Raw genomic sequence first — 72089 nt, forward strand, 5'->3', positions numbered from 1 at the left:
CGCGTAGCCGTTTATACGGAACCGACATCACGTGGTTGGGCAAAAGCAAGGACGCATGCCAGCACGCGCATGCGCATTGCGTTAGTTCTGGCAAAACGCGCGCACCGCCATAGGACGTAGAATTCTACTGCCGATCGTACTCGTTTCAATTCAAAAACATATTGCACAGTGGGTATCATAGGTCAGTCAAGAGCAGCGGCGAAAAATAAAAGCGTGTGTCTCGTCAAAAAAGAGCCCAATTCCACCAAAACTACGGCCAATACCAGTATGTGATTACATTTTACACCAATATCACAGCGTTATACTCCCGCAAAGCTGCCGCGTATGCGGAGTACCACGAATGGTGGTTTTGTATCCCCTTCTCGCGTTTCTTTTTTTTTTGCTGTAGAACAGTTTTCAAGTGTGGGAGCTATACGTGTTTAGACCACAGGAAGGATTTCAACGTACGCCTTTTTATCCCCAGAAATTTTGCGGAAGGGGCAGATATTGCTTGAAATGCAACCGATAAAAGATGCTGAACTTGATGGTTCCTCGTCTTATGTGGCTGCCGGCGCAATCGCGCCTGCTGATTACTGCATCTCTGCAACATAGCATAAACACGGCATACCGGTGATACTCCGAAAAAAGGGAAGTGCACATCGATAAGAATTGTTCCAAACCAGTTTTAGTAACACTTAAAGACCCGTAATTAGTTGCGAAAGAGCTGTGATGAGCAGTGACTTGTGCGTGACTTGTACACGTTAACCGTCATTTATTAAATGCGATGATTGAGGAGCACAAAGAGTAGACGACTACAGGACTAAATCAGTACATTTTTCGTTGTCATAATATGCCCTCTGGCATAAATTATCGAATTGCTACAGCTACAGTTCGACACCAATCTCGCGGAGGAATGTAAATAGGGAATTGGTTTGGGGTCCCCAGAGCGACCTCTGCACGTTAGGAGGACTCTCAGGATGTAGGCCTGTGCATACTGCCGAGTCACGCTGAGTTAGGATTTAAATAAAAAATTTACACCATCTTCCCGCGAGGGGAAACATGGGGTAGATGTGACGCATCGGGGGTTGCCGTTGCGTTTCCGTTATGTTAGCGATGTGAGCGTGTGGATTGCTGTTGTTGTGTATCCTATTTACGCAGCATGTTCACCCCCGATGCGTCTCATCTACCCCATGGTTCCCCTCGCGGGAAGGTGGTGTAAATTTTTAACCGAGCGCAAGCTGCGCGCTAACGCACAGCTGGCACGGCGACAGGAGCGAGCGTAGCCGAGCGCAAGCTGCGCGCTGACCGCGCTGACGCACAGATGGCGCTGCGGTGAGAGCGGCGGAGCGCGCAGCTGCCGCGGCGAGGAGAATGGGGGAGGGATGCGGACTACGCCGCGACAACGCGGGAGAAGGCGAGTTAAAGAGATGCGTTGCATATAAAAAACCACAAGAAAACAGGGAAGGAGCAACAGCCAGACTGGAGGATGCGCGATTCAACAGTATGTACAGCGAAATCCTCGGGAGAGCCTCGGGACAGCACAACGGTTTGAGATAGGTGGCGAGGCATTGGAAGTGGTAGGAGAATATATCTACTTAGGCCTAGAAGTGACCCCGGACTCCAACCATCAGGCACAGGTAATTAGAAGGATAACACTGGGGTAGAGTGCGTTCGGCAGGTATCCTCAGATAATGAATGGCAGCCTACAATTGCACCTGAAGAAGAAAGTGTATGACAGCTGCATCTCACCGGAACTCACCTACGGGGCAGAAACTTGGAGGCTCACTAAGAGGGTTCAACTTAAATTGAGGACGACTCGGCGAGCACTGGAATGGAAGATGATAGGTGTAACATCAAGGGGCAAGAAGAGAGCGGAGTGGGTCAGAGAACAAACACGTGTTAAGGACATATTAGTAGAGATTAAGAAGAAGAAATGGACGTGGGCAGGGCATGTAATGCGAAAGCAAGATAACCGCTGGTCATTAAGGGTAACAGAGTGGATCCCTAGAGAAGGCAAGCGCTGCAGGGGGAGGCAGAAAGTTAGATGGGCAGATGAGATCAAGGAGTTTGCGGGAATATATTGGTCGCTGTTAGCACAGGACCGGGATAATTGGAGGTCTATGGGAGCGGGCTTTGCCCTGCAGTGGGCTTTGACAGGCTGCTGCTACTGCTGATGATGATGACAGCGAAATCGGCGCAATGTAGCAGTATGTACAATAACTAGACCTTATTTTAGCCTTGAAGGCATGTGGCTCGAAGATGTGATGTTCTCGCTGTTTGTAGCGAAAGGCACGTTCACAATAAGTGCTTCGCGTCAGCGTCTTTGGAAGAAGCTGTTCGGAAGAGGTGGTTTTATCAGAGAACGGCACATGGTAGAGTGGTCGCCTCGCACAGGTCGCGGAAGGAAAAAGGGCCACTTCAACGCCAAGTCTGCCCAGCAAGGGCTTGATCCTCCCAGCAAGCGAATCTACTGGGAACGTGTATTCCACATGACGGTACGAGTGCGCGTGTTGCACGCCGCAGATCGTCCTTTTGTGAAAAAAAGTTTACAGCAAAGCTGTCTATGGCTAAGATCCTGCAGATTATCTCCGGCAACACAGCGATTTAGACAAGAATCGCGCGCGAGCTTAGCGCCACCTTGCAGCGCCCACCGAAATCCCCGGGATCGCAAACTTTGCGTGACACAATCGCCCTATGAAAAAAAAAAAAGACTCGTAAATAAGTAGGAAAAGGTCCTAGCACTGTTGTATTTCGAAACAAGGCGGCTCATATTTTCCCTAAAAGTTTCTTCCTAGCAATGCATTTGTGGGATCGGGATGAGCGTGGTTCCTGTAGGGTGGCTTTTCTGCATAGGGAGTGGCGCACAATGAAGCATGACCATTTATGGTGGGAGTATGATTACAGAAAATGGCTCCAACTCTTGGGTTATCGAAACTACCCTTAAACAAATTATATGACAGTTAGCCACTAAGAACCATCCCACCGAGTTTTATTTACTTGTCGTATTTAATTAGTTCACGGTGAAGTTGTTGTATACGTCACAGAAATACTGTCTGCTGTCGGTATATGGATATCTACAAAGGGAGTGTGGTTAGAGAAAACAACTACAACTGTTGTTTTAGCGGATCTTTCCTGAAAAAAAAATGGGCACAGCTTGCACAGGTGGTGCGGGGCTGGATAACCAGCAGAGTTGGGGGTCAACCTAGCTTCTCCCCACCCTGACAGCGGATACCTGGAGAAACGGGGCAGCCGGGCCCCAGCAGTGCAAAGCCGGTTTGAACGGCACTGTAAAGCAAAGACCATCAAAGTATGCACAGTGCTTTGTTAAGTAGCAATCGTCGTCATCAATTTCGTCGCCGTCTTACAAAGGCACAGCCGCGTAGGGAAAATCCTCTTGTAGCGCGTCCCCGCCCCGGTAAACTTCCACTTCTTTGTCTGGTGATCCGGTGTCCACCTCTGAGTGGGGATTGTGCAGGGATGGCTTGACAGAGTCGTCGTCGTCGTCTTCAGCACGGCGAACCCGCGGCGCGCTAGTGTCTACACGACGACGACGACGAAGGCGGGAGCTCCTTCTGTGGCATAAGCCCACGCGCAAGATGCCGGGCGGTCGATTTGAGACACGCGCTAACGTGCGCTCTGGGTTTTCTGTGTACGTCGGTCGGACTTGTGGCGTATTAAAAACTCTGCTGTTAAATTATTACATGATAATAAACCGGTAAGATGACTCTTTCATCATGCCCCATTTATTCGCTGGTCTTTCTTCACAGAGTGGAAGGACACTGAATATTTCATGTGAGACTGTTTTAAGCGGCGGCAGCGGTTGTTGAATAACTGAGGGCGACGGGAACAATCGGCCGCAACGCGAGTGGGGAGCGTTTCAACAACCGGAAGCTCTAGGGGCAACTGTCCAGTATGATGTCTTTCATGGCAAGGTCATAACGAAAAACAGCGCAAGAAATAACACCGGGACAAAAGAAGACAGGATGATGCTCGGAGTTGAACTCGCAACTTAATTTTAGGTGCGGGGTACCTTAGGACCGCACTAGATCCGCCCGAGTCTGTGCGCATAGCATTTACAACCGTGAAAAATCCCACAGGCATTGGCAGGATTCGAGCCTGCGCCTGGTAGACTAGACAGAGTTAGTGTCAGTCGTCTTACCCATTGGGCTACGACTGTGAGTTTGTAACCGAGAGTCAAAGGGCTTACTCCCTTGCCTGTAACAGTGCGGAGTACCTTAGGACCTCCCAATGTCCGCCCGCGTCCATCCGTGCGCACACCACCATCAAGCGAAAATCAAGCGAAATTCCATTTGAGCCGTGAGTTGCCGTTTCATTTAGGGAATAATCAAGTTACAACTCACGGCTCAAATCGAATGATGGTCGGGGCGCAAATCGGATGTCACTCGGAGTGCAACTTGGCTGTCATTTCGAGTCCCCGTTCTCCGCATCCTCTCCATCATCTACGGAGTGCACGGAGATGCTGCCATTTTCCTCCCTGTATTTCTTGCGCTGTCTTCCATCATGAGTTTGAACCTGAACCGACAAACACATCTTGCCATCGTACTTCAGTCTTAGATATATTTAGAGACAACCGAGTTGCAGGCTACGATACGTTAATCCCGTATAGCCGCCGTAGAATGTGCATATAGTTGTAGAGTGTAGCATACAGCATCTTTAAAAAGCGCCGGCCAGGCAATGCTCATTTCAAACCTGTTTTAAATTTGACGGTAACGTTTATATGTTGCGTGAAGTTATAACAAAAGAGAAGGCCGTTCGCACGGAACGGACATGAATGAATATCGAATTTCACACGTGAATGTCGAATTTCCCGGGCTTAGCGGCAAGCCGTGCGGCCGCGCCTAGTGGGTGGCAATGTGCTGCCTTCTCGCGCCTTAGGATTGAGGCTGTCGTGGTCTCGAGTAGTTCAGTGTAGATGGAGCTGCATGCGCTGCAGAATTGTGATGACTGCGCGGGAAGTTTGAAAATATACGCACGCCTACCTCCCCATAACCCCACTGGCGGATAAGTCTCAAGTTCCAAGGCACACGGTGAGTCGCACAGTAGATAGTCTAGGCGGGGCCTATAGCTCTATGTATAGGCCCAATCATTGGGCACCAAGATCAACTACTGCATGCTGGAATAGCGGGGAAATTTTTCAAGAGAAAAAAAAAAGCTGTTGTATGCTTCGAACATCCCGTAGCATACTTCTGCGAACTCGAGGCTTGCGGATATTTTAAATTTCTAATAACCATGCAATAGTTATTGTTACTCCATTTGAATTCAGTTCTGGTGTTTGAGCATTAAATCTTTAACCTTTACCGATATTTGAAGCACATGCTGCTAATATCTATACCTGCATCGACCGCTGCTAGACATTCTTTAAACGACATCTGAACGTGCTATAACCTCCAAATTTAACATGCAGGAACAAAGCTTGTAGACACAGAAGTGCGAATACGTTGCAGGTTGGAGCATCCAGTATTCGATTGTTTATTATAAGCCAGTATTTGTCGAATATTCGCATATTCGAGTTGAATGCTTCACTTTCTAATACCCTTTGTTCCAGGGTGCAAAGGTCTGCGGTTTTCATTTCACAAAGGCGACTTTTTGTGCCGGGATCGCTCCAGTTCTGATCCTTGTCGTTCGTCAAAAAATGGCGTGCGGCCGATTTGAGTGCTGTCCGAGTGCGTGCATACACTCAAAGAGAAGAACATGCCCGAAACCTAGGAGTTGGCAACAGTTGGACAAAACAGTCTATGAAGTAAACATTTTCAATCTGTAAATTAGAATCATTGAACAATTTCAACAAATCGATGCATTTTCGTACAAAACGCCACCTTGCTGAATTTTGGTAACATTAAATGTGAACGCTATGCGAGTGTAAGTACTACATTTATAACCTTAGATCCCATTTCCAGTTTTAGTGTGCACGTTAAACAGATTTCCCGAGTACGTACGCAGGACGCACGTGCAGCCATCAGGCAGCCCGTCGCATTCGTTTTCAAAACTGGATTGTGCTTGTTCTTTTTTTATTAAAAAAATAGCTGTGGCTTTGCTAGGTTATGCCAGGATATACGTAGCGTGAGCTAAGGTTTAGCAGTCTAATCCAATCCAGTCCGGTCCAGTCCAGTCACTGCTCCTCGCACATGCGCAGCACGGCTCTCCAGGAGCCACGCGAAACGGCTAGCAAGCGGCTCCGGCGCAGCGTCAGACTTGGCTAGCGCGCAACGGAGGCGCACAGCTGGGTACGCGCCGGCGCCAGTGCGTCTGCCGCGGCTATGACGTCACTCCTCCGGAATGCGCAGACCGGCGAATGTGCAGACTCAATTCTCTACACACCCGTACTCCAATTCAATTGAATTTCCTATACAATCCAATTCAATTCAATTTGATGCAATCCAATCCAATCCAAATTCAATTCAATCCAATCCAATGCTCCTCGCGCTTGCGCAGCACGGGCCTTCAGGGTTCACACAAAACTGCTCAACCTCGGCCAGTATAGATTACGCTACAAAAACTGATATCTTTTGTTGGGCCCGGCCAAGACCAATTATTGAGTGTTTCCACACCCAGCGGATTATATTGGGTGTGGCCAGTTTATGAGGCCGGTAGCGTGGACGACTTCTCAAGGCTGTCCATGAGGCGGGGACAAGAAGGCGAGCGAGAGACTCGATACATGTGTGTTCAGAGGCACATCACTATCCTTACCACCATCACCATCATTATCATTTATCTTGAATGCTGAAGAGGTGGGTCAAACCTGCATACACAATCACTCTGGTATGGGAGAAAGTCACTCTGCTATTCGCTACAAGGTCCTGATGTGCCTGTGTGGACCCAGCTGATGTGCTCGTCTGGGAAAGCCAGGTCGGAGTATAGAGCTCGAACCACGGCTTACAGCGGCCGGGAACCCCTCACGCATCACGATGAAGTGTATACTGTCGAAGTGCGTACAGTCGAACCGCGTGCTGAAGTGCATACTGAAGTGCGTACAGTCGAACCTCGTTATAACGAAGTAGTATCCGTACAGTAAATTTGTTCGTTATATTCGATATTCGTTATACCCGTAGAGGTAAAAAGCGGCTCTAAAAAAGTTTGCGCAACAATCCTAGATAAAAAACGCATTATTCTAGGCTTCGAACCCACTATAAACGAGGTAGTCCTTATCTGTCTCCTTGTGGCATTTCAAACTAAACCGACTGGAACGTGAGAACGTGAAATTACAACAGAACAAAGTTCGTTCGGCAAAACAGGCCGGCCTTCTTATTTACTTGAAGGAGGATGTGGCAGTAATGAAGTTCTTCACAGTGTCCACGCAATAAAGGGCCTGAAGCTACTAAAAAACGGTGGTTTTGTGACACTTGTTCTAAATATTGCTTTTATTACGCTAGCTGTCGAGTTTTGAGCCTCGCGGGTACCAAATATTCGTTCGTTATAGTCGATATGGCGCCGCTGTCGAGGTTTCGGTTTCGGTATAAAAGGAATAGCTGTCATTGAAATCAAGCGTCACCAAACTTCCTATTTAGTTCGCTATATACCATAATTCGCTTTCGCTATAACCAGGTGCGTCTGTAATGCGTTAAGTCACTAAGCTTTCCAAAGCCACGTTTAGGGGCACCAGTACTGCCGGGACTGTTAATCAAAGTGGAGCGCCCAATCAATCAATCAATCAATCAATCAATCAATCAATCAATCAATCAATCAATCAATCAATCAATCAATCAATCAATCAATCAATCAATCAGTCAATCAATCAACCAAACAATCAATCAAAATTCTCAAGGAAATAACTTCAGCTCCCTTTTGCCCGCCTCGTATGTGGTAACGCTTGGAATTTCCCATTTCTGCTTATTCCTCGCAAATGCAGTCCCCTGAAATCCACTGCAAGGGGTATACCCCACACATTACCCCCCCCCCCTCCCCCGTGATGTCTTTACTGCCATACCACCATTCCATCAGACACTGCTACATTTACATCCCCCCCCAACAACATTCCGATGCAGCTCACCCAAACAAAAGTGGCCTAGCGCGGGTTGTTTGAGTTGTTCGTCCCCCGGAGGTAGCCGTACCAAACTATTAAACCGGTAATGGACTACTGACTCTACTGCTGACGCCAAAAACTGGCCCACTAACTACGGATACCACGAACTGGGCACTTCGTTCAACGAATTCAGCCTTTAGAAACTTCAAGCACCTGCCTATTTTACCTTTCCCTCCCTCTCTATTCCTATCTTCCATCTTTACCAGAGGTCCTCCTTTTCAAGTAAAAGATTTACTATACTGCTACTATGATATTTGTCGTGTTCTTCAGCTATTTGCCGCTCCTGTCGTCGTCATAGTAAGCCATCCGTTTCGTGGCCGTTTCTGAATCCTGACATCATCGGGAGAATGTTTTGGCCTTAAACTTGATAGGTACATGGATTGATGGGAAGACGTTTATTAGACAGTAAAGAACACACAAAAAAATTGCAAGGGGAGGAACAAATGCGGTTGATCCCTCTTTCATAGGAATCGGTAAAACACGAAAGTGAGATGTGCCTTCACATAATCAGTTGAATGTTTATTCTGCATTGAAATGAACTTGCACATCGATATTTATATTTCGTTGGCATGACACCGTCAGACTTATCAACATCGTACACTAGATTGCACGTGCCGGGGCCCTGCGTAAACCCGAATGAAACCACGCGCGCTCTCAAACCATGCGAACGAAACCGAACGGGTTGCCAGCGAACCGTCTGGTGAACTCACGGTACGCTGCAGCGAAAGAGCATGATCAGCGGGACTGTCTTGTGGCTGTGCTTGGCGAGCGGAAACCTGCTGGCGCGTCGCTTTCGCAGATGTTCGACCACTGTGTCCCTGCTACGTGGAGTGTACGGCAGACGGTTGCGTTGCGACGTGCTCAGCTGGCGCCAACTGTCGGCGATAATTAGCATCGTGATGCACTTCTTTGCTTCACCTCTCTTATACGGCAGCCCAATCGAAATAGAGGAGGTTATAGGAAAGATATATGGCGAGTTCATACGGCTGTCTGCGCTTCAGCTCGTAGCGGAGTCTGTGAAGCACCTGGCACCTCCCGTTGCGGCGACGGAGCACCCAGATCGAATCCTGGCGCAGCCACGCTTTTCTGGCTGTGTCATTTCCGTGACGGATATGACGTCAGTCAGATCTTGGTGGACCCCGGCATAAAACACTTTCGTGTTAAAAACTGTGTACGTATCTGCTCACTTCGCCGCAAATGTCGTACACTGACGTTAGTCATCTGCCGCCCCTGCAACGTAAATGCCTCTCTTCTCTTCCACGCCCACCTCTCACACTTTTCCCCTCCCATCTGTCTCCTCTCACGATAAGCACGGTAGAGATTTGCTCAAGTCAGTTCAATTTTCCCGCCTTACACTGCTCGCGCCATCTACTGGAACCTTTTGTTATTGTTGAACTTGGAACACTGCCACGAAGTCTCGGCTCGCGCGAGCTCTTTTTGCATTTTTGTGTCAAAATTTTGTTTTGAAACCATATTTTTTATTTGCTATCGCAGATATCAAGCCAACATTTATTTTCAATTAAACGAACACTGCGAGCACCAGTTCGTTAGTGTTTCGCAAAGCAATTTGCCTGATTCTTTATGGTCAACAGTGTTGACAAGGATGACGTATGGTAGCAGATTTGGTGGCTCGGTAGGGTTTTGCCTACAACGTTCTCGCTCTAAAATTTTTCGAGCTTCTGGCTGCACGACTAACTGATAGGACACACACACACACATGCGTACATACATACATGCACACATGCATGCATGCATGTATACATACATACATGCATACATACACACATACACACATACATGCATACATGCCTGAATACATACATTCATTCATACATACATGTATACATACACACATACATACATACATGCACACATACACACATAATAAGGTGATATGAAGGGCTTGAGAAATTACAGGCTGATCAGCTTACTGTCAGTCGTCTGCAAGGTATTAAAGACGATAGTCTTTCTTGGGCTCCTTAAACCCAGAAATTTTGTTCTGTCTGTATGTCCGTATGTCTGTCCGTCTGTCTGTCTGTGACTCGATTCAGCCACCCGGCCAAAGCAAAACAGTGCCTGCGTAATAGTCTTATATAGTCAAAGCTAAATCTACCCGTCTATGTCCGGTGTAATGTTCATACTTCTCAACATTGTTAAAGAAGAACAAGACATTACGCAAATATGAGACAACAAATCAATGCAGAACTGATATTTGCAGCGTTCCTTTATAAAAATTCAAACATGCTTGACTTTTGCGAAATTAAATACTTCATCAATTGCAGAAAAAGAATTCACTCCGCCGTCGCCTGCTGTCGCCCGCGCCACTATAGCTTCTGGCGCCATTTTAAGAAAGCAACCGGCAACAGCTACGCGAGGTTCCACTAGGTAGGTTCCACGTTCTGCTTGCAACGCATGTGGAGTAGGGAAACGCGGTTCTATAAACGTTGAAGTAGGGCGCATCGATTAACGCGCGCCTTCGCCGTACGTCAGCGTTCGCATCGAGACGCCCGGTTTGGAGCAGTGGAACGCGGGAAATTTAGAATGATTTAAGCAAACATTTGGCGTCTTTACCTTGGGAGGAGCGCGACGCAAGAGGAACAACATGAGAGGTGAGCGGTAAAGCGAAGGGAGGCGTTTACTTCGCAAAAGCCGATAAAGACTATCGTCTTTTGATGGCATTTGCAACTAAAGGAGCAGATACGCGGCCAATTTTTTTTTACCAAGGTAATCGCTAACAGAATTTCTGCAACCTTAGATTTCAGTCAACCTAAGGAACAAGGAGGGTTTCGTAAAGGCCATTCAACAATGAACCATATTCACACGATCAATCAAGTGATAGAGAAGTGCGAGGAGTTTACTGAACCCCTATATATAGCCTTCAATTGTTTATGAGAAAGCATTTCACTGGGTCAAAACTCAGCTGTCATTCAGGCGTTACGGAACCAGGGTGTACACGAGTGTTATGTAAGACTACTAGAGAATATTTATAATGGGTCCACAGCTATGATCATCCCCCGTAAGGAGAGCATTAAAATACCTAACGGATAGCGTCAGACAAGGAAACACAACCTCTCCAATGTTATGCACAGCATGTTTACAAGAAATACTCAGAACATTGGATTAAGAACAGGTGTGAGTAAGGGTTAAGGGAGAATACCTCAGTAGCCTCAGATTTGCTGATGAGGTTGCCTTGCTAAGTAACTCGGGAGACGAATTGCAAAGAATTCTTACCGCACTGGAAAAACAGAGTAGAACCGCGGGCCTGAAAAGTAATATGCAGAAAACTGAAGTAATGATCAAGAACCTCGGGGCAGTACAGCGGTTTGAGATAGGTGGCGAGGCAGTGGAAGTGGTAAGCGTATATATCTACTTAGGCCAAGTTGTGACCCCAGATGCCAATCATGAGCCAGAGATAATTAGAAGGATAAGAATGGGGCGTAGTGCATTCGGCAGACATTCTCAGATAATGAATGGCAGCCTACCATTGTCCCTGGAGAAAAAAGTATATGACAGCTGAACCTTACCGGGACTGACCTACGGGGCAGAAACTTGGAGGCTCACTAATAGGGTTCAACTTATATTCAGGACGACTCAGCGAGCAATGGAACGGAAGATGATAGGTGTAACATTAATGGACAATGAGAGAGCGGAGTAGGTCAGGGAACGAACGCGTGTTATGGACGTATTAGTAGAAATTAAGAAGAAATGGACGTGGGCGGGGCATGTAATGCGAAGGCAAGATAACCGTTGGTCATTAAGGGTAAGAGAGTGGCAGGTAAGAGTGGCAGGAAGTAAGAGTGGCAGGGGGCGGCAGAAAGTTAGATGGCCAGATTAGATTAAGAAGTTTAATGGGAGATTAATGTGAAGATAAGTGAAGATTAATGGGAGAGGCCTTTCCCTGCAGTGGGCGTTGATAGGCTGGTGATGATCATGACGTACACATACGTACAATATATATATATGCACACATACATACATACATGCACACATGCATACATACACACCTGAATACATACATGCATACATACATGCATATATACATACTTGCATACATACACTCATACGTACATACATGCTTACATGCGTACATACATGCATACATACATACATGCATGCATACACACATACATAGATACATACATACGTACATGCATACATACATGCTTACATACACACATACGTACATATATACATAAATATACACATACACACATACACCCATACGTACGTACATACATACATGCATACAAGAAAAGAAGGCAAGTCTCTGCTGAAACGTTGGCAGCAATCGCGGTTCAATTTCCTCAATTTCAGAGGCGAATGTATTGAACAAGTTAGTTCACACAAATTTCTTGGCATTGTGTTCAATGAAAATTGGAGTTGGTCTCCACGTATTGACAAACTTAGAACGGATATATCCCGGTGCATTGGTATTATTTATAAGATGAAATATTTACCACCAGCTTGGTTAAAAAGGCAACTGTGCTACAGTCTAGTACATTCTCGCCTTAACTACTGCCTTCTAGTGTGGGGTTCAACAGGGAAAACAAACATAGAAAACCTATACCGGCTCCAAAAAAAGTCTTACGCATAATTGAAAACGCACCCTACTTCAGCCACAGTTCTCCATTATTTAAGAAACATCGGGTATTGACAATTATGAACATTCTAAATAAGAAACTCTCTTTAACTATTTATCACCACATAAAGACAGACTCTAATGACTTTTACAGAAAATACGCGTCACGAACACATGAATATGGGTTTAGGCAGGTAATATATACAAAGCCAAAAACTCGCACAAACTACGGGCACCAGAAATTGAGCTACCAGATTCCTAACATTTTAAACAGTCACCCCGCAATTTTAACCATGGCACAAGATGCTAAATCTGAACAAGGATTTAAGAGGAAATTAGACATGTACCTTTTGGAATTACAGTAAAAAACGTGTATTTTAACTTTTTGTTTCTTTTAGAAACTTTGAGGTATTTTTTTCCGCTGTATGAAATCTTGTACTGTATTATTGTTTGTTTATGAAAACAGATTTTTTTCCGCTTTATGAAATCTTGTACTATAATTATTGTTTGTTTATGAAAACTGAGAACTGTTTTTTTGTTCTTTCTTGCTGTGAATTCTTGAATTCTACTCAGTGTTTTCTGAAATCCGAGAGCTGATCTGTATGTTTTTTTCCTAGTGGAATTGTCATTGTAATTGTGTCTTTTTGTAAACTGAAAGCTGCTTTTCTATGTGTTAATTGTGTGCATTCTTTTGTTAATTTTTATTGTCACAAAGTACGTGCCATTTCCCGCAGAGTCGTGCCAAAACGTGGGGGGGGGGGAAGGGGGACGTCACCTTGTCAGGCTTTTTTTTTCCTGTAGCCTTTTTGACCGTCCCCCTCGACAACTGTATAGCCAGTCTTGTACATGTTGTCGCAATAAACTTTCAACTTTCAACTTTCTCTACCTTGTTTGAAGTTTTCTTTCCTTGTGGTCTCTACCATCTTCCAAGTTTTATTGCTCCCTACATACATACATGCCTTCATATATACAAACGTATGTACGTACGCACACATTACGTACGTACGTACATACATACGTACGGACGCACATACATACATACGTACATACATACATACATACATACATACATACATACATACATACATACATACATACATACATACATACATACATACATACATACATACATACATACATACATACATACATACATAGGTGCATACATACATACATACGTACATACATAGAACCATGAAACTTTGAAGGCTGTATGCAGATAGAAACAATACTTTGCAGAAAGTAGCGGCCTCAGATAAGTGGAAACGTTTTGACACGAGTACTTCTGTTTTTTAAAGCCTTGAAAAAGATTTCAACTGGGGCACTCGCCTTGAAAAAAGACAAGTCCGCTGGTCAAAACGCTGGAACTGATGTGAAGCCGCTACCTTCTCCAAGGTATTGCTTCTACATGCATCCCTACTGAAGCGTTCCGTATATACAAATTTATGAGAATACGGACTTCAGACGGGGTATAGTGCGCCGAGACGTAACTGAAGAAGGTATTATTTCCGAAAACAGTGAAATTAGATTATTTCTTCCAGTAATAACGGTTAGCGCAGTTTTCGTGTTCCTTTCTTCAAATTAGAAAGAAATCAAGTTCAGCCCGTTTTCCGTGTACTCTGTATCTATGGAATTCGTACGGAGAATGATTCGGCGTTTCCTGCAGTCTTATAGAAGTAAAAATGATGCCAAATTTTTCGAAAGGTACGCACTATTTTATTTTGATGTGCTTCTCAAAGATATGCGTTGTCTATAGCGACCTTGTGTCATGATAGGGAATAACTTCGCATTCCCATGATTACGTATATACTTAGCGTTCGGGGAAGGATACTTAACTACATAGTGTGAGAATTAGTGTGAGCGCAGTGGCAGCCTCGGTGCCTCTTCATTAACGTGAGATGAGTGGTAGCCTCGCTCGTGACTGGAGGCTACTTGTCACCGTGAAATGCAACCATCATCCCCGCTCATTTGGGGCCACGGCTTCTTCATCTCTGTACATACTCGTGATCACCGGGTTTGGTCGCCATTTTGCGGCCTATCGGATCGACCTTCAAATAAAGCGGTTTGAGCGCAACGGTCTTCCATCTCCTACCATCTGCTTTACAAGAGAGAGAGAGAGAGAGAGAAAGAGAGAGAGAGAGAGAGAGAGAGAGAGAGAGAGAGAGAGAGAGAGAGAGAGAGAGATAGAGATAGAGATAGAGATAGAGAGAGATAGATAGATAGATAGATAGATAGATAGATAGATAGAGAGAGAGAGAGAGAGAGAGAGAGAGAGAGAGAGAGAGAGAGAGGGGGAGAAGCTATTTATTACAAAACAGAGTGTTTAGCCGGCGTAAAAAATCGCCTTCATGCTACCTTGTTAGGGGAGGAGGAAAAGGAAGAAAGGCCCAAGAGAGAGGAGGGCAGAAAAGAGATGCAAGCTGAGAGAGGGACCTGCATTACAATGCATACATACATGCACATATAAATACATACATTCAGACAGACAGACATACAGACAAACATATAGACAGGCAGACAGATCAAGATTTTCTTGTTTAATTAGCCCAAGATATTACCACCTTAAAAGGAGGGGTCTCAGCAGGTCACAGCAGCGCCCACCAGTGGGCGCTGGTCATGAAAGGACTAGCTGGACAGGGCCGCCTCTCCTGTCGGTGAGCCGCATACACCGGGCACCTTCTATATGTAGGTTCACTCTGGGCATCATTATCAATATTCTATTTAGAAACTGACTCAACTCAACCATCCGTCCCGTCCCCGTGACTTAAAGAGCCATGTCCGGGAGTTCCGAGTGCGGCATGGATTAGAGACCACTAAAGTCAGATAGTGTTCCTTTTACCTTCAGCAAGAAATTTCTGTTTTAATAAGAAATTGTAACTAATAATTCTATAGCGATTTCCTGTAAATGAGGATGCTTTGGCACTTTTTATTTCGCTTCAGGCGAGGCGCGTAGCCTAACTATCATATCTCTTCATTGATGCTCACACACCATGCATAATTAGCATTTTTGTACAATCTCAAAATGTAGGGCGCAAAAAATGCTTTCTTCTCGACCAATTACCCCCGCGTGCGTGCCCACCGTGCCGCGTGTCCCCATACTGCAGCCACTACCACCGGCGGAAAGCAGGAAGAGAAAGAAGCATGATCGTCGTTCGCAGCCCGATCCAGACGATGTCGCGGAAGACGTCCGGGGACGATGGCGTCTCCGGAAGTTTCTACCGGCGTTCTGTGGCGTCCATCTTAGTTGTCGCCGCCATGTCCTTCTTCATTTTCCTGCTCCGGCCGTTGAAGAGTCCGGCGAGCGGCGTGAAATCGGCCGATGCGTCTGTGGCGGCTGCGGTGTTCCGCTACCAATGCGATCAGGCGTCGTACGACGCACGCGAGGCCATCAACTACTACGCCGACCCCTGCGAGGACTTTCACGCCTTCGCCTGCTCCCCGGCTCGAGGAAGGAGCGGCCACAGCCAGGTAAAATGACTTATCATTGCCGGTGTTTTATGAGGCAGGGTACATACCTCACGGCACACCTCTAGCTGTGACAGAAGTGACGGCCAGAAGTGATCTAATGTAACGTTAACTAACCTAACCGCACCGACCCTGCCTTATTTAACATAACGTAACCTCCCTATCCCAAAAAACGGAAACAACCAATTGTGTTGGAGTGCATGTCCTCGCGGAAATGGCCTAATTAGTGTTGCATCATGGCCGCCATAGGAGCAGTCATATTTGGTTTCACCCAACGGGACCAACCGCTTCCGCGCAATGACTAGTTAGAGTCACTGTTAATTTTTGATAGTGACGCTCGCTAGTCAGTGAGCGGAAGCGGTTTGTCCGGTTGGGTAAAATCAAGACAGACTGATAACTTGCCGTCGCGAAACGACACCAGCGAGGATTGCTGTACTGGATGGGAGCAGTCTGTCCTGATTTTTACCCAACCAGCCAAACCGCTTCCCCTCACTGACTATCCAACGTCACTATCAATAATTAACAGTGAGTAACAGTGACTATAGCTGGTCAGTGAGCGGAAGTGGTTAGACCTATTGCTTAAAATCAACTATACCTGCTCGCATGGCCGCCATGATGCGACACTATTTAGACTGTTGCCGGTCCTGGAGCTCATATGAAAGCCAACGTTTTATATACTGAGGTAGCCGCAATCTAAATAAACAGGCGGAAATAATCTTAATTTTGCACTAAACTTTCTGAAGTCTCAAAGGTGGCGCCACGTAGTGTCTAAACGTGGCACCACCGTGCGTGTGGAAACAACAAAAGAAAAAGAAAAGGTTGCGCATTATTGGTGTTTTATAGCCTGGGACAAGTTTTTAAGCACGTCTTCTAATCTCACGTGCTGTTAAGAGTATGTTGCCGCACGGCTCGTTGTCACAGTCGCCACCACTCCTTCTGGCAGGGCATGTATGGATGGCAGATTTAAAAGTTTCGATTTAAAATAGGCCATACCGTTTCGGGTTAAGGTCTTTTAAGCGATTCCCTAAGGCGCGTGACAGGCAATGCAATTGCGTCAATGAGCTCATTTGAGGGCGCTGTTTTATGAGGCGGGCTCGAGTTCCTGTATATCGCGTAGCGCAAGAGTTGCGCGTGTGATTGCCACGTGCCGCGAGTTCCACCTTCTCGTGGAGCCCGCTTTCTCGTGGGTACTTACAATACAAGTGCCTAATTGAAACTTTAATTATTAGGAGAGTACTTGTCGAGTTGAATAATCAATTACAATTAAGTCTCGTCAGCGAAAAAATTACTGCCCGCTTCTACACAGCACTGCAAACATTATGCACTGTAGACACTTTGTATGTTCGTTATACACCCAGTATGTTCGTTATTTGAAAGAGAGACTGGGTTCACCTGATAACTGTCTTTTGTGGAGTGGATCATTGAATTGACGGCGTGTCTAGCATCGAATTAGGACATAGTGGGAGATAGAAAGGGAAGCGGGACGTAAGTAAGCGTGAACGCGTAGTGCACAATTGAAGGTACCAGAACCGTCTGTTGGTGCCCATGCCCACCGTGGCCCTGGAAACCGAGAATCAAGGGAGATAGTACATGAATTGCCCAAGAGAAAGCAGAAGGACCCACTCTGCAGGCAGCATTTAGAGCATGGCTCCTAACATTCCAGGTGTCCTGTTATTTAAGAGGAAACGGTTTCACTTCACAGGGCATTCCTGCATTGAGGCGCCAACTGTCGGCGCTCATTAGTGTCATGATGAACTACTTCGCTTCACTTCTCTTAGACTGCAGCAACTCCTAGACGGCATCTGAATGAAGAAAGTAGTGGGAAAGATATAAGGCGCGTTCGTAGACGTACTTGCGCTTGAATTTGTTTGCCCGCCCCAGTAGAAAACTCCAGTCGTGGTCTACTGTGGTCGCGTAAAACATTCTGGGTCAAGGGAACAGTAAACTTGTTTATGCGGATTTATTTTTCTACCTATTACGGGGAATCTCGGTGACAATTTAACCGAAATTTACTTGGATCTAAATCGTACTTGTCACTGCTTGGTTCAGCTTGTCGACGAAACCATGACACTCCAACAAGTCCTGGTCGAGCTGTCCTCCCGGAACGAAAGCGACGTCATGGCGGTCCAAGCTGGCAGGTTCTTCAAGGCGTGCCTGATGATGCCCTTGTCCCTCCGAGTTCTGCTTGAGCAGAACTTTATTGTTTTTCTCCGCATGACAAACTTCACCAAGGACAACCTTCTGAGTGAGTAAAGGGGCAGGTTGGATTTTTCTCGAGATCATCGAGGTAGAAGTGACAAAAGAAGGAATATGTAAGACAACATAACGAAGATAAATAGATGCGCTGTGAAGATTGTAGCGTAATTGCACCCCTTTGCTAATTTAGCTTTAAAGAATTCGAAAGCTTCATATGCAATCAGAATAGATCTAGTCACGAGGATTGTGTATGTCCAGCCAGAGATGGTTCTTCTTAGCAGCGCCACCATTTTTCCTTCGCATGCATATTGGTGTACTTGCGACCCGATGGCTGAAATCAGAAAGAGGGATTAAAAAAAGCTACAAGAAGTGGCTTGAATAAATTTCTACTCGTTGTTAAAAAAACATAAACAAGTGAGGAATAGGTAACGCAAACAGAGTGGAAGCATCGTGTGAATTACACTTTGAAAAAATAAAATAAGCGGTTTCGTGGAAACTAGCACCCCACGCTGAAAAAAGTGAATAAAGGACAGAGGAGGAAAAAACATGAGCGTTTCATAAGAATTAAAAGTAAGCCCAATTGAATGCTCAGGGTCTGGAAAGAAGCGCAGTTAACATGTTTGTACCAAGCTCGCCCGCTTTGGGTCACCAGTTCGAAAGTAGCTAACGTGGGTACTCAGTATGTAGTCTCCTCGATTTGGCTACACTTTCTGCACCAGTTGAGGCGATGCAGCACTCTCGCACTCGATTTGCCAGTGCATCCAGCGCCGCCTGCACTTCGGCCCTCGATTTGACGCAGTGCTGCACGAGTTATTCTACACTTCTGCACTAGCCTCTGGGCGAGTTCTCGTCTCGTGCAAGGTGCAGCGTGCTTTGGCGCGTTTTTTGGTGGGCATCGTAGCAGACGGCTCCAGCATGACACTTGTGTCAGTAAACGGATTAGAAAGCGTTTCCCGTATTAAACGAGAATGGTCGTCACGTGCAACAAGATAGTGCATTTGTGTACGAAATACAAGGTGAGTGCAGGGTGACGCTATTTCGAAAAAAACCGCGAGCGCGCAAACACGAACCGCAGCAGACGACATTTGTGCACTTTTGCCCTCGATTCAACCGCTGCACGGATAGCGCTTGTGTACGGCTGCACTCTCACTGAAAGAACTGGCGCTGCGCTTGTACGACACTTTAATGAACTAGCGCACAAAGTGCAGCCAGATGGAGGAGACCTATGGCTTGGGCATACGCTGCTTTGAGTGACGCCAGCACAAGACGAAGTAATGTCACGTTTGTGATTGCGATATGACACCTCACGAAAAAGCACTGACCACACTAGCTTCCTGGTAGCGTCTTCCTACTCGTAAATACTCGCATTTGCCTTCATTTTCTAAAGCTCATTGCCCCCAAGAAAAGCACTCACCTGGCGGCCTAGCGCTTGGGAATACAGACTAGCGAACTTTAATCACATGTTGTGGAAATGCAAGGAGATACTGAGCTCGCACTTGGGGGGGGGTCCGGGTAAAACACACAAAAAAATGTGGTTGATGCCTCTTTCGTAGGAATCGGTAAACACGAAAGTAAAATGCGCCTTCACAGGAGCATTTCTTGCGCATCCATATGAACTTGCACTTCGCTATTTATATTACGTTGGTTTGGCACCGTTAGACGCATCAACGTTATACGATGGACTGCACGCGCCGGAACATTGCGTAAATCCGACTGAAATCACAACCCCTAGGAAGCCGCGTGAACGAAATGGAATCGAAACCGAAACCGATAACAGTAGGTGGTGGAGGGTGCCTCAATTCACGTGCGTCCAGCGTACAGGAAGACGCTGGCATCAAGGCGCCAACTGGCGGCGCTCGTTAGTGTCACGATGAACTACTTCGCTTCACTTCTCCTAGACTGCAGCAACTCCTAGACGGCATCTGAATGAAGAAAGTAGTGGGAAATATATAAGGCGCGTTCGTAGACCTACTTCCGCTTCAATTAGTAGCGCAATGGGCAGCGCGCTGTGTACCTCCCGTTGCGGCGAGAAAGTTCGTGGCTCGAATCCGGGCGCAGCCGCGCAATGGAACTTTTTCTGGAAGCGTAATTTCCGTGACGGATATGACGCCGGTCAGGTCTTGGTGTACCCAGGCATAAAGCACTTTCGTGTTCAAATAACGCTGTGCACGAAATTTAGGGATGGTTGCGCAGTCACTATTAGTCACCACTATTGCCAAATCATGGGTCTCTGCTTCGGAGCTTCCAAAAAAAGGCAAACAGCTTCGAATCGTCAAAGATATACAGAGGTGTAAATCTCTACTGCAGACTTCGATGTACTACCTCGGGCTCACTGCAACAGTTTTACCCTTCGTAGGCGCTTTAATAAGCATGTTCGTAGAAAGTTTGATGCCTCGTTCGTAGGGAACCTAGCACCGAAGTTTCCGGGACGGAAGTCTGAAAATCGAAATAAATTTCTCTGCTGTCTAGTGGCTACGCTCCAGCTATGCGTGAGGTGATAATACTTCTAACTGCAACGCTTCGCTCTGGAAAGCAAATCAAGCAAATCAAATAAAACTTGACCTCGATTTCAGAAATTATGTGCCGGAAAGTTTTTACGACGGATGTACAGCCGGTAAAACGCTTGTCTATAACAGCGATTTCAACTTCAACCATCTACATCCGAAAACTGCCGAAACATACTCGTTCCAAACATGTCGGAGGCAAAAGCGAAGGGCTAAGACTTCAGTATTCCGCAGTAGTTTTATTCAAATCCCGCTCCGGCCGGGCAGGATAGGGCTGAGAGTACGAACGCTGTGTTATAGACAAGCCTTTTACCGGCTGTACGTGTACGCATTCCACGAAATAGCGGTCGTTGTCATGGCCAACATATTTGGGAGATATTTTAAATTTTAGAAGTCTTCACTTGCGACATGGTTTGTGACCTCAATCTAACTTATCCCTTTTGCGCTCATTTTCAGGCTCTGTGGAGACTCCGCGGGACTTGGTCAACCTCTCGGCGCTACTGTCGTACCAGCACGGATTTCGACCATTTACGTTCTTTGAAACAGACCGGAACAAGACTTTTTCTGTGCACTTTTCGAGGCCTTTTCATGCAATTTTTAATGAGACCATGGTAAAATTTGTTTTCACTGTGGTCAAGAAACTCCTGGGCGAGGGCAAACTGACTTTAAAATCCGTCGACAAAATTGTTGCCGCGGACAGAGAACTCGAGAAGATTTCCGCTCACCAATCGACAGCACGCATTTCACTGGAAAATCTCGGAAGCGCTAGTCGGAAAGGCGTCAACATCGTTGAGTGGCAAAGCATTATCGAGACATACACTCCTCGCAGCGTGCATTGGTACGGGATCAGGACTCCCGAGGTTGATATCTTGGTGGAAATCTTCAGCATTATCTTTGACAGGCTTGAGCCTGCGGAAGCTGTTCTATACAGCGTATCCCATGCACTGCTCCCAACACAGATGGTCGAAGCGTTGCAGAGAAACCGCGATTCGAATATCTGCCTTAAACTGGTAAAAGACACGTTTGCGCCCATTTGGAGCGAGCTTGAACAATATCTCATGGGATTTTTCGACGAGAGTCAAGAGGCCGAGTCCATCGCAGATTCCGTGACTCACATTCTCAAGAAAAAGCTCGCCCTCAAATCCAGCTTCGCCGATTTCGACCGATCCAGCGCCATAATCGCCAAGCTCGACAAGCTCAGCTTGGACGTGCCATCCACAAGGGATTTCGTCAATCTCGGGCAAAGGATGCCGAAGCTTGGAAACCTGAGCGACCAAAGTCTGTACGAAAACATTATTCTGCGTCAGAAAGCCGCCGGCCAGAGTGAAACAGCGGAGGAGAACGAGACCTCTGGAGGTAGGGGCAGGGCGAGGCTTGCGAGGGGGACTGTCACTTTGCCGAATGACTCCTTCAAGCCTTCTTCGTACTGCCACGGTCACCTGAACCTCCTGAATTACGCCACACTTGGTGTGGACATCGTGGAGGCCCTCCTGCGCCACATTGGTGCTACATTCCCGAAAGTCGCAAGGACAGGCTCCATTTTTAAACCTTTGCCCGGTAACCTCATTGCTTGCCTCGAGAAAGAGGCTAGAAACCTATCCAGCAGTCGGCAAGGATCCAGCACGTCGTTGGAGCAAATCGCGCTCTCCATGGCGGCCTTTCAGGTCGCTCTCGAAGCGAGCAAGGTTCAAGCGCTGCCTCACCTGGAGAACGCCTGGGACGAGCCTGCGTGGAGGCAGACCTTCTTTGCGAAGTACTGCCAGACGTTGTGCGGGAGGAGCGCCACTGGATCGGGCTCAGCTTGGGTTGACGCAGCGCTGGCCTGCAACCTGGTCGTCATGCATTCCCCAGAATTCACGCGGCTGTTTCGCTGTCAGACCGGCGAGCCGATGGTGCCCTCTCAGTACTGTTCGGCCTTATAAAGCAGCGAAAATGTTCGATTGCCAGCGTATGCTAACATGAGCAGCGTTTTCCCCATTTAAGCTTCGATGTGAATCTTTTTTTTTTCGAATTGTATTGTTTGTGAAGGGCAAATATCATACAATACAACGAATGGTAAAGTGATGGTACAGTTAGATTGTACTCATTTCTATTGAGTGGAATGTTGCAGGTACGAAACAACCAAAGGTACTCTTTAAAAATGTCCAAGTGAGACGTTCACCCGCTGCATATCACGTTGCAATTAAAGGGACCTCTTGAATCAAGTGATCAGCATATCAGTATTCCGAAATTTTCATACATTCACACTAAGACGAAAACGTATAAAAGGACAGGCTCTAAAGAAGTTGAATGAATGATCTGGCATGCTGACATGCTCGAACAAAGGCAAGTATAAAAGGACAGGCTCTAAAGAAGTTGAATGAATGATCTGGCATGTTGACATGCTCGAACAAAGGCAATATAGAGGGACTTTGGACGAGAGCGGTTATAGTTAAACGGAATTCGAGAGGGTGTTTTAGGAAAACTGATATATTATGAGCCAGAGATGGTGCAGTCCAGAAGGTGTTTCTGCGAAGCAGTATACTTCTGCCATCCAAGCAAATTTTCGTGGCGATGTCAGCAGAATATTATCATCATTAAGAAGGCAGACACATACCTACCCAGCGGGACTGGCCATACCAGTAAAGGTTACGGTTGCACCTCCTTCAGTTCATTTCAGGCTATTTGTGTAGGCCACGGAAAATATAGGCGCCAGAAGTACAGTCAGAACAAGAGCATCAAGCAGTTGTGAATGTAGTTGTACAGTACTACAAAGTGTGGTTAAGTATATTTCACTCGTCTCTGGTTTCAATATTTCTAGAGACACGTGTAGGAATTCAAGTGACGTCGCATGGGTAATCGGTGTGGGTGTCGTTTACAGCTTCGCAGTCGAACCACCTTCATAGTGTGGATGGGAGCCACATTTTTAGGTGCGGAGCACCTTAGGGCCTCACAATGTCTGTCCACGTCCGTGCGCATAGCATTTACAATCGCAAGAAATCCCACAAGCATCGGCAGGATTCAAACCTGTGTCTGGTAGACACAGGCAGAGTTAGTGTTAGTTGTATTACCCACTGGGCTACGACCGTGAGCTACTACCCGAGAGTCAAAGGCTTACTCCCTCGCCTTAACGGTGCGGAGTACATTACGATATGTCCTTCCGCGTCCATCCGTGCGCACACCACCATCAAGCGAAAATCTGTGCGGAAACTACCTAAAAGGGAACAAGAACACTCCAAAACACTCGAACTGAGGCACAAACATAACTTAGCAACGAGTAACGCGCAATAACACCGGTGTAGTCAGGTTGTGATCAAGTTGTAATACACAGTCACTGCATCGAACGACGCTAGATGGCGCTACGCATAAACACGAGATGGTGCCACGGTGAACCGAGTATATAAGCGGGTTCTAAAAATCACACACCCTTGGTAAGAACTATCCCCAGTGCTTCGCCCACTGATCGAAACAGAGGTGCGATAAAGTTCTTCAGACCAGTTAAGTCGGCTTAAGTGCTTTGAAGACGAAAGCCTGGTGATACCTCCTAACAGCTTATTAACCTATAGTTTTAACTTATTAACTTATGGGTAGTAACTTATTGTTTACTGCTACATCGTACATGAGGGTCTTCGCCTTGTCTCTCGGCGCTCTTCTTCTCCAGCACGACCGTCTTCGCGTCTCTTATTTCGCTTTCACTTTAAAAAGCGGAGCTTTATTGCTCTCACTGGCACCGTTGTACGCCAATACGCCCTGTATGAAAGGCAACTTTTTCTGATGATGATGATGATGAGTGATTGTGGGTGAAGTGAAAGAAAAAAATCAACTACCCTTCTGTTTAACGACGACGATGGGAAAACGCGAAGCTTCAGTCGTTTAATTTGTTGTACTCGAAGCATGAACGCGAATCTTTCCGGTGATGGATTCTTTGGTTGGCCAATCCAAACCAGATTGGCGCGCAACTCCAGAGTAGCACATACTCGCAGTGTGGGATTGGCTACCGTAATGTGTAGACCGCGTGCGGTTCGTTCAGAGGAGGAGCAGGCTACCCTAAGCAACGTCAGCACGAGTGAAGCTTTCCGCGACCTGATGAACGAGTTCTACCGCTTGAAAAAACATCACCTGGCCACCGTCGCCAAGTCTGTGCTACAGACGTTGAAGCGCGACGAAGACGAGCAGGAAGACCTTATCGTCGGTGCACTCAACGTTAGTTTGCTTCAGGTGCACGCGGAAGACATTACGCACGACGACTTCCTCTGCACGGCAGACGCTCTCTGCTTCTCGGAAACATGGTAGGACTGCACATGCTTGCATATCTGAAGAGTTGAGGGTATAAATAAATTCCTCTTGAGAGTTTTGCAATCAACCTGATTTTATAGTATAGTCAGTCCATAGTCAATCTCGTAAGAAACGTTTCTAGGCATACGTCGTTGTTTTTTATTTTTTTTCTACTTATTTGAACGCATTCTGAGCCGGGGCTGGTTTGCCTCCTCTTCAGTCCCCTGAGATTCGAGAAAACTACGGGCATTAGGTGTCAACGCAAGCTGACGCGGCTTCGAATGGTCCTTCCGGGAGGCGCGCTCTCTGCCAGGGAGAACTCATCCGTCACTTTCGTGGTGATAAGCTTATCGCGGACACGCTGTCATTTTCCAGCTTTGCTTTCCAGACGGAGAAACTCGATAAGGGCCGCTTGGCCCGATGCTGGAGTCGGTTGTCGGCTGCGTGAATGCGAGCAGGCTGGCCTCGCGTCAGTCAGTCTCAGTGTGCGCGTAGTGGAACCACTGGCGCTCCGATGTGACGGCTCTCAAAGACGTATTCACGAGCGAACCAAGAGTCAAGAGCATGGTGGTGGTGGAACTGTGGATCGCCGTCTTCTTCGCGCTACTCACGGCATACGCATGGTGAGTTCGTCTATTTATGGTTAGGATACGTTTTGACGCCATTGTTGACAACAACCTCCCTCGAAGCTTTCCCTGTAAATCTAGTGCATACAAGGTGAGGCTAAGGTTTCGTGACAACTTTTGTCACGAAACAAGTGAGTAGAATAGGCCTCACTTTGCCTTTTTGTTTGTGCGAAATAGAATCTGACGTCGGGGAGAACTACGGGTAGTGGAATTGGAAACGAGCGTCGGGACAACCGCGTATAGGCCTCACTTTGCCTTTTTGGTTGTGCTAAAAAGAATATCTTCCCCAGGCTTTTTTGATAGACTGTTCAAGTGTAAGGTAGTTCACTCCGTTAATAATATTTAGCGGAAGCACGTAGAACAAGAAACTATCGAAGAAGCTGTACTTCAATTGCGCAAAAAAAAAAGGAACGAAGACTAAAGCGAGACAACACGACACAGAGCGCACTTTCAGCAAACTTTATTAAAGTACAGCACGTATTACCAACTCGCCCAAGCCTACAGGTTATCGAAGAAGTTTCGTATCGGCACAGCATCCGGCCGCATGCGCGTCATTCACTTAGCAAGCGTACGCACATATGAATGAGCTGCCATTGTCGTGCTTGTGGTGCAAGCGGAACCCAAGACATGTCCAGACTGTGGTAATGATAGTGTGAAATTGTCAGGCGGTAACATAAAGATATAACAAGGTCCTGTTTAGCGGAAGCCCTTACCAACTATCTACTCAAAAGGCATTGCCAGCAATACCCTTGTCAGGACGACACAGTGCTGAACTTGCCTAGCGACCATACAACTGTCAATTTCATTCCTTTTGCACCTTGGGGAGATTTTCTTTGGTTCTACGAGGTTGTGGCAGCGAAGTACGTGCTCAGCCTATAATACTTAAAATAAATGTGGAATATGGGGTCGTCGTACTGAAATGAGAAGCTACTAGTTGACCGAAGACAGAATGCCTTCGTGTAATGCTGTGTCGTAACGTATTTGTTACTGCGTTGGTTGAACGGGTGGGGACACTCGTTCAACGTACAAGTAGAAGCAGCGGGGCTAACTCTGTAAGCTTGGAAAAAGTCTGATAATTGACCGCCTAGGATGATTCTGCTACCAGTGATTACGCCAAGTCATGAAAAATCATAACCAGAAAATTTCGGGCGATAATACAATGCACATATTCATCGCCAATTTTCGCATTCCAAATAACAAGGTTCCCAGTTTCCGACATCAGACGTTGTGGAATGGGAAAAAAACCGCGGGCGTGAGTCCCTTTCCTAGGTTTGCGGCATTTAGAAAGACCTTTCTGTCTATTCTTGGATGGCACGGAGTGGTACACTTTTGTCGCGCAAATAAAATAGCAATACTAATATTTAAGATCATAATATTATTTATCGTCATTATCATCATCACAATCATCATCAAAAATTGATGACGCGAGGTCCGCTGTAGGTACGAATTTGTGAAATTCAACCTATTTACAAACTTTCCGTTCGTATTTTCTGATGTTGATACAAAGGATAAGGCATACTTTATAGTATTTACAGTTATAGAAAGAAACTCATTCATGCAAGTAAACTCTCACGCCCTAAACCTTAGCTTATGGTTTTTGACATCAGTAAGATGTATATTTATTTAGGAGAACCTTGAATGTTCTGTTGAAATATCCACTCCGTATGATATTTTAAATACGAGCAAATTTTTTTCTTAGGATATTCAGCTCTTCTGATCGAGAATTTTTGATGGGTGGCCTTTTCTGAGGCTGATGAAGTGAGCTATAGGAATTCGTAGGACCTGTAATATTTTGCAATATTTTGCTGTGTTTTGCACCGCAAAATATTTTGCGCCGCAAGATATTTTAGGTTAGGTTGAATTGTGCAGTATTTCTGCTATTTGTGCTATATTCATGTTCACATTGGAACCGTCAGCAGCCGTACTGCGTGAGAAGTGAGAACGATTACTAATTCTGTTTTTCTTTTATGAAGCTCTTGGACTGGACTGTATTTTTCTTGTGGCGCGTTCTACATTTTTTTTTGCGGCGCCTCTAAAATCCACGTGTTTTCAATCTGACATATTTAGGAGGCGACGGAAGCGATTTCAGTTGTTCAAGGAACTGGGGATACCGGGACCAGAACCAAGCCTTTTTTCTGGAAACACCGCCGAAATATTGGAGAAAGTAAGTGTCGCGCCCACTTTTCTTGGCCTTTGGCGAGTACTTAGATGGGCTGAGGAGACCTTCGTCACTGTCACGGCCAGGAAGTGGATCAGGTTACCGGGGCATCTCATGTTAATTTTCATTGCTTCTCTAGGAAAGCTTGCCCGCCACGTTGTCCGCTCAGCTTATCGCCTTCTGTCAAGCTGTCTGGCATGCAGATTGCGTGTCGTCTTCCACATTCACAATTTAGAAATCACGTCCGAAATTTTTTTTGGCTGGAGATTTATATTTGAGCATGCAGAAAGTTTTTGTCTTTAAAAGCGGTCCTTGTAGGAGACGGATAAAATACAACGCGCATATTGCAGACATCTGAACTAATACAGCCGTTATTTATTTGTTTATTTTGACATACTGCCAATCCCATCAGGGATTTTAAGTACACAATAGAGACACATACATCGCAATAGAAAGGACACAATAAAAATTAACAGAATCATATAATTTAAATTTTTCGGACCAAGAAAAGCATAAAACAAAAGAGTAAACATTCGTTTCATAAATACGTATTTTTACGGACGTGGTAACAATTTGACGGATGGCTTTCTTGAATTTTGGGGCACCCGTCGAGCGAAACCCTTAGATGCGTTATTTTATACCGCGTCACAGCTAGTGAAAAAGAAAGTTTCTCCGGAGCTTAGGCGTCATCGAACCTGAGCGGTATTTAAAAGCTCCTGAAGCAAGATGCAATCTAAGAACATCATGAAAAGTGAAAATATTTGTAATAAAAAATTGTAACCAACAAAAAATCTTGGAAGATAAAATTATAACGACATTTATTCAGTTCTTTGGATGCTTTACATTGATTTTAAGAAACGGATCGAGTTGGCGCGTACTTTTTTAAATTATCTGCAATTTATGGAAACGCAGCAAACGGTTAATAATCTGCGTTCTTCAAAACATTGTTTGACACTCAAGCTTGATTGTATATACTCAAGTAAAATGGAGAGACGAGCTAATTGGTGAGCATACATTGTGGAAATTTAAACACGAACGAGAAACACGGACAAGCTCCAGCGTCGCCCTTCTTACTTGTCCATTTTCCAGTTCACGCTTAAATTAAAACGTGATTGTATATGCGACGTCCAGTTCATCCAACCCTTTCAAAGCTATCCCATAACTCAGCTGGAATGCCAGCCTATAGCTGTGTCTGCTTTTTCCGACACCCGCTGCTTTTAAGGGCAGATCACTTCAGGGGCTCTCCTGGTCGCCGTAGGTCGCTCGCTAGACCCAAGTAGAGCCAGACGGCGTTCCGGCGTAGCGGCTGTCGTCGCGGCGTAACGCAGAGGCTTCGAAAGCCAAGCGGTTTATGTAGTTATAAGCGTTCGAAACTGGTGAACCGCTGGCGCTTGCCACACATATCCCCGTTGTTTAGCGCCAGGAAAACTGCGGGTACATTGGAGGCAAAATATGCGTAATTAACCGGCAGCGACCGCGTTGATTTAGTTAGGAACGCTCGTCGGGTTGGTTTTTACGATAGTAAGGGAAAAAAGTGGCAGTGAAACGCCGGCACGCACAATCGCAAAAAGAACAGAAGCAAACACAACAAGAACAGTACTCCCGCTGGCGCAGTTTCAGACAGGGGGCCCGCTAGTATTAAACCAAGGGTATAAAACATAGGTATATTAGTCTTTTTTGGTAACATGACATATCATCACCCCGCTACAAAGGGGAAACCAATAGAAATCATCATCATCGTCATCGGCGGGAAATTTGAATTGCATTGGGTGGTAGCCGTGAGCGTACAACGGCGCTACAGCCCATTATGGCGAATCGCTGCTGTGAACTTCCGACAGCTTTGACAGTGAGTGTAACGGAATTAATTTTTTTTTACTTTTTATTGGTTTTTTGTTAGACATAGAAGTGACGACAGCGACGGCACCACCTTTTTACCACCACCGGGTATTTAGTGTTGTATGGTTGTACAATTGTCCCACCTGCAACTCAATTTTTACTGTTTACACTCAGTAGCCTGACAAAGGGCTTCTCTGCACACACAGCTGTAGTGCTGTAAAGTAAGCTTTCAAGCCGGATAACGAGAACAGTTTTCACTCTAGTAATGATTTCAAGAAGATAGGCTTTCTTCTGCGACTTAAAGCCCAAAATTTTGGTCAATCTGAACGTCTGTCTGTCTGCTCTGGATTAAGCTTTCCGGGCAAAAGAAAAAAATTGAAGTTCATCTCTCGTTCATAGGAATCGGTAAAACACGAAAGTGAAAGGTGCCTCCACAGAAGCAAATGAATGTTAAAGGAGCTTCCTTCATGTGCGAACGGTTCGCGAGCCTGACCCCTCCAGGGGAAGTGATGCTGACACGCAAGAAATAAAAAAAACCGGTTTATTCCGGGACGACAAAAGCAAAAATGGCATGCACAGAAACAGCAACTGGAAACACAAAGGTCATGGGAACAATGCCACAGCAGAGTATGCCTCAATTCCCGCTCGTCCCCCGTACACGAAGGCGCTGGCATCGAGACGCCAACTGTCGGCGCTCATTAGCGCCATAATGCGCTACTTTGATTCGCCTCTCCTTGACGGCAGCACCATCTGAATGAGTCATAAGGAAGGACATAAGGCGCGTTCATAGAGCTGCTCACGTCTCCACTCATAGCGCAGTCGGTAGAGCGCCGCGTAGCCCCAGTTGCGGCGAGAGGGCTTGAATCCGGGCACCTCAGCGTCAATGGCACTTTTTCTGGCGACGTCACTTCCCGGACGGATATGACGGGAGTGAGATATTCGAGTACCCGGGAATAGAACACTGTCGTGTTAAAAAGAGGGTGAAATACAGTAAAACCTCGCTAAGTCGGCCCCGCTTACTTTAGAAAATCGGATAATCCGAAATATCTACTCCCTCCCTTTAAAAATATACCTTGCCCTATATCCGCGGACGTGCGTTATTTCGGCGCAAATTTACGCGCGCACGGGTTAATTCGGACCAACGCCTCCGAAGTTAGGCTTGAGCACTACTTTGTCATAGCTGATGACGTTGTTTTCGCCGGCCAGTTAAGCGATGACAAGATCCTCAACAAGATCCTCGCTGTGCCGGATTAGGCGTCTGATCAAGAGGAACCATGCGACGTCGTTTTGAAAGAGAAGCTTGGAGGCTCCATGCGATACTTTTGCTCTGCACGGATGGTCGAACGTCCGAAAACTTGCGATAACCGCCCAGCTATCCGCCAAAAATGAACTAACGTCCCCACTTCTTCGCAAAGTAAAAGTGCGCATAAAAGAATTGCAAATCTGTTGATTTGATCGGTATTTCAGTAATTGGATTTGGATAATCCGTATATTTTGTTTACGCTGCAGAGATCCGATTTATTGAGCTTCCCTGTGCAGGAAAAACCCTTTCAAAAATGCTAAACCTGGTACCATGTTTCATACATGGGAACATTGTTGATAAAAAAGAAATCGTCTGGTATATTTGAGACAGAACATCAAGATATAATTAGTACTCACATTTTTATTTTAATTGAAAATAGATGTGCTTGATTTTTTTGATATAAAGTTAAAACACACTCGCCGAAAACAATATTTTGGCCCCAAAATACAAAAAGGGCTCGCGCCGGAAGATACACCTCGTGGCGGCTTTCCTAGCCGTACATTAATCAAAGGTTCTACAGTAGAACCCTGCTGTTACGTCTCTGGGACTTACGACTAACCGCATTTTACGACGGATTACAGTGGTCCCGTCAAGCTCCCCATAGAAACAATGCATTAAAACCCCCAATGATATGACGCTCGGGTGCACGGGGTCGGCTTCGTACGACGGACTCTGGCCCGGGTAAACCGGTATTTTCCTCATATTTTACACCGCTTCGACACCTCGTCCCGACATTCTTTATTCATAACCCCCGTTTGATGTTGCTTAATGAACAAAGGTCCGTAGGCGGGCCAGACCTATTGCGGAACAGACGCAAACAAGCAGGTGAGTACTCACTTGCAGGAGCAAACCTGCGACGGCCCCACGCGGCAGAAGTACGACAACGCGCCAACTGCGAGAAGTCGAAGTTGATGTGGGAAGCGGACCGCGAATTCGAAGCTCCCGTCGAGCCGCCGAGGGACACGGAACGCGCTGAATCACGCGAGAACGCGCTAAATAAATATAGTAGTTTAAATAAGTTCACAGCCCTCCCGTCGTGTGAGACCGTCTACTGGGAAGGCATTTATCCACACCCTGGTCGTACGATACCCCGGTCATACGACGCTTTTTCGCGGTCCCTTGAAAGTCGTATTATCGGGGTTTCACTGTAGTACATATTGAGCGAGCTGTGGAACGTGCGAACGATGATTTAAACTGGGCAAACTTCCACCGTGTTTTTCGCGGGCGTAGCCGGCGGGTGGGTAAGAGCGTTAGATGTGGGCGTGCGAGAGAAAAGAGGACTTTTCGTCGCAAAGGCGGCAAAAGACGAGCTTCGCAGCGTAATGAGGATTTACATGCCATTTTTTGTGCTTCTTTAGTTTTCTCTTCTCGGTGGTCGTGCACAGTTTCGATTAATTTTCCATAATTTTGTAATAATAAATGCCTGCAACGCTTTCTCGTTTCAGGGGTCCGTTCGGGCTTTCAGCGAATGGACCAAGAAGTATGGGAATATCGTGGGGTAAATATTTACGGCTTCTGAGGAGGGAACGGACGTGGAACGCCATGTCATGGTATTAGAATAAACTTGCCTTGGGATGAATACCGAAAGCTTCCTGCCAATTCCAACGGTACAAATTCACTTTATGCGAACAGAAAACAAATACGAATTTAGGCAGGGCCACTCAAAGCTCAGGAAGCTAAATCTGCGAATCTCTCACTGCCCCCCCCCCCCCCTTCCGCTATGGTATCTGAACTTTCACCTCCTGAGATCTGCCCGAAACGTTTCGTTTTTTACCATGGCTGATCGCATATCCATCCTAATATACGTCAAGCTTTTTTTAACAAAGCGAGCGAGAAGGCTTTTGTATTTTTCAACGTGTAAAACAAAGATCAGTCATTGAAAAAAAGGATTCGCCAAATCCTGCATACTCTGCAGTGTTTTGAAATAAACTAAGCTAGTTTTGGGTTCGGTGAGCCTTCCCTTGAATGGTCGCGCGAGTAGAGTGTACTGCTCGAGCTGCTTTCCTGTTTCCTTGCACGCAGAAAGTAAGTAGCGAGGCTTCTCTTAAACGCAATGTCGGTTAGAAGAAAAAAACGCAGCCGTACTTGGTATCATAACCGCTGATCGAATTCGTTCAGGCCGACACGCGATAAAGCGTTCAAAAAGGAAATAAAAAACAAATCGGGAATTTTCACGGCAGACGAACTAGCACGTGCTGAAATATGACATTAATTTTAGCACATGAAAGTGAGCAATATTTTTTTGCTTTATGGCAATAAAATTGGCTTTCTATATACATGCTTGAGTGAAATACGTGTTGCTTATAAAATGGCAGAAAAGGAAGGTTCTACAAAAAAGTGGCGCGTAATGAGTTGTTAAAAATAGCTATTAATAAGGCCAGTCCGTCCTCTGGCAACAATGTAGTAAAATTCAGGAACTTCTCATATCTAAATGGGATGGTAAAGAATTGCTGGGAAAGTATTTTATACTACGAGCTGCCATACTGTTATTTATAGTACAGTGCAAATATTTACTGTGCTTGTCTTCGAAGGTTCTTTAACGGCGGGACACCAGTTCTGATTGTCAAGGATACGGAACTTCTTCAAAAGATTCAAATCAAAGACTTCGGAAACTTCGCAAGCCGGGGCGTGAGTATGCGTAAAGCAACCAGCCATGTAGAGACTGATGTCATTTTCTGAGCTTTTTGAAGAACAATATTGATTAGTAATATCCTAACTATTTTAATTTTTGCACAGGAACTTAGATCGCATGCTACTCTACGCATGGAAAATAGGTTTCTTCAGGTCCTTATGTTTTTATTTCAATTTCAATTCGAAACCTTAGTATGCAGCCTTTGCTTACTGCTCACTTTTTTGAACAACATATAATTAGAGATGGTTTTTTGTTATAGCTGCGAAAGAATGTTTAGGTGTTTGTTACAAGTCTACCATGGCTAACAGGGCTCAAGAAAATATGCTCTTACGCATGACGTGCGTGTGGGTTTTAGCTTCCGTGGCTTCCGCGGCTGTGTTACGAGGTTTCAACTCTGAATACCCTAAGGGGGTTGATTTCTTGCGCATTGCGCAGCGCACGCATGAGGGATGATCCTACAGGTTAGGCTAATTTCATTATCAGGGGAAAATACTGACGTAAACTACAGGTGGAAAAAGGTAAAGAATTTATGGAAACTGTTGATTGATCGTAGATAAATAACAGATAATATTTATTCAGTCAGCTGCTTCATTCTGCCATTTGCTTTACGTGCTCTTCTATGTAACCAAGAACGCTGCAGTATACAAAACCTGAGCGAATTGACGGGACAAGAGGAGATAACAACACGAGAGCTGTTTATTGTTGCCAGCACTCGAGTTTTTGTTGTCTTCTCCACTCAGTCCAGGGCAGTTCGCAATGTTCCATCATTACGAATCTGTTGCAACCGACCGATTTCTGGGCCGTTTTATATGAAACTAGGCAGAAAATACTCGGGTTCGATTCCCGGCCGTGGCGGCCGCTTTTCTGATGGAGCCAAAAAGCGAAAATGCCCGTGTGTACGAGATTTTGGCGCACGTTAAAGATCCTCGTGGTCGAAATTAATCCGGAGCCCTCCACTACGGCGCGCGCCATCGCCTACTCTGCGTCGGCGAGTTAAACCCTACAATCAATCAATCAATCAATCAATCAATCAATCAATCAATCAATCAATCAATCAATCAATCAATCAATCAATCAATCAATCAATCAATCAATCAATCAATCAATCAATCAATCAATCAAATACTTGATGTAGGCAGGTAACGTACATTATAAATGACAGATTTCTGGGGCTCAGTTGTTTAATGTCAACCTGCCACCAAAAAACGCTTGGGGCCATATTGAGCCTTTATCATGTCTTGCATAGTGCAGGTCGTGTCTGTTATGTCTCGCCATCACCGCCTTACAAGGACGAGCTTAACGAATGCCCCCAGTGAGCGATGGAAGGAAATGCGGAGCCTACTGACGCCAGCCTTCAAGTCAAGCAACATGAAACGAGTAAGAGCGTCTTGAGACTACGCGTCTCTGGGCTGTTCTTGGGGGTCAGAATGGTGCACCTTACTCTGCGTTGTTCTATCGTGGAAATCCACGATAAAGCAGGTGTAGCAGCTGTGTGAGATCATCTGGTTTACATCCAGATTCTAACCTCAACCCGATTTTTTTTATATCGGGGGTAGTTTTTGTTGGTTTTGACCTTGCACGCCAAGTAAAATGCCAGAGCAATCCGAAGTATCACATAGTCCTGCATTTTGTTCCTGTATGTTTGGCTGAAGTCGTTTTGGGTAGGATGGTGTTTTATTTGGAGTTGTGGAAACTTAAATGTAAAAGTTTAAATGTGGGTCCAATGAACTTTTTGCAGTCGTCTAAGAATGGTAATCTCGAAGGCTCCAAAACAAAACTGAGCTTAGCGGTGCTTCATTCTACGCTTACAATTTTATGTGGCACAATTGGGACTTCAAAAGTTCGAAAAGAACTATTGCGCAATAGGTAATAATCTGCAATGGCGGCAACGATGTAAAGGCCATGCAGACGCAGCAGTTGATTTGCTTGACCAGGCCTCAAGAAAAAAGAAAACGTTCAGTTTTGGGTGGAGGAAGATGTCTTTTTATTATGTAGTAATTGATTTGTGTCCTTACGGAAGTATTTGTTGCACTGTTCGCAGATGCTGTCACTCGTAGAGAACTGCGCGGATACATTCATGGAAGTTCTTGATCAGAAAACGGAAAAAGGAGTCGGCGTTGAAATGCGCAACCTTTTCCAAAAGCTCTCCATGGACATCATCGTGCGATCAGCGTTTGGCACAGAAACGGGAATACAAAGAAGTCAAGGAGATTCAGCCGCTGACATGCTCATGGCCTCTATCCTTAAGAGCCTTGGGCAGTACCGCAACGGCTGGTTAATGTATTTCGCAAGTAATATGCATTACACTAAGCCTACAAAAGTTTGTTTTATCAGTCATGTTGTTTCCTAACGGTGCTTATGTCCTTAAAGGAGCCATGAAGACAAAACACAAGTTTGGTTCATTCAAAAGATTACCTCGTTAGAATAATACTGATACCACTTTTAACGTAAACTTCGCCCAAATAAGCTACATAATTAGGAAACAAGGAAATGGCCATGCGACCCACTAGCTTATTTCCAGGAATAGAGCCTATGATGAGACACCAGCCAGCTCAGCGATTGGCGGAGGGCGGCAAAAGCAAACGTAAATTAGGCAGAGCTGATAAGCTTGGCGAACGAGCTATTTGGGATTAACTTCAGGGCATATTCTTTTTAAAACCGTAAGAATGGTGGGACAAACGGACAAACAGGGGAAGTTACGAAAGCATACGTAAACATAGAAGTACCGATGCGTACTGCTGTTGGTACTGCGCACACTATGCTTGGTTTAGCTGCACAGGACTGCGGGGCTTTGGGTTTGTCTCAGATGACACTGGCCGATTGACGCAAGCAATCGTGTCTTACGTGGCCATATTTGTCGAGCTAACACTATGTTACACGAAACAATTATTTTCTCCCTGAACAAAAACAAGCTAGGTTTATATACGGTCAAAAACAAACCAAAGGCAGAAAACGGCTTGCTACGGTATGGTGGCGCCATCTAGGTTCGCTACGGGTAAACAAAGCTTCCGAATCACCTGCATAGCGGCTGGTTTCTGTGATTCATTACAGACCACGAAAACGCACGATATAGCGCGAAAATCAAAATTTTAACTTAAATAACGAAGTTCTCATTGAATAAAGCATCGTTTGCATTCGGACAAGTGCTGGGGGCACTATAAAACACGAAACCTTTCGAATAACACAAACCTGTATTTTGTCTTCATGGCGCTTTGCAATATTCTCGCATGTAAATAAATTAAGCGACTGCTGCATGCCGCTAAAAAGTGTCGTGTAAAACAGATATCTGTTGGATAATCTGTCGGATGCTTATATTCGTTGGATACGTAAGGTGCGCTGAACCTGAATAAGCTCAATAAAAAAAAATGCGTAGAATGTCTGGGCTACCCTTATATGTCGGAAAGATTTACCCGCGGTTTAACTTGGAGAAACGTTTCTTTGTTGCATTAAAAAAAACTTTTAGTTTTCATCCTAAAACGAGCCTGACAACGTAAAATGTGGATCACTGAAAGTCCAACATGTTATGGGCAAAAATCTAACAAAGGGGCAGGGCAGTTGCATTGAATTTCCTACACGTGGCTGTCATTAATAATCTAAAATATACAGGCTTTCAGAAATAATACTCGCTGCCGGTTACTGGAGGTTATAACTTGCGAAAAGGAAATGATCGATACTTTTGACGCTGGCTGAGAAAAATGCTTGTGAGTTTTAAGGGGTTGTACTTCCCTTTCTGCAGACTGTTTTCCTGAATTGAACTTGCTCTGGAGACTTGTGCTTACTTGGGGCTCCCGTTCTGTCAAGACCCCTGCCGACGTCGTCAACAACAACCTGGCTTCTATCATAAATGACCGACGAATGGACAAAACGGTCAGTTAAGTTTTCTTTACTCAGAACGCTTCATTAGCGAAACGGTTTATTATAGTAACTGAAAAGTGTGCCAAAACGACATGTTTATGTGGTGGTTAGAATTTTGGTAAAACCTTTTTAAAGGCAGATTTAGATAGTGCAACTTTCACTTCTTTTCAATATTTACTGAATAGCGAACGATATGAGGGCAAAGAATTTGCGTAAAAAGGCGCTCAACGAAAAGCGTATTGCAATCCATTTAGCTCCACCCTGATGTGACTAACCTCACATAAACTCCCCCAATAGGCTGACATCTTTTTGCTGCAGGGTGTGTGCACATGTCAGTATTTCTGCTCATCAGGTTAACCTTATTACTCCCCCCCAAAAAGAAAACATGGCTTTACATGTAGTGGCAATAGAGATTTGATATAATTATGCGTCCCAGTGTGCTGGCATACACTGTTGTGCGGGCCGTAAATTTTCGGCACATTAGCGTCGACTCGTTCAATTGGAAATTCTCTTGCACGCAGTCACACCGTTAATGTAGTTGCTATCAGTAGCCGCATCTACTCCATAAAACCACTTCCATTACAAGACAAACTTATCCAATAAGCATAAGCATAAAAAGGTGCAAGAGATACTTTTGCTTCACGCATTTTAACGATACAATGTTTTTGTGCGGCATATTAAGCGTAATCGCTGTGTACGACGCAGGCGGAACGTGAAGACCTGTTGCAGCTAATGCTGAATGCCGTGGACGAAGCTGACTCACCCATTGATGTCCAGCAGCTAACTGTGCCTCACGAAGACGACGTTATTACGAAAAGTGAGCTGAACACTTAGAGAAAAGAACTGAGTGAACAGTGACATATTACGAATCACAAAGCGTTATTTTCTGGAATATCATGCAGCAGGACAATTAGGTTCACCTTGTGGCTGCAACCATTTGCGAGAACGCGGGATCGAGTTTTGACGAGGCAGCCTTTTCTCTATTGAAAGGGGCAACGTGCACGCGCTTGTGTAGAGATTTTGGCGTTCGTTAAAATTGTCGTCTGGTGGAAATTAATCTGTAAAGCTCCAATGCGGCGTAAATTGCAGTGAACATGCTGGAAAACCGGTATGGTGGAACGCAATTTATTTGCCTTTAGAAGGGGAGGGGGTTGGGGTAAGGAGGCCCGGACTCCGGCCCAGGGGAATCCGAGTGCCATGAACGCGGCCTCTGCTCGGCCGACCAGTAGGAGGTGGTCCTCGAGGGAAGGGCTGCCCAGGATAAGCCTCCAAGGCCTAGGAGCATGACGGACAACCCTTATGGGCTAAAAAAAATCACGATGGTAAACACTTTTATATATTGTCGCTGGCTTTAAACCCACAGTTGTTTAGCCGGGGTCCTTCAAGGCGACGACCAGATGAGTAGGGGCAGTCGGAGCCTTTTCGGGAAAGCTCAAGCACAGGGTTCCAAGCACGAGCACCAGAGCTCTGAATGACGATAATCAGAGAACATGCGCACTCAACCACTTCTTCGTCGCCACCGTCGCCTCTTGGCGCCAGTTTTAAGAAACACGTGACAATATGCATGGTGTTATCGCACGTCACAAAAACAGCTTGGCCCTAAAAGTAGGCCTTCAACTTTTCAAGGGTGCTAAAACTGCGCGTGAGAGACAAGACAAAAAGCAAGGGACAGGACGGGCGCAGACTCAACTAGCTTTTCCACATGCGCACAAAGCAGCCAGTTTTTCCCCTTTTCCTTTTCTTTATTAATGCGCCATCCTGTTCAAAAATTCAAACTCACTTCCGTACAACATAAGAGAAGCTTCGCTTACCCAATTTTCATGGTTTTTACAGGCTAAAAAAGGCTTATATCAACTCGCGGGTGACTCGTTCCCGGCTTCTGCTCAGCACTTCGTTTCGTTCAAGAGCGGCTTACATGGCTTGTGTTCACAGGGAATACAATGGTGTGGAAGATGAGACCCTGTTTTGTTTTAACTGCGGAGTGCCTTAGGACCGCACAATGTCCGTCCGCGTCGATGCCCATATCATTAATCGCAAAAAATCACACAGGCACCGACAGGATTCTAGCCTGTGCCTGGTAGTCCAGACAAAGTTAGGGCCAGTCGTCTTACCCATTGGGGCACGACCGTGAGTTAGTAACCGAGTATCAAACGGCTTACTTGCTCGCCTGTAACGGTGCGGAGTACCTTAGGACTTCCCAATGTCCGTCCGCGTCAATCCGTGCGCAAACCACCATGAAGCGAAAATCAAGCGAAATTCGATTTGACCCGTGAGTTGCAGTTTAATTTAGGCAATAGTCAAGGTGCAACTCACGGCTAAAATCGAATGACGATCCGGCCGAAAATCGATGTCACTCGGGGCGCAACTTAATTGTCATTTTGAGTCCCCGTGCTCCGCACCCTCGCCATCACCCAGTGAGTGAAGATGCTGCAATTTTTTCATTGATAGCTAGCGTTTCTCTCAAACGGTCATTGACAAAACGGCCAGTCTGTCCCACATATACCTTCCAGCATGTGAGCAGTATAGAGCATACAACCCCAATAGCGCATTGCATAAACTGTGTGGCATGCTTCTTTAGGGATGCTGTGGCGTTGTTTTATCCTTTGAGGATCTTGGGGAACAAGCTAGCCAACTTGCGAGGGGCAGAAAACACTACCGGCACTCCGTGCCTGTTGGCTGCACTCTTCATGTTGTGTGCCACTCTGTGGAGATATGGTAATACCACCGGTTTTTTGCGCTTAAGAGCGTCACCCGCAGGGGTTCCGCTGCACTTGACACTTTGCAACAGCGACTATGGTCTTGATATGCCGCCGCTATCAAGACCATTAAAGGGAATCCAGCCTTCAAAGAGCGCTTACGAAGTCCTGCCACCACAAGGCTCATGAATTTTTCGTCGCCCAGTTGTCTAGGTTGATGACGGCTGGCTTCCCTTTGATGTTCTTGATAGCGGTGGCCGAGTCGTTGTTGCAAAAGGTCAAGTGCAGCAGAACCCGTGAGGGTGACAACCCTAAGCGCAAAAATCCAGTGGCATTACCATACGTCCACATAGTGGCGCACAACATGGAGAATGTAGCCAACAGGCACGGAGTGCCGGTAGTGTTTTCCGCCCCTCGCAAGTTGGCTAGCTTCTGCCCCCAAGTTCCTCAAAGGATCAAACAAGGCCACCAAATGCCTAAAGATGCATGCTACACAGTTTGTACAATGCGCAGTTGGGGTTGTGTACTCTATACCGCTCACATGCGGGAAGGTATACGTGGGCCAGACTGGCCGTTGTGTCAATAACTGTTTGAGGGAACATTAGCTCTCAATGAAAAACAAAACAGGGTCTGATATTCCACACCGTTGTGTTGCCTGTGAGGACAAGCTATGCCAGCCGCTGTTGAACGAAACGAGAATGCTTAGCAGAAGCCGCGAACGAGTCTGCGGCGAGTCGATAGAAGCCTTTTTTATCCGTAAAACCATAGAAATTATGTCAGCGAACCTTCTGTTGTATTCTTCGGAAATGAGTTTGAATTTTTGAATGGGATGGTGCATTGATAAAGAAGAAGGAAAGGAAAGAAACTGGCTGCTTTGTGCTCATGCGCAATACATGGCATATATTCATGTTCGTTTTTTCAATAATTATAGTTGAGTCTGCACCCGTCCTGTCCCTTGCTTTTTGTCTTGTCTCTTACGCGTACTTTTCCCACCCCTGAAATGCAGTACCAGCTATCCTCACAACACGCTGTACTAGGCCTTATACTTTACTAGACCTTTTTCTCTTCGTACTTACGCATTTTTAGTTTTGTGTAAACCACTACCACAGCCTTCAGTTTAGAAAAAAATTAGCTTATCCGCGAAAATGTATGCTTCGCACAGTATTGAGTTCACTTTTGGAGCCCCGAAAACAACACTAAAGAGGCCATGCAGACCAAACACAAATATGGTTCAGTCGGAAGATTGCCTCGTTAGATTCATACTGACACTACATTTAACGGAAGCTTCGATCAAATAAGCTACATAAGTAAGAAAAAAAGGGAATGACAATCATTTCCCACAACAGAACCTATGATGTCATATGTGACAGCTCTGCGATTGGCTGGGGCCGGCAAAAGCAAACGAAAATTAGGAGGGCTATAAGCTTGCCCAACGAACTATTTGAGTTTGCATTTAGGGCGCATTCTTTTTATAGCAGTAAGAATGGTGGGGTTAATAGTGGAGGTTACTGAAGTACACGTAAACATAGAAGCACCGATGCGGACAGCTGTTGGTACTGCGCGCACTATGCTGTTTTAGTTGCACAGCACTGCGGCGCTTTGGGGTTGTCTCATACCAAAGTGGCTGATTGGCGTAAGCGACGGTGTTTTACGTGACAATATTTGCCGAGTGAGCACCATGCTACATGGAACGATTATTTTGTACCTTAACAAAAACAAGCCAGGTGAAAAACGGTCAAAAACAAAGGCAGAAAAGGGCCCGCCACGGTATGGTGACGGCGTCGAGGTTGACTAAGGGTAAACAAGGCTCGCCAGCACATATGACATCATTGGAGACGTCACAAGAACACGAGATTTGGCGGGAGACTGAAAATTTAATTCAAGTTGATAAATTTGTCAGTGAATAAAGCATTGTTTGCTTCCGAACAAGCGCTGGGGGCAACGCAAAACACAAAATCTTTCGATTAAAAGAAACTTGTATTTTGTCTGCCTGGCCCCTTTAAGCGTTGTCCGCTTTTTATGCACGCAAATATCTGTTTTGTAACAACAAATACCCAGCCTACACTCCGATTCTGGGCGAACCTCACCGCAACTTTTCAAGAGGGGATTTACTCAGCACCGTAATTCCTATTGGGCATTGCTTTATGCCACCCACGAATGCACTCTTGCACTTTACATTCAGTTTTTGTGGCGCGTTGTAAATATCTGTTGTATATGCTTCCAGGTCCCGATAACATTCCTGTGATACGTAAGAGGCGCTTCATGTCCACGACGGAAGTCCAGTCTAATGCAGTCATGTTTCTTGTGGCTGGGTAAGTAGCCGACATGGAAGCTTGTGCTAGTTGTTGCGGCAAGTTGCGCTAGTTGGTGTAGGTAGTTGGTGCAGAGTAAACATGAAATATTTAAACTCTTCTAAGTGTGATATTGGCGCGATAATGTACATTAAGGTCTTCATATTCAGCTGTTCCAAACATGGTAATCATAAAATACTACCCAAAAACACAAAACATCACCTGTTGGTTCACACAGACAGTTTTCCCACTTTGCTGCATGTAACCGCTTGTGAAACATACCTCATAATCAAATTACGTGTACCAACTTTCCGGGATCCATAGCCTCTGATTTATGCAAAATGATGTGTCACAGAAATTGCAGCAGTAAACTGGATTCTTCACCCTGGCTTGGCACCGGCAAAGCTTTTACGTTTGCCGGCTCCAGTTGAAGGGCTGGTCAAAAATACAAATTTGGTGTGCACAACTTAGAAACATTAAAAGCAGAAAATGCAACAGTATAATTTTTTGAACTGTCAGGTAAGTGTCATAGAGCTTCGTTCAGAGATGCTTATCTGGTGGCCAGGTTTTTGCAGGAAGTGTGGCAGCCAGCAGGAAATATCCTCACTGATGGTGCACATTGATATACAATGCTGTAACGTTTCTACAATAACAGGCTTTATATATTCCTGGTATCATTCCTGGTTTTTAGTTTTTCATTGAAAAAAAAAGCTTAGCGAAGTAATTCCGGATATGTTTAATTAACACTTTGGGGAACTGAAAAATTCACTCTGCATTTTTTAAATGAAGTAGTGCACGAAGGTATGTCAATTACCTGTACGACAAGAATCATGTACACATAAAATATGGAGGTGCTAGTTAAACGACAATGGTAAAGCAAAATAGAAAGGCTTTTCGCCAGCCCCGGATAAAACATGTCTCCATTAATGCCTCTAGTTATAGTGGTTGATGACACTAATTGTGCAGGCACGTCAAAAAACATGGGCAGCTTGCAGCCAAAGTGCACCCCACACATCTTGAACAATGGCTTGTATTTTTCAGCTTTGAAACAACCGGAACTACACTTTCGTTTACGTCGTACCTCTTGGCTAAGTTCCCGGATGTACAGGAAAAAACGCGGAAGGAGATACAAGCTGCTATAACTGAGCAGGTGAGCACTTCATTTCAACTTCGTTAAGGGCCATGGGGTAATACATACGTGTGTCTTTGTATTCATCTAAACACGATCACATAGGCTTGCATAAAGCATAGTAGGGAGATTTTGCTAAGCAAAGAATAATATGTTGTAACACCTAACCAACGTGGCTCCAATAGATAGTAACAAGACGCACACGGCACAGGATTTAAATCGTCGAGGGGAAGGTCTCCTACGGGAAGAAGTATTTACAAACGTACAGAGCCGACTATTCGACTCCGATAAGTTGTGCTTCAGTAGCCAAGCTACCTTGAAGAAAGCATAAATTTGCAGCTATTTATGCTCATGCTCTCGTGTGCTTCAGTATCTTCGAAAGGATTACTTGTTCTACAGTATATTTAATTGCTTCAACAGTTTACTGAAGCATTGCCTTGAAAAAACAGGGGTATATAGCAAGCCCATTTCATTCATTTTCAACACTTACTGAGTTGCTTACGAAAACTGAAAACAAGTGAAATAATAATGCATGTAGTGAAAGGTCGTTTCAGTGTTAATTGAGGCATTTGTAATTAGTGCCCCTCGAGTGTAACTTGAGTCGCTTCTCAAAGCGGCTACTCTGTGCCTATCAATGAGACTACCGCTATGGATTGCATGAGGCGTGCACTGTTTACGTAGAGTAGGCACAAACATTATACGGCATATGCACATGTTCGTCGGCTCTGTTCGGTCCCTGGGCTTACATATTTTACGTTGCAGATTTCAGTGCAGGAGAAGTATGCACGGCTTTTGGTGCTTCACGACCATTATTGTACTCAATGTCTGTACTCATGCATCCTACTTTTATCTCTCAACTTTAGGGTGGTTTAACCTACGACAGCATATCTAAAATGCGGTACTTGGACCAAGTTATATCCGAGTCACTTCGGATGTATCCAGTCGTGGTGGGGTAAGTGCCCTCTTTTAGTAAATACCACGCATGTTGATTATATTTGTTCCAAATTTTGTGGCAGCCGTGAGCTTGAATAGGCGCTTACGGATGCCTATAAAAATACTTGTTTGCCCTAAGAAAGATCTTGATTGATTGATTTCTTTGAGAATTTCCTTAAGTATAGGGTTTCTGAAAATCAGGCTTCGTTCGCGATGCTTTCGCTACAAAAACCATTGTTGTAGTAGAAGTTTATACAAAAAGTATTTGAGTGGTTCCGACAAATAAAGTCTACTACAGCTACATATGTTTTTTCTGCCAGGAACTACACATTTTTATGCTTCTTTTGTGCGTGCACCTTAAAATGGTGTTTCGCAAGAAATTGGAAACTGCCGCAAAATCGTAGCTCTGTCTTCTATGCAGTAGAATATTATCGTGACCCACTTTCACCCGTGAATTCTGTTCTTAGCTATGATAGCACCCATGTATTTGAAAGAACAAGTACGATATACTCAAAAATTGGCAAAATATTAACATGAAATATTTCAGACTTTCTTGCGAGAAAATTTGAATATTTCTGTTCCGCGAAGGAATATCCCTTGCGTATGTACCAACAATCTGCGTTGGATACTTAAATGTTGGTAGTTATGCGTGCTGTTCAGTTTTGGTCTAATTCGGTGCTCAATAAAAATACGTTAACAAGTTTTCTGTAATGCTATTAGGATATATTAGGCCGTGACAGCTATAGATTAGGGGTAAAGGATGCATCTTATGGGCTATTAACACTCTTACATGTTGAAGCACAGTGGTCTGTGGTGCTAACACGAAAACATTTTGAGAAATACACGGAAGATTCCCACTGAAAGCGCAATGATATCTCCTTAAAAACTGTGAAATTTAACAAAAAATACATACTACAAAAGATTTCTATGAAGCATATATTATCAGGGGTAACACCCAACAGTGTTCGTATTACGTAGGCTTTTTCACGTACTTTTTGCTTAATTTCGACGTTTTTTGTAGATCCCGGGAAAAGACAGTGCTTAATTGCATTTCCAGTGTGCATCTCCCTTCCCCCCCCCCCCCCCCCCCCCCCCACCGCTTCTTCCTGCGTGTGCATGTCGGTATCCCTAACGTCCCAGTGTTTTTCTAGTTGAAGAATTTCCAGCGAAAAGACATTACATTTTTTCTTAAAAGCACAGTCCAGCACATGACCATGGATGCCATTGCAGGTTCATAACTAGGCAGTGTGAACAAGACTTCAGATACAACGACCTCACCATTCCCGGAGGGCTTTCAATTTTGGTTCCTGCCTATCAGCTGCATCACGATCCAACGCTATGGAATGAGCCTGAGACATTCTGCCCAGATCGGTATGACATGTACAAGTCCCAATAATAGCATTCCAAGAACAAAAAAATTTAGAGTACACCTAAGCACCCCTTATGATGAGTAATTGCAGAAGCAGAGTGTCCAGTGGCCGAAATGTGTCCCCTCATGATTACCATTACGCTTATATTTCACGCCTTTATCACCTTCTCTCGGTTACTACAACTTGGTTGATATCCGAGTCCCTTTAGCCAAGTGGAGGACATTCAGTGGAGACGCACCTGGCTAAAATGTGTTCCCTAGGTCTACTTTGATTTCCCAAGCTGTCGTGGTCATGCAGATGCCTGCCAGACTTACATTGCAGATGACTGTACTTTGAATGAATCTCGGACCCAAACGCCCATTATTTTAGTGTTAACTCAATGATGTTATTCCCTTATTGCGTCAGCCGTCTGTCATTTTTGGTCCTGTATGGATGCACGGATGACAGACTGTCTATGTTTCTAGTTAATTTACGATTTTGTATTAATGTATGAAAAATGCAATGCCAAATACTTCCAATTAAAACGAGCAATCTTCGTGTTTTTGCCAAGCGCTCGAAGCAAACAAGCGGTGAGCGAAAAGAGGAGAACCAGTATCGCCACTGCATCGGGCTATGGTAGCTGCTGTTTGCGTTCAAGTTGTTGCTTAGACAAGAGAAGCAATTAGTGCTCCCTCCCATTAACCTTAACTGTTGGACACGACAGCCATGAATGTCTACCTATATACCTACCTACCTGCACAATCAACTAGTTAGGAGCTTTGTTGATCCTAATGAATTCTTTTCAGTGAACGTTCACCATTTCTACCCAGGTTCAGTTCAGAAAACAAAAGCAGGATTCAACCAATGGCGTACCAAGGCTACGGAAGCGGGCCAAGAAACTGCGTTGCCATGAGGTTTGCCCAGCTCGTGTTGAAACTCACCTTGGCGAAGCTGCTGTTGAAATATCAGCTAACACTGGATGTTCAGCGACACAAGGTAAGGTCGCTCCGTAGCGCCACCACGCGACTTTGAAAGTGCCGACCAACAAACGTTTGTAGAATGCTTTCGTGTTGTGCAGCAACCCCTGAAGATTGATTCAAGCGCTGAATCGTAGGGAATCCAGTAGCAGAGCTTTCTGGGCTGGTCTGTCTGGCCTCTATACTCGGGGACAACATTGTGTGACAAAGGGGAGAAAGCTATGGGGCGAGGGGAGAGGGGGACCTAACTGCTCTGTGTTAATGCGCTGAAGTACTTCTCAATGAATCCGTTTCGGTTTCAGTTTCGGCGTGGCAGATACACATTTGATACAGTTCATTTGTTCCACTGAGCTTTGTCGTTGAGGGCGCTGAACCACGATCACCAAGCATGCAGGTACATTAGCGTCTCCTTCGCCACGCTTCGCTTGTTTTTAAACACAAGCCCATGCTTTCACTGGCGAACTCAGACCGACCGTAAACTATACCGCCCAACTCTGTGTCGCTCTGAAGTAAGTGAATTATGTCAGCGCTGCAGTTTTGACGGCATGTGCTGATTTGTAAACTCTTCTGGAGCAAAAAACTGGGCACCACCACCGGCATGGGTAGCGTACTTATATAGCGCGGCCTCGGTATACCGAAAGCGCAGCACGCACACACGCTTATGCACGCGCTCGCTCTCGCTAACCGAACGGATTGAGGAAACGACAGAGAGTCCCGGTTGCATGAGTCTAACTTGGGCGCACACTTTGCAAACCACTTGCGTCGTTCATTTTGACAGCTGTTGCTTCTCAAGCTTCTTAAAAATCCTATGCGGAGAAAGAAGTGGCCGTAGGCCACGGACGAGGACACCATCTTTTTTTGGAAGAGAACCATCGCGACCCCAGTAGCGACAGCCGCACTCAAAAAGAGATCCGATATTTCAAAAAATATTGCTCTCTGTTTTGTACATTCCAACTAGTAATCTAGTGGCGTTATCAACAAAAGGATAAAATTTAAGAATTATGTATTTTCGAATTTCTTAGGTTACACCCAGAAAATTATTTTTGTTGAACTACTCCCAGGTGCGTAGCGAAACGGCGTGGTTGGGCTCTGCAGCCTTGACTGTATCCTTGTTCATTTGTCTGCAGCCTTGTTCTTTTAGCTGATAACAGAGCGATATGCAACGGCTCATAAATATTAGCGGTCAGGAAGCCAACGACCTCGGGTTAAATTTCAGCGCAGAAAAATCGGGAATAATGGTTTTTAATGACACTAGCACTCACGCACTGTCAATCCAGCATGTCGAATTACCCAAAGTCAAGGAACATAAACATTTGGGAATGTGCATAAACGAAGGGGATAGCTACGTAAGAACTCAAGTGGAGCAACTTGGAGGTACCTATACATGAAGTGGAGGTACCTATACATGAAAAGCGTATACACGCAGTGGGTAAACAGGACTACAATGCTAAGAATGAAATGCGGAACAACAGTGAAGAAGCCAAGACAGCCAAGGTAACCAAAAAAGAGGCGAGGCAGATAGAAACAAATAAATAGAAAGAAGAATGAAAGCTGGAATTTCGTTAGAGGTGTACAAAGCTGATAAATTAGACATCCGAAAGGAAAATTTCTACGATAATTCTAAAGGCAGTGTTTTGCTTTTTGAGGCTGGAGCAGGTTTCTTGCGAACCAAGAGCTTGGGGGGGAAGTATATACAAAATGATGGGGTATGCGTGGTCTTCGGAAGGGAAACAGAAACAGCAAAAACTATGCGGCACATAGTGTTAGAATGCGAGGTATCCATCCAAATCTAGAGCGAAATATTCGGCTTCCTAAAGCCCTAGGATTTAAGGGTAGCACAGAGGGAGTTAACTTCATGGCTCTCGGGGCAACGAAGAGAATATTGGAATGCTGGTGCACGAAAAGCAGAGAGGGGAGTAATGCCTAGGAAAGCTAACACCTGTAACAGAAAAAATAAGCATTTTGTGCCAAATAAGTTTTTGTGCCTGCCCTAAGAGCAGCGCTAATAAACGAAGAGTGTAAAACACAGGTATAATAGTTTCTTTTTGGTTTGTTTTGGTAAGCTGACGCGTCAGCACCCCGCTACAAAGGGAATACCACTATCAATCATGAACCATCATGCATTGCCATAGAAAGCTGACCCCGAGCATCGTTATTTAGCACTTCACACGTATCCGCTCGCATGCGCTTACGCACGCAGGCAGGCATGCGCGCGTGCACGAGCCCGACCCGACGCACGTACGCATGTGAGCAGGCATGGGCGCATGCAAGCTCGCAAGCGCACACAAACGTGCACACGCACGGGAGTACTGAAGGGCTTGGGGTACATTTTAGCATAAAAAAGGCAACACAACACAACACGGGCACCGACGAACTACTCAGAGAGTGTTAACACGGAAGGAAAATATACATGAAAAGCGTTAGCGTCAGCGCCGGCGCCCGCGTTGTGTGTTTCTTGCGTCTTCCCGTCCTCTGCGCTGTTTTTTTATTCATGACTTCGTGTAGCGAAAAAACAAAAACGACAGAGGACACAGGGCACAAGCCCTTGTGCCCGTCGCCTCCCTGTGTCCTCAGTCATTTTTTTGGCGCTACACGAAGTCATGGATGACCGCTACCAACTAGCCCAAAACCAAACTCTAATAAGCTATGTTTTTTTATGCTAATGTGCACGCAGGCACACGCACGCACTCACGCACGCACTCACGCACGCACGCACACAATGCCATCCGTTTTCCTAATAAAATTCCTATAAGGTTCCACGAACCGGGTACGGCCCATGAGACATTTATGTACTTTCACTTAAATAAAGCGACCAACCTAAAGGTCGTGTTTGGCCGAAATACCCTTGATACCGAGGATATGAATGCAATTGTAATTCCAACTCTTCACTCGAAAAATAAGTTCGTAAAAAAACGAGTCTACACAGCTACATTTTTAAATTCGGGCTGCATGGTTACATTGATGTGTAAAAAATGATAAATGCGGCTTGTGTTGATTAAATTTCCTGTTGTCATCTCTGAAGATTTTACGACTTGCTTGCGTACTCTCAATGCAGGGTGACTTGAAGATAGCATCATCATTTACACTGGCCTATCCACAAGACGGCGTCTGGCTGAGACTAGAACAAGCTTAAGAAAATGCAGGGTGTTTGTGTTACCGTAAGTTGACTGTTTTATAATTTACTCACGTTAACACTCTAGCTCCACATGAACGTTTCTTCACTGTTATTCATACAAAAATCTTCATAATATAAATTTGAAGAATGTGGTAAAACATGCTACCCTTAGTCGTGCAGTTTCAATTTCGCAAGGCGGAGGCTGTGCCGAAGTGTGGTAGTAACGTTAGAGTACCGTAACCATTGTAAATTATTCTATGTGTCCCTGAGTCCAAGTATAGTTTCGTCGCTTAACGTACCAAAACGCTAGTGGATGGTTATTCTTTGATTCGCGCAAATGTCAACAGTTGGTAGCAGTTTTTCGCAAGTAGGACCTAAGTAGTCGCTGAAGTCAACCCGAAGTTGAGGGCACAGGAGTCCTTCTTACCGCGCGTATACTCAAACAGGAAATTTCGGACCCTGGTAGCATTTTCAGCAATATGTATATGACGAGCAGTTTTAGTATTGATGGGCTTTGTATAGCAACTTGGACGTTCTAGACGTCAGTGCTCTGACGTCTATAAGCCCCGGCGGAGTCTCGTTGGGTAGCCTAATCTGCGCGGAGGCCGCATTTCTTGCATTTTTCAAAGACGATAGTCTTTGTCGGGCTCCTCAAACGCCTAAATTTTAGATGCGACTGCATCTCATTCACTCGCCTTGTCCCTCCATACGGCGTTGTCCGTCCACACCCCTCCCCCTACACTATAAAAAAATAATATTTAGCGGCGCCCGGTTTCGATCACACGACCCTGTGGGCGGAACGCGAGGTACATGGCGCTCTTACCACTGCGCCACAAAACCGAGACAGACTCAAATGCTACGAATGCACCTGATATCCTTGACTCATTCGAACTACGTAAAGATGCTACTGATACAACGCATGATGGGGCAATGATTAACACTTGCAATAAAAGAAAAGAAGCTCCCACTTACAGCAACAATGATGGAGTAAGGAGGAGGAATCAACTTTTACTGAGCCCATGAAATCGGTGGTGCGCGCTGGCACCAGACAGGGTGGTTCCCTAGTTACGGGACCCATATGTTCCCAGCAGCTCCTGGCCCCTGTCTGTCAGTGCGAGCTGAGTCGGCAGGGCGGGGCTGGTCAACAAGGTCTCCCATCTCTCAAGGGGTTGGGGATTTGGGGTGTTGTGGGGAAGGGAAGGAGGGGGGAGTCTTGAGTTCTGTACACTCCGTCAAGATGTGCGGCAGGGTGCCCCTCTCTCTTTTGCAAAACGGACAGAGCGTACCGTGTTCCGCAGGGTACATGCGGTTCATCAGTACGGGATGCGCAAGCGATCCCGCCTGCGCTCGACGCAGGATCGTCTGTTGCTGCCTGGTCAGTTTGGGGTGCGGTTCCGGCAGTCTGCGCCTCTCCTCTCGGTACATCCGGGTAATGTCCCGAAAGGTGGTAACCGGGTGCGGTAGCTCTTCCGGCTCGTGCTCAGCCCGGATTGACATTTCTCGGGCATGGTAGTCGGCGATGGTGTTGCCTGCTACCCGCGAGTGAGCCGGGACCCACACGAGCTCTATGGCTCTTCCCGGTGGCTTGCGCTTGGATAGAATGGCTCGGGCCGCGGAAGAGATTACCCCCCTGCGGAAGCTTCCGTACGCTGTCATTGAGTCGGTGACCACGGTGTCCACGCATGACTGTGCGAGTGCCAGGGCCACGGTCACTTCCTCGGCAACTGCGGGGTCTGTTGTCTTCAGGGACGCGCTGACGATCAGCCGGTCTCTGGACGTAACTACCGCCGCTGCACGGTCGCTGTGTTTTCGGAGCGAGGCGTCCGAGGTCGTTGCGACAGCAAAGCCCCAAGCATACCACTTAGAGAGATTGACCAAGATTGGTCAATAAAACATAATAATAATCATAAAACATAACAATAATACGCGTTCCCGACACGTTTCACGCGATTTCAGAATCAATCCAACGGAAACACCAAGTGAACCCCACGATGCGTCGCATTTACACAGGGTTACCCTCGCGGGGAGGTGGGAGCAAGTTTTGGACTGGCTGTATGTCTGTCTCGGCGTCTGTCTGTGACTCGATTCAGCCACCCGGCCAAAGTGAAATAAAAGCTGCACAATAGGCTTATATACCCAAAGCCAAATCTAAACGTCTAAGCTCGGTCTCAGTGTTTATACTTGTCAGCGTTGTTGAACAAGACAACGACATTAGGCCAATATAAGGCAGAACATCAATACATAAGTGATACTTTCAGTGTTTCTTTATTTGAAAAATCATGGTTACTTGGTTTTCGCGCTAGAAAATGAAATGCTACATCAACAGCAGAAAACCGTCGCTTGCTGTTGCCTGCGCTATCATAGCTCCTGGCGGAATTTAAGAAATCAAACGACAACAGAAAGAAAAGGTTCCACTAGATAGGCTCCACGTTCCGCTTGGAACGCGCGTCTCCGCCGTAAGGTAGCGCTGGCATCTAGGCACCCGATTTGAAGCAGTGGAACGCGGTAAATTTAAATTGACTTGAGCAAACCTCTAGTGTGTTATCTTGGGAAGAATGAAACGGGAGAGAAACAGCATGAGAGGTGAAAGGGAAAGAGAAGGGAGGCGTTTACTTCGCAGCCCCTATCGTCAGCCTTGGCAGCCCCTATCGGCAGTCGACTATCGTCTTTTGTCGACATTTGCAACATTAGAAGCAGATACCCGGCCATTTTTTTCATGAATAATTAACCAGTTAGAAGTGACTGCAGGCAAATGCGATTGTCACGTGTTTGACTCGGGACGTTTCCATGCCCTGACTTGTGCAGTCTTAAGCGGGCACAATTCCAGGTCGCTTTCTCGCGTACGAATAAGAGCAGTTATAACGAAGCTGCCTAAAATTGAGCGCGCTAAAAATAATTTTTACTGCCAGCTGCGATGTCATATTTTGTTGTTGGTGCATCACGACAAGATTTACGACAGCCTTCATTGCGTCCAGCGTCCGTTGCATTTTCCTTGCTGAAAAAGTGCCGGAGGTCGCAGTGCTCGGTTTGTCGGTAGTCTGCTGTCTGAAACTTTGTGTTTCAAAACTGAACGTTTACAGCCCGCATCCAATGCCACAGATCGCATGAGGTGCAGCGTATCGTGTTAGCACTGGGCGGTAACGCTTTTGTTTTGTAAGATGTTTGAATAGAATGTTTCGAATTATACTTTTTATTACCTTTTGTGTGCCAAGATTTTACCTTCATAATTGAGAGAGGCTTCAACGGCATTGAAGAAAGCTGAAATGTAGCACTTTCTCCCACTCTGCGTGCAAATAAGGCAGTATTTTATTCTCACAGTGGCGCCTGCAGGAACGGAAGCACTCCATGAACTGAAATTAGCTGTTGGAAACTCTGTGTCCGAAAAGCAAAGCATAAAAAAACGTGTTAACCTTCCAAATTACGTTTTGCAGAAAAAGCACAACCGTTGCTTCTTTTATAAGATAACAAACTTGAACTGAGCGTAGTTGATGGCTAATTTAGTGACTACATCTCATCATGTAAGGGAAATAAAGAACCTTGTTTCAATACGTGGAATAATCAACGCGAATGAAAACCATGGTCTCACATAGGGCTAGAAATGAGAATGCATGATGTCATTACCAAACCAGAGCGAGTGAAATTGATACGTACCTGCCGCAGTGGCCGCTTTTCAGATAGAGGAAAAAACCGAAAATTCACATGTGTAGAGAGTTTGGCGCATGTTAGAGATACCCAGCTCGTCAAAATAAATCTCGAGCGAGCTTCATAACCCGCGTGTAGCGTTGGCAAACACACAAAATTAAATTTTGTTAAAAATGTCGGTTGTTACGGACGGCTGATTTAAATTGTTATGGACGGACTTTAAACCAGAACCTTGAATTTAATTTGGCATTTTTCGCCTTGCTTTTATTCAGATAAATATTTATTGTTTTTCAGAACTCTCTGGAAAAGGCTGCAAGTGCTGAGCAGCATCGGGAGAACGTCGGTATTCCTGAACAAACAGCAAAAGCCACGCAATCTCCGACATTCTGTACATAAAGAATGTACTACATCTTCGTGCCTGAAGTGGTTCATTTAAGTGAATGCAAGCCCAAAATGACCACGATGTGTCTTTCTTGAGACACATCATGCCTAATGCCTAATATATAATGGGACTAAAATATTTAAAGGAGCCATGAAGAGAAAATACAAGTTTGTGTTATTTCAAAGATTTCGTTTTTTATGGTGCCCCTAGCGCTTGCCCGTATGCAAACGATGCTTTATTCACATAGAAATTATTTTTTATGCTAAAATTGAGATTTTTCCGCTAAATCGTGTTTTCTGGTCTGCAATGACATCACAGCCGATTGCGAAGCCTTGTTTGCCGTTAGCGAACCTAGATGGTGCCACCATACCGTGGCAAGCCGTTTTCTGCCTTTGGTTTGTTTTTGAACGTATTTGATTGAGCGTGTCGAAGATACAATACAAATTTCGTGACCTCGCAAATCTAAGCGGAATGAGGTTTATATCATCGATTCCAAGATGCGCACCGTGAGTAACTGCAATCGTTGCATTAGCGGTAACTATCTCTACGGAAATGTCCGCCCCTTCTTCCCCGTGGCTGTGCCCCTTTTCTGGCGCGCGAACGCGGGCTTGCCCAGCTGTAACTTTCTTGTACCGTGTATTTTATGAACCTCACAATGCGCGTGCTCTAAACGTATATATTTAAGGCTTTTTCCTGAAAACTTGTCATTCCTCAGTTTAGGCGCCGAATCATTATGCCTTAACTTTTCCCGGTGCAAGTTTTAGCATCTATTCTTGAATCAAAAGTGATTGAGTTGAACTTTTCACTGAATTATGTCAAGAGAGTGTAGTTCGATGAAGTTCGATGAAGTGTAGTTCGATACGCTCGATGAACCTGTTACACGTCCCAACGGGTGTCTGGTGTTTCTTTTTTGAAGTAGACGTCTTTATTCAAGTGAATTTTCTTTTTAACACAAAGAATCTGTACATGGCATGTTAAAAATACATTCATATATTTGTAATTATGGTAGACGTGATGAAATTGAGATTATATACGTATTTTTAGAACTAAAGCACTGGGGCAAGAAGCAAACACTTTGAAACAATTCTCATGATGCTACAAAGCATTGAAAGTACGTCCGACCAATACCATTACAAAGTTTTTATGCACTACGGAAAAATATCGTGTGTAGAAGGAGAGTGCTTGCTCAGCCTAACGCGTTTGAATAACTAGCTAATGCTGGTGCACTTTTCGTTGTCGGCGCGGATGCCGTAGTTCTCGCGTATGAAGTCGTTTAACTTTTTGAGCACAAGCGTTCGGCTGTACGGTCGGCCCAGGCCGAGGCCCTGGCAGGTTGCATCCACGGACTCGTAGTCGACATCGTAGGCTGCCAGACCGAAGTTGAGGGCAGGCGCCTGCTTCTTGGCGTGACATGCCTGGATGCAGGAAATGGAGAAGAAACTGCTTTGAAATGCTATAAAATATGTTGCAGTTGAGGTTTAATAAAGTTGAGAACAAAGCATAGAAACAATTGGCTAAATGAGTTTTTATTTATCATTTTTTGGCGACTAGAAGTATTAATTGTACTATTCGTACAAGCTTAGTTGCGTTATTTTTACACTGTTAATGGTGGACGAAAGGATTAGTATTTTCACACTCCTATTTCATGGAGTTCTAGAGCACCTCTGCACCAAATTAGAACCACATAGTACCAATAGTTCTCGAGTTATGAGTTTTTGTTTCTTTGGTGCCGGGCCGGCCACGCGCTCTCAGTCACATGCAAGCAAAAAAACCCAGTAAACGTTTTTTACAAGGGGACCCTTCTAATGTCCTACTCGCGTTATCGCGTTGCTGGTCCGATAGTTTGACAAATTAAATGAGCTCGCTAGGCGCATTTTAGGTAAAGTTAGAGCCAAAAGCCGACATCTCAACCGTCGCAATAACTTCGAGAACCGGACACGCTTACATGGAGCTGCGTGAACTGAGCTACAAAATAGACAGCTGAGCGTCAGCTGAGAAGCTCAGCCTCTTTGGCCAGCTCAGCTTTCAATTAGCCATTTTTTGTAGCTATACCCTGGAGAATGACAGTAGATTACCTTTCCAACGGCCATACGTCCGTGAATCTCATCATCAAGCCAGCCTGCCAGCTTACTTTTTCAGAACCCCGCACGTAAAAAGCAATACTGACAATCGTTGGTTCCGTATTACTACAGGCGTGCACGACGACGTCGTCGGCGGGAAATTTCTCTCGCTCTCTTGCTATTTTAGATGCGGAGCATCTTATAGCGGTGGCCTGTCCCGCGTCGGCGTCGGCATCGTCGGTGTCCGCACTCACACTGCACATGCGCAACTCTCCTCCTTCCCTCTCTCCACCAGCTACGCGTTACTCTCTCCGCTCTCTCTCTCTCTACCAGCTGCGTGCGCTTCGCGTGCGTTCGCTTCTACTCACACCGCGCATGCTCGGCACTTGCGCATCCCTCCTCCTCTGGTCTCCTCTCCTTCAAGTGTGAATATTAGCAGCGGTAGCGCACTGCGCGCGTCACTTCAGCGCTTGCTTCGGATGAGGTCAGTTGACTCAGCTTGACTCGGTTGACTTCAGATGCAGTGTGATGGAAGCAACAGCCCCGTCTGCGAGTGGGCTGACGCAACCTCATACTAGCATCAGCACAAACGCACACGGCAACGTTAGTTCCAATCAAGACAAAGCTGCGAAGCGAAGGGCACGCGACGCTGAACGTAAACGTTTGAAGCGAGCGGTAGACCCTGAACTACGACAACGAGAAGCCGCTTCGAAACGACAATGTGGAGCAGCAGTACCTGAACTTCGAGCACGTGAAGCAGCGTTGGCTCGTGAACGTCGAGCGGCGGATGCTGAACTACGACAACGTGAAGCAGCGGCGGTTCGTGAACGTCGAGCAGCGGAACCTGAACTACGACAACGAGAAGCCGCTTCGAAACGACAACGACGAGCAGCAGTACCTGAGGGAGCAGCAGTACTCGCTCCGCATCACCCCATGGTTCCCCCCGGGAAGATGGTGTAATATTTCTTTTTCGTCTAGCTCTCTATGCCAAACCCATGCAGGTATAAAGTGCTTGCCTGCTCCGGAAGCCACCAGTATCCCGGATGCCTAAGGAGCAACACTATGAAGGAGGAACCATGCTAGAACCCAGTCTAAAATCACAACACGAATACAGCAAAATCCTAAGAGTTCTGGTCATACGACAAAAAAACCTTATTGTGACAACAGAAGTCCAGCCTTTACTGCAAAGCCATCTGTTACGACACACATTTCTGTCGTAACAACAAAGCGAATTTCTCAACGACAAACATTCCTGTAGTCACAACAGAACTGCCATCTACGCTACTCTTCACAATGGGCAATAACATTCAAATCGTGTGCAACTACTGATGAAACATCAGGATCACGACAAGGCAGGAATTCGGCATGACGGAACACCAAAATGAAGGCCGCAATACGAGAACCGATAAAACGTGAGAATACCGACACAACAAGAATACAACAAGATGACAGCAGAAATTTTTCCTTTCGTCATTTTCGACTGGGAAGGCTCTTTGGGACATAAACAGTACTCCCTAACCAGACGACGATCTGGCTACCCTGTTGTAGCAGTTGGCCGCCCCCTCCCATGGCTAGCCAACTCAACTCTCGGCCCTCAGTTCCCAGCAGCTACGGATCACCAGTCCAACGCGGTGGTCAGACCAGCGATACAGAAGATTGATTGATTGATTGTGGGGTTTAACGCGCCGACGCAACGCAGGCGATGAGGCGCGCCGTAGTGGAGGGCTCCGGATTAATTTTGACCACCTGGGGATCTTTATCGTGCGCCGAAATCTCGTACACACGGGCGTTTTTGCTTTTCGCCTCCATCAGAAAAGCGGCCGCCGCGGCCGGGAATCGAACCCGCGACCTCGTGCTCAGCAGCGCAACGCCTTAGCCACTGAGCCACCGCGGCGGGTGCGATACAGAAGAGGGTGCTAAGAATATCTGGGTCCGGACAGGCCGCCATTGGAACTTTATCCTGGCAACGTTCAACACACGCACTCTGTCTAGCGAGGAAAGCGTAGCTATATTTGTACTACCAGAGGAGCTCTCTGACATTGAGCCGGATATCGTGGGGTTAAGCGAAGTTAGAAGGATAGGAGAAGGCTTCATGGAGTTCAGTAGCGGCCATACTCTGTGCTACAGTGGATCCCGAGAGAAGAAAGAACACAGGGTGCGAATTTTTATCCACAGAGAAATATCAGGAGACGTGGAGGTGGTTTTCAGAATTAGTGAGAAAGTCACGGCTGTTGTGATCAAGCTAAGCAAGTGATACAGGCTAAAGATAGTGCAGGCGTTTGCGCCAACAACCACCAATGATGATGAAGCCATGGATAGCTTCTACGAAGACATCGAATCAGCAATGAAGAAGGCAAGAACGCAGTTCACAATTGTGATGAGAGAATTTAGCGCAAAGTTCGGTAGGAAGCAAATGGGAGAAAGGTCAGTGGGAAACATCGAAAGAGACAATCTTAACAGTCGAGGAGATACACTAGTGGGATTTGCAGAGAGAAAAAAACCTGAGGTTAATGAACACATTCTTCTACAAACAAAAGAATAGGAAACGGACATGGAGGAGACCCGATGGTACAACGAAAAACGAAATTGACTTCCTTCAAAGTGGCAACTCGGGTATCTAGCAAGACGTAGAGGTTCTAATTAAGGTTCGTAGAAGCGATCACAGGTGGGGTAGATGCAACGATCATGATCCGCGTAATTACAGTACTCCAAGACATTTACTTCAGTTTGCCTGGAATACACCTCGGCTTTCATTGTACTGAATAATGTGGAAATGTGTCAGCGACGGTACAAGTTATAGTAGCTTGTAACTGTCCTGCAAATATGTCCTATATGTGAGCGCCTTCTTTTTCTTCTACCATATAGCAAAATCGAGTGAGAAAGTCAGGCAGACAGGCCAAAATTTACCCGTCCAGGCAGCCGGATAAGGATTGTCAGCTTTAAATATAAGTGAAGCGCATGGAGGTCAAGTAAGAACACCGTGTGACAGCGCTTGATTTCCTAAAACGGGTGATGGGTCTTAGTTAAAAGAAACGAATGGAATTAATAAATTATACGCTGGAAGAAAGTACACATATAAGAATAACAAGAAAAAAGTAAAAAAAACAGGCGCATCAAAGTAAACAAAAACAATAGAAAAGTAACAAATAAAGCACAAATAATGAAAGGATGACTTGAAATGACGTAGTAAGTCTTTTGACACATCTGTGCACCATCATCGTTTACAGTACAGCTTCGAAATCTGGAAAAGCGGTAAATGAAAACGGCTATAGAAAATTGTGTTGCCTAAAGGTTACGGGGACACGCAAGGTTGCTCTGGTGAGATCGGACTGCTTAAGCATCACTTTCAGTCAAGTTATGAGATCATTTGTGCTGGTGGGTACAGTCACATCAGCCGCTGACGGCTGATGTCATCGTCACTGGTAATTTCCTCTCAGAGGCTTGGAGAATTAAGGGTTGGCATGTTGATGCTTTCCTCGAACGGGAAGTGAATTGTCCCTGACTTTACAGAAATGGGCAAGGCAGCCGGCCGCACCAGGGACATTAGCCCGATCTCAAACAAGCCCGCTTCAAGTCTTCTAGAAGTTTAGCTCTCCCCAACTATCTATCTCTCTCCCTCTAGGCCAGTTCTCTTGAGTGGGTATGTGGGAATTGAGGGTTGGTATGTGAACGTCTAATCCCATTGGAAATTTTCCAATCGGCATTGAGCGTCTGACAGCTGCTGTTAGACCCCACCGGTCAATCCACCTGAGTGGGTACGTTGTTGGGTCTAGCGTTACTAAATAAACGCTTTTAGAGTATCGGCTCTCTTTTCTCCCATTGTTATGTGCCGCCGGAATTTTCATTGGTCGGTCCGGACCACGTGATATTTGTTTGCATATGGGTGCAGCCATTTTGTTTCTGGGCGCCTTTCCTCTCTCTCTCTCTCTCTGTGCTGCGCGGACGGTGAAGCGGCCGGTCACACTCTGGTTGTCACAACCAGCGACTGTTTTGTTGTGCAGCGAACCATGCATTGGTTTGTTTGTTTATGGTTTATTTTTAGTGCCCGGCTGCGCCCGGCTGTGTTATCTGTGTCCCCAGCGAAGCATATGTTCCATTCTTAATTTTTTTGCCGTGCGGGTCATCTCATTCGGATGGGGAGAGCGTTTCGCCCTAACGTCACTGGGCTGGAATAATTTTGTTTGATCTACATTGTTCTGGATGTAAATCGACGGTTCGAGAAACACTCGCGCCGAAAGATAAAAGCCTGCTGAGCAGACGTCGTGGTATTCGAATCGTTGACGCTCGTCTTCGCAGGTCATTTTGTTGACTGCTGCTTTGTCGCCTGTATTCTTTGAGTTGTTAGGAGAGCACAAGTTCGCTCCAGCAAACTTGTTTTCCTTGAAGACAACTGCGTCGTCTTTGGCTTCGTGACATCTGGTAAGGTGCTAGGTACATGCACCCTAAGCCCTCGTCAAGCCAGCAAACAAGCTCAACTCTTGTCAGCCACCTACAGCAAGGTCTTCAGCCAGAGTGTGGACTGCTTCAGGATAACGTGAAGAAAGAAAACGTCGTGAAAACCACCATGGTCAACGCAGGCACCATGAACAGCGCTACCAATTCTCCCCTCGTCCCTTCGCAACACAGGAAGCCCCCATCATTCCATGGGTCACCTTCTGAGGATCCCGACGACTGGTTGGAGCAAGTCAAGCAGGTCAGGTTGTTTAACCGATGGGGTGACGCGGACACACTGAGGCAAGTGTTCTACTCTGAAGATTCAGCACGGATCTGGTTTTAAAACCATGAAAGCTCCCTTGAATCTTGGAACGGCTTCAGAACGCAATTTTTAACGACGTTCACCACGGTTGTGCGAAAAGAGCGGGCCGAAGCTTGCTGCAAACGCGGATACAACACCCTAACGAAAGCGTTGTTGTCTTTGCCGAAGAGATGAAGAGGCTCTTCAGGCGTGTTAACCCTGGCATGGCGGTAGAAAAGAAGTTGCGCGTCTTAATGCGCAATGTGAAGGAAGAACTGTTTGCTGGACTTGTCCACAATCCGCCCAAAACCGTTGCCGAATTCGTGACCGAAGCCAGCAGAATTGAAAAGGCCCTCCAAATGCGTGGTGAGCCGTATGACGGCAACTTTGCGGCCACGGCCAATACGAACTACGCCGACAGCATGCGGGTTCCGGCAGATAGCCTACGCGAGACTATCCGCGAAATAGTGAGGGAGGAGCTGCGGAAACTTCTCCCAACGCCGCCGAAACCCCAGGTCTCTTCCCTTACCAACGTCATTAGGGAAGTGCAGCAAGCTCTGGGAACTTAACGACGCCAGGAGCACCCCGCGAGCCGCCAGCCATAGCCTGAGCGGATGCTGTCCGTCGACCTCGCCCACCGGCAACCTATGGTCCCGACCCGAGGCTCCATACCGTCGTCCCCTGTCGCTGGCCCGAACACCTGCGGTGCAACCCCCCGCCCTAAGGAAGACTGACGTGTGGCGAACGCCAGATAATTGTCCGCTGTGTTACCACTGCGGAGAGGCCGACCACATTTACCGTCGCTGCCCCTACAAGAGGCTCGGTTTGCGAGGGTTCTCCGTCGACGCTCCAGCCCCCCCGCCCGGGCAGCGCCGTACTGAAACGCAAGATTACCTGTCCGGCACCAACCGAGGTCCAGCGCGCTTCAACCGTTCGCTGTTACCCTACCATACCAACCGCAAAGCCGCCGAAGCAATGAAGACTTCACGCGTAGGAGTTCCCCAAGCCCACGTAGGGGAAACTAAAAGCAGCAACTTCTGGATGTAAAGTGGCACGAGGGGGAAAAATGAAAACCCTCCAACGACGCAACGACTCGCCGAAGACCATCATTCAGGACATTCCCTCAGCCCGACGACCCGATCCAACCCGGACGTTACTCCCGAACACGACGACGACATGAAACGACGCATACCCGAAATGACAGAGCCTGCCGCTAAGAATACGACGATAATGACGACGCATAGTGCCCGACCGTCAACACGCACAATTCGAAATACGATGCCCCGGCGCACCCGAAGCTCGAGGAAAGCGGCGTCCGACGTCCAGATGTCCATCGACGGCTTTGACGTAGTCGCCCTCATCGACACGGGACCCGACTACTCAGTAATGAGCGGGTCATTCGCGTGCAAGCTGAAGAAAGCTACGACAAGATGGGATGGTCCACACATACGCACAGCAGGAGGTCATCTCGTAACACCAAGTGGAAACGTGCCACGACGACCCGTCTTCCGGACATCTCGACACAGCTCGCACTATTGGAAAAATCAAGGCGAGGTACTACTGGCCCCGCATTACCTCTGACGTCACCCACTACGTCCGGAGCTGCCGTGACTGCCAGCGACGAAAAACGCCGCCGACGAGACCCGCCTGACTTCTGCAGCCAATCGCCGTCCCATCGAGGCCCTTCGAACAGATTGGATTGGACCTTCTGGGCACGTTCCCCACGTTACAATCACAGAACAAGTGTATTGTTGTAGCGACAGACTACATGACGCGCTACGCAGAGACCGCCGCTCTTCCGAGGGGGACAGCACAAGAAGTCGCAAAGTTCTTCATAAACGAAGTTGTGCTGCGACATGGAGCCCCCGAAGTCCTAATCACGGACCGCGGAACGGCCTTCACTGCGGAGGTTATGCAAGGAATCTTGCGCTACAGCAACACGGATCACCGAAGAACGACGGCGTACCACCCCCAAACGAACGGACTAACGGAACGTCTGAACAAGAGGATCGCGGATATGCTGTCAATGTACGTCCACGTTTAACATAAGACTTGGGACGAAGTGCTCCCGTATTTCACGTTTGCGTACAACACGGCTATCCAGGAGACTACGCAGATAACGCCGTTCGAGCTTGTCTACGGAAGACGGCTGACTACGATGCTCGACGCCATGCTTCTGCACGTAGAAGATGACGACCTCATGCTGACGCCCAAGGATACCTTGAACGTGCGGAGGAGGCCCGCCGGTTCGCTCGAGTTCATATAACGGACCAGCCGCTGGTGGATGCCGGACGCTCCAATCTCCGACGCGAGACGCTGAGTTCCACCCTGGATATCGTGTGTGGGTTTGGACTCCCATCCAATGACGCGCATTCGGTGAGAAGCTTTTGTGACGGTATTTCGGACCCTACCGGATTCTACGACGTGTTGGCCAACTTACCTACGAGGTGGTCCCCGATGGTGATTCTGCCACATCACGACGACGCACGCGGCCCAATGCCGTTCCCTGGTTGGCCTCAAACCTTACTGCGCAAGATGAACTTTTTTGTTGTTGTTGTTTGTTCGGACTGTCATTTCATTTTAGCATTGGGTCGATGCACTCTTTAGGGGGGGGGGGGGGGGGTTAATGCCGCGAACCATGCATTGGGTTTGTTTATGGTTTGTTTTTAGTGTCGGGCTGCGACCGGCCGTGTTATCTGTGTCCCGAGCGAAGCGCATGTTTTTTATGCCCCTCAGGTTATCTCATTCGGATAAGGAGAGCGTTTCGCCCTAACGTCACAGGCCTGGAATAATGATGTTTGATCTACAATGTTCTGGATGTAAATCGACGGTTCGAGAAACACTCGCGCCGAAAGATAAAAGCTTCCAGAGCAGAAGCCGCGGTATTCGAATCGTCGACGCTCGTCTTCGCACGTCACTTCGTTGACGGCTGATTCGCCGGCTGTATTCTTTGAGTTGTTAGGGGAGCACAAGTTCGCTCCAATAAACTTTTTTTTTACTTGAAGACAACTGCGTCGTCTTGGCTTCGTGACAGTTCGGAGAGATGGAAACCCTGCAAGCCAGAAACAAAATGGCCTCCAGACGCTCCCGAGTGCACGAAGTGGGGGTACTCTTAAGCTTAGCTTATTTAGTGAAGCTAGTTGCGCCCACATTCAGCCTTAACTTCAACTAATTCTACTTCAGCCTGTGTGTGCCGGTTGAGGAAGTGTAAGTTAAAAGTGTAACATTATGGCTCACGTATCACCTCGACAAACCCCGTTCGCAGCTACATGGAACGTGCAGCCAATGGAATGCCCTCATCGTTCCCAATGAGAATTTTCATGAGAGGTTTCTGGCTACACGGAGACAACGGCAATTGTCATAGCGGGTTCTGGCCACGGGATCTCGACACGGCTTGTTTCCCCAACTAAGTCAAACCAAGGTGAGCGGCAAAAAAGCTTCGCATACAAAAGTTTGTGTTAGTTCAAGACGGTCATAATAGCGTAGCATTGTTCCCTCCATCCACCGGAAATATTTTGTCCGTTGTCTTGAGTTTCCGGAGAGCTGAGTAATGCAGAAAAATGCACCGGCCTGGTGCAGACCTGTTCCATTGGAATGCATCCACGATCCGCTCCGGCTGTGACATTGGTGGTTACAATGAAGTCAATTGTTCAGATGGTACCTGCATAATTGCAAACTTCACTGAAAAACGAAGGTAGGACTTACTTTTTCCTTCAGCGCATGCTCATTGTCGAATGTAAGAGTAAAAGTCTGATTGGCTGATCTGCGGAACGCGAAGGAGGCGTGCAGATCTTGCTGGAAATGGTAATTTCTTTCCAAATCTGGGTAGCACACCTAGGAAAGAAAATAAAAGAAGCGAAATTAGGCATCAACGATATGCAATAAAAATGAACTTTAACACAATCAATCCAAATGACATTGAAGGTGTCAAGAACTAAGAACGAAGAATATTAAGCTTGTGTTACTGTTGGTAGGGTAAAAAAGTGTAAGAGGAACTTGTTGGGGCTTTGGTTAATAAACACGGGCTTTTCAAAAAGGGAACGAGCAGATACAGTACTCGCGGGACGAACGCTCGTCTCTGTGCCAAACACTCTTTCTTGCGATAATCCCGTGTTCATTCCATAAACAAATATACAGTCTAGTCCCCTTATAACAACATGCAAGTGCCAAGGAAATCCAATCGTTATTACCGATGATTGTTATATGTGGGTTGCTAAATTAAAAGACGGAGCAGAGCTCAAAACATTTTATTTGTAGGCAAGCAAGGCTGTACTGCTACCTATTTTGTGGAAAAGAAGCCATACTAGGTCGGCTTTGTTTGCTGCACATGAAGCTGGCGCAGATCTTTTTCAAGAGCATGTATAGGTGCTTCACCTAGCCGAGTGAAGGGTCCTTCGTGGAAACGAATTCCTTGAGAGGGTATCATGCGTTGGGCATCCTGCGAAGGTGCTACACGAGTAGGGTGTGCAACTGCGTCGTCAGAGTTGTCGCTGCCACCGCTTTTCGCAACACGCTTTCCACAACACAGCACCCAGTCAGATTCAAAGCAGCACGTGCGGACACGGGGCCAATCGGGAGAAGTGTTTGAAAGGAGGAGTGTTCCCCTCCTCCTCTCGCTTCCTCGTGAGCGGCGCAGTTGACTACTTTTCATGGGGCTGGACGGGATGCGAGGGGCATTGCGGCGCATGGTGTCGGCATGGTTGGCGTGGAGAGCTGGCGGCAGGTCGCATTTTCGGTGCTTGCTGTAACCGGATTAAATCGTTTTATCCGATATCGCGGCACTCTAGCATTGCAATAAGCGGTTTATTCTCCCATGAAAAGCATACAAAAGCGGACGGTGCCATAGCTGTTCATCGTAATATCCGATATATTGTTATAAACGGTATCGTTATAAGTGGACTTGACTGTATCCGGGTTTTTATGCACTTCAAACTCCGAGTATCTAACGCTGCCACTGTAAGTACCCCGAATTACTGGATAAATTGCATCAATCGACGAGTGTGAATTTAGAGCGTCACAGAGCCAACTTGCGCTGAAGAAACAGGAGCGATCAAGATGACGCAATACAATGTAACATTATGCTGCCGCGAAGTATTTTCGCTAAGTCTGTAGTTCAATTTTAATTCTGCGCCAGGGGGTTTGTCGTGGTTGGTATCGGCACCGACAACGTGTCTGTGATAGTTATCTATCGCTTGAAGTATTTTATTACTGACGGTAAAGGCGTGGTATTCGGGAGGTTACCTTACTTCGGATTTCTCTGTATTCGTTTTTAATCTTATTTAGGGAGATTCCTGAGGGCATGTGCTTAAAAATTGCAGCTGTTTTTTTTTGTTCACAGAGAAAGGTAATGTAGTCTGCAAATATAAAGGACTCAAGTGTTCTCGTTTAAATCATCTGGTTTAACTTCTCCTATGCAACATTAACGCACTGGGCCCTTCGGCGGTCGCTCTCTAATGACCAGTAAGGGCCCTCTATAACTGAAGAAAATTCATGTAACCAATGCGTACCGCGAGTGACGGCGTCTGCGGCGTAAGTTAACATTTACTAAGCGCCTGCAAGAGAAACTTTGTTCATCTCAATAAGGAAAGGAATAGGGAATGATAGGAGTAATGCTTACAAAGAGGAAACGAGCTATACGTGGGAGATATCAAACTCCGGTAGTTGATATGACAGCCTCAAATTAAGCGGAATAAGAGGGTTTTTTGGGCCAGGCCTAAATGCGGAAATATAACAAATCAAATAACTGGTGAACTCCCAGCGTTGACAGAGTGGCAACCGAGAGACTGGAATCCTATTACAGGAAGGCCATGATATTGATCAACGGATGAAATTTTTTAGAATATTCGGAGGGAAAAAGTTAGCAGTGGCTTAGCTCGGCTCTGCCATTATATACGTAGCGTGAGCTAACGTTCAGCAATCCAATCCAGTCCGATCGTATCCAGTCTAGTCCAGTCCAATCTAGTCTAGTCCAGTCCAATCCAGTCCGGTCCAGTAACTGCTCCTCACGCATGCGGAGCACGGATCTCCAGGAGCCACGCGAAACGGCTATCAAGGGGCTTCGGCGCAGCGTCAGACTTGGCTACTGCGCAACGGAGGCGCACAGCTGGGCTCGCGCCGGCGGCAGTGCGTCTGCCGTGGCTATGACATCACTCCTCTGGAATGCGCAGACTGGCGAATGTGCAGACACAATTCTCTACACGCCCGTACTCTAATTGGATTGGATTTTCAGTCCAATCCAATGTAATTCAATCCAATTCAATGCTCCTCGCGCTTGCGCGGCAAGGCATTTCAGGGTCCATGCGAAACTGCTCAACCTCGGTCAGTGTAGCTTACGCTACAAAACTCGTCTGGGGACCTTAAGACAAGAAGGGTTGAAGGAACATGGGAGACGGTTTCGCGCCGCACTGGGAACTAATAGGCTCTTCATGAGATCAAGCTCATGACGCAGGAGTTGCAACGTGCGAGACACGCCTTGCATGCCCTGCATGCGATCTTAGCTTACCCGCCATTGTTGTCTCGCGACCTTCATTCCATGCGATTCTATGTAGCCATGTAGAATACATAACCGGAAAAGCATTAAGAAAGCTTGGCTTTCTTAAGCGTCGTTTGAAAATCGCGAACAAAGACACCAAACTTCACCCATATAATGTTGTAATTAAGCAAACCCTAGAATATGCTTCAATAGTTTGGCACCCGCACACAACAGTCCTTACCGAAATGCTTGAATCTGTTCAAAACAAAGCCGTACGGTTTATAATGTCATGCTATTCCCGTTATGAAAGTGTGTAAGCTATTAGGCAAAGTTTAAATCTTCCGCCACTTGCCATGCACAGAAAATTTTTCCGCTTATCCTTCTTCCACAGCTTATGCCACACTGATTCGCCATTTCAGCGAACTTTCCTTCACCATGCTTCGTACACTTCCATGCGTGTCGACCGTGAAGATAAGGTAGAACGAGTATTTTCTCGAACAAAAAGACCCCAATTTCCCCTTCTTGCTGTGCCGATAAATGGGTGAAATTCACTGCCTGCTAGCATTGTCGCACACACTCAGCATTCAAATTTCCAATCTGAGTTACTTGCTTTTCTTGAAACCGATAAGCAACATTAGACATTGTAACCTTTTGCTTGCGTAAAAACGATAAGTACTGCATTCCCAATGTGTTTGCTCTGTGAATAATTGTTGCGGTATTTTCTGTATTTTTTTGAAGTCCGACTGATTCTTCGGCTAGAACCTGCATATTTGAAATATTCTTCTTTGTTATTATTGCTGTAATGTCACCCCCCCTTATCTAACTTCTTGTTGGGTCCTTAAGGTAAATAAATAAATAAATAAATAAATAAATAAATAAATAAATAAATAAATAAATAAATAAATAAATAAATAAATAAATAAATAAATAAATAAATAAATAAATAAATAAATAAATAAATAAATAAATAAATAAATAAATAAATAAATAAATAAATAAATAAATAAATAAATAAATAAATAAATAAATAAATAAATAAATAAATAAATAAATAAATAAATAAATAAATAAATAAATAAATAAATAAATAAATAAATAAATAAATAAATAAATAAATAAAGCTCGATCTGATTCGTCGATAGAAGAGTCTTAGACTGAGCGGAGAAGGTGGCAAGAGCATGCGGTGTGCAGGCTGTTTGCACCCCACCTCCACCGGTTTTTGTCTACCTGAGGGTAATAATGTGGTGAACGTTGCGTCAGGTTGCGTCGATTTTAAACGCCTTGGAAAAGGCGTGGCTTTTACCCATGAGTTGCCGCATAATGATGCCATCCAGTTCTTGGACCTGAATAGTAAGGTGTTGCAGAGGAATGTCTGCTGGTCCTGTTTACCTCGGTCTCGAAAAGAACTGCTACCGAGTGACTCGGCACAGCCTAAGTTAGTTAAGCGAGCCATTGCCAGTCTCTGCCGAGAATCTGCCTTGAGGAAATCGCGCGCACACATGATGCATTTAACTTTTGAACATCAAGTGAAGCGACTTTTGTGGCGGAAACCCTCCTTCAAAAAGTGAAGGGTAGGAAGCCAAGGACGAATGCGCAGCTAAGAAATGACAAGCGATCTGAAGTGGTTCCGTACCTACACAAGGTGTTGCATAAGCTAAAAAAGGTTTTGACGAGGTACGGTGTCCCCGTAGTTTTTTCTGCTCCGAGTAAGCTCAGCCAACTTTGCTCTCGCATTGCTGCTACTAGCAAAAGGAGGGCCTGCGAAAAACGACATGAGAAGCCGTTCGTTGACTGCGCTGTAGGGGTGGTTTACGAAATCCCCCTCACCTGTGGAAAGTCCTACATCGGCCAAACTGGGAGATGTTTGAAACACCGCCAAAGGGAGCATGCGCAAAATTTAAAGTCAAATAATGGCGCACATTTGACAGCGCATTGCGATTCCTGCACAAAGTGTGAACCACGATTGTCCGAGACAAAGATACTGGGAAAGAGCAGATATCAGAAGGCCAGAGCATTGCTCGAGACGCACCGTATCAGATTAAAGGGAAGTGACTGTGTTAGTGACACTTCGGTGTTATTGTTCAACGCTGAGGGGCGTTTTTAGATAAATTTTTGCGCTGACGCTGTGGGCATCTCTATTGCGCATGTCGGGATGTGTGTATAAATGTACGTTGCGGTCGTTGCTATTAAACTGTTGAAGTGTAGCGCCTGTCCGTGGCTTCTTTTTTGTGTGTTGTGTATTTGCACCGCTCAGTATGTTTGTTGGATGATAAAAATGGGCAAGAAGTGTGCACAGGTACTTGTACCTTGAAAACGCAAATACCTTATAGGGATGCCTTGTGCTTGTAATTAAAGTTCAGATTGCGCACAATAGGGCAGCTTGACAGGGGAGAGAGAGAGAGAGAGAGAGAGAGAGAGAGAGAGAGAGAGAGAGAGAGAGAGAGAGAGAGAGAGAGAGAGAGAGAGAGAGAGAGAGATTGAGAGACGCTTTATTACGGCTGGGTCAGGTGGAGGGGATTGCGGGGCCCAGACGGACTCCGCGACCTGTTGGGCCCTCTAGACGAGGGTGACTTGGGTCTCCAGGGTCTAGCTCCACATGGTCTGTTTCCAGTGGGTTGGTGCGGGTTACGGAGGCAAGAGGGAGTGCCGGCACTCGCAGGGGAGTGAAGTAGGGTGTGCCCGGCACCGAAGAGAGGGAAGAGTGAGGATGGGAAGAGGGAGGTGGTAGGCTTGAGAGGGTGACGCTGCATGGGTAAGAGTGCGTTTAGAGGAGGCGCCAGCTTCTGGCCTCCACCTGGGTGAGGGTGGGGTGCTGGGGTGGGGCGAGGGGAAACAGTGCGGCGGAAGAAGAGGTAATGTCGGGTGTTCTCCCGGTACCACATCAGAACGTCCTGGGAGCTGGGGAGGCTGTGGTTAGGCTCAGATGAAGGGAGTGCTCTGGGGGTCATCACTTGAGCTTCTCGGTTGGTACCCTCATTGGCGCCTAATCCTGGATGAGCGGGGACCCACAAAAAGTCGACGGGGTGGGGAGAGGGTTGCCGGGATAGAATTCGGAAGGCAATTTTGGGTATCCTGCCAGCTTGGAAGTCTCGGATTGCGGCTTATGGCAGGACTGAGTATAGGAGTGGTGTTTGGCTAGACGAGGGGTATGGCCGCTTCCTCGGCCATTTTTGCCAAGCTTGTGACGTCATCGAGGGAGACCTGAGTTGTGCTATGCTCGGATAGTGCTACATTTCAGACGGCAGCTCGGGAGGAGTGTCTACGAGCGTTTACTTGAAGGGTACGGGGTGAGGGGGGGGGAAGGTAGGAGGGCCTGATTTGCCCAAACCGAAACACGGAGAGGCTTGCGTATGCTGTAACAGAGATACCTAAACAACCCATTATTAAAACAAAAAGCCAAAGTAACCTTCTACACGGTCATAAAGCATTGGATTTACAGTTAATGGAAGGGCTCCGTGGCCTTTTATTCAGGCAAGACAAATGGCACTCGACACCACACTAAGTCAAATAACGACGTTTTAGTCATCAGCATTACCAGCTCAACATTACCATTAAAACGTTACCAGCTTAAATTATTCAACTTTTTGTGGGTACTGTTCATACCTCTGCCATTCTTCCTGTGTTCACGTCACACAGGCAATACAGCCGCTGCAGACGAGTGATAAACCGATTCGGTAGAACGTCCCAAAAAGCATATCGGCTGCGTGCAGAAAATCGCAGATTTTTTTCACTGGAGAAGTAACTAACTTTTGAAGTATTTCGGGCACACATACAAGAACAACGAGAAGGCATTCGTTGGAATCGCCACGGGGCCGCGTGTCCCTGCTTTGCTATTTTTTTGGACCAGTCATGTTGCTTCTGAGCAACGTTTTTTTTTCTATTTCTTTGGCCTTTTGGGCGCTGCTTTTGGGGCATACGGATATATAATAATCATTATCGTCGCCCAGTCAAAGTCAGTCTCTGGTAAAACTAAAGAAAACATGTTGAATTTACGTTTGTGTGGCACAGAAGGGCGCAGAAGCACCCGGCTGCAATGTGTTGCTGACTTTCAGTAAGAATGCTCAGGTTTTCAATGAATACTTTCTGGGAGCATTGGGTCAAAGCCGGAACTCGGCTGTGGAGCGTAATCAATCGTTTGGGAGACATATCCTGCGGCCGCGACCTCACCGCAGAAGATTGAAAAAGTGATGTACAAATTCGTGTAATTCGACGTTATTTACCTGGCATAATTTCTAGTTATGACGCATTCTCGACAGCAGCGCGAAAAGAATCGTGGACGGGGGGAACAGACAGGACGTGAGCCGACTCACAAGTAGTTTATTCACGGAATGTGTGTGGAATATGAACGTTTGCAACAGAAAAGAGAGGGAGAGAAAGCAAAACATTCAATTCGACCATACCCTCGTACCCCTCCCCCACGTAATCAACCCTCAAATCCGTAACGTTACGCGCATGAAGAATAGGAATGGCACCATCTGCACTCCGTGGATCATGGCGAGGGTGTGGAGTACGGGGCTCGAAATGACCCCCAAGTTGCGCCCCGAATGACATCCGATTTGCGCCCCGACCGTCATTCGATTTGATCCGGAGTTGAACCTTGATAATTCCTTAAATGAAACTGCAACTCCCGGCTCAAATCCAATTTCGCTTGATATTCTCTTGATGGTGGTGTGCGCACGGATGGACGCGGACCGACATTGGGAGATTCTAAGGTACTCCGCACCGTTACAGGCCATGGAGTAAGCCGTTTGACTCTCGGGTACTAACTCACAGGCGTAACACAATATATATATATATCTATATATATATAGTATAAGTAAAGAGTCGGATACACAGCAAGAACAATAACACACAATGTTTACTTACGTAGCGGCAACGGG

General features: G+C 46.1%; 2 protein-coding genes across 4 annotated transcripts; both read left to right on the plus strand.

The window, feature by feature from the left end:
- The first annotated feature begins 15709 nt into the window (after positions 1-15709).
- On the plus strand, positions 15710-23253 carry LOC144139035 (uncharacterized). The gene is made up of 3 exons (XM_077671524.1): positions 15710-16067; positions 18114-18309; positions 21221-23253. The coding sequence occupies exons 1-3, from the start codon at positions 15741-15743 to the stop codon at positions 22684-22686; spliced, it is 1989 nt and encodes a 662-aa protein (XP_077527650.1). The 5' UTR covers positions 15710-15740; the 3' UTR covers positions 22687-23253.
- Positions 23254-25399: 2146 nt separating this feature from the next.
- LOC144137868 (cytochrome P450 3A6-like) lies at positions 25400-54512 on the plus strand. Of its 3 annotated transcripts, XM_077669881.1 has the most exons (15): positions 25400-25641; positions 27712-27808; positions 32387-32439; positions 33473-33569; positions 34825-34950; positions 35615-35864; positions 37310-37440; positions 38134-38245; positions 42349-42436; positions 43457-43565; positions 44408-44496; positions 45708-45848; positions 46657-46822; positions 49859-49961; positions 53855-54511. In XM_077669881.1, exons 1-14 carry the CDS (start codon positions 25583-25585, stop codon positions 49934-49936), a joined length of 1596 nt encoding a protein of 531 aa, XP_077526007.1. In that variant the 5' UTR covers positions 25400-25582; the 3' UTR covers positions 49937-49961; positions 53855-54511. The 3 variants fall into 3 exon arrangements, with proteins under 3 accessions (XP_077526007.1, XP_077526009.1, XP_077526008.1); XM_077669883.1 differs by lacking the exons at positions 25400-25641; positions 32387-32439 and having other exon boundaries at positions 34820-34950; positions 53855-54512; XM_077669882.1 differs by lacking the exons at positions 25400-25641; positions 27712-27808 and having other exon boundaries at positions 32409-32439; positions 34820-34950; positions 53855-54512.
- The last annotated feature ends 17577 nt before the right edge of the window (positions 54513-72089 follow it).

Source organism: Haemaphysalis longicornis, unplaced genomic scaffold, assembly GCF_048455015.1.
Source record: "Haemaphysalis longicornis isolate Haplotype H1 unplaced genomic scaffold, Haemaphysalis longicornis Haplotype H1 scaffold_5, whole genome shotgun sequence".
In the NCBI taxonomy this organism is placed as follows: Eukaryota; Metazoa; Arthropoda; class Arachnida; order Ixodida; family Ixodidae; genus Haemaphysalis; species Haemaphysalis longicornis.

Bases quoted from the DNA above. Each gene is read 5' to 3' on its own strand.
- LOC144139035 (XM_077671524.1), top strand. From the start codon at position 15,741: ATGATCGTCGTTCGCAGCCCGATCCAGACGATGTCGCGGAAGACGTCC. The intron at 16,068-18,113 runs GTAAAATGACTT...TGCTTGGTTCAG, and splicing joins GAAGGAGCGGCCACAGCCAG to CTTGTCGACGAAACCATGAC. The intron at 18,310-21,220 runs GTGAGTAAAGGG...GCTCATTTTCAG, and splicing joins CACCAAGGACAACCTTCTGA to GCTCTGTGGAGACTCCGCGG.
- LOC144137868 (XM_077669881.1), top strand. From the start codon at position 25,583: ATGGTGGTGGTGGAACTGTGGATCGCCGTCTTCTTCGCGCTACTCACG. The intron at 38,246-42,348 runs GTGAGCTGAACA...ATATGCTTCCAG, and splicing joins AGACGACGTTATTACGAAAA to GTCCCGATAACATTCCTGTG. The intron at 44,497-45,707 runs GTAAGTGCCCTC...ATGCCATTGCAG, and splicing joins ATGTATCCAGTCGTGGTGGG to GTTCATAACTAGGCAGTGTG.